The following is a 72,089-nucleotide window of genomic DNA, read 5'->3' on the forward strand; positions in this document are numbered from 1 at the left end:
TATTCCTTATTGTTGGTTCAACAACATCCCCTTTGGCTGCAGGAATCTTTTTAGTGCCTAAATGCTCTAAGCTCTATTATTACTTGTTTTGGCTTTAGTTTAGATTTAACTTGGCCTTACTTCTGCTTACTGTTCTTGTTAGTGATTAGATTAATAGAGCATGAACTTGCTTTCGGTTCTCTATCCATTATGTGTCCTTGTTGCTTTGGTTATTTGCTCTGTACTTTTGTGCTTACTACTCCTGTGTACCTTTATGACTTTTTCTTTCAAGGAGGAGAGGTTGTTCTATCTAGCTGTTCTACTATTTATTTTAAGATTTGCTGCGTTCTAATCATGAGAATCTTGTCATGGAATGTGCGCGGTATGAATGGTAATTTTGCAATCCATTACACTTCGAAGGTATTGAAAAACAGAAGCCAAATCTGGCTTTCTTTTGTGAAACCAAATGTGTTGATCATGAAATCCTCTTCTAGACTAAGAAGAAATGTTTCAAACAGTTTTAGCTTGTGACTTAAACCTAGTCATGGGAAAAAGGGTCTTAAGGGTGGTATCTGTGTCTTAAAAGACTACTCTTAGTATCTTTGTCCATTACACTCACCCTTCTTTCATTAGTATTTTTTGTTCCCATTGAGGACTGGAGTGGGCTATAATCTTTTTAGATGCACCGCCCTCCTACACCAATAGGAAAATATGTTGGAATGATCTCCACATTTTTGTGACAGGCCACACTAAAAAGAGATTTGATTAACTTCAAAAAATAAAAATAAAATAAAAAAGTTTCTACGTTGATTTCTAGTGGCAGAGGAACAATTTTGGTTTAAAAAATCAAGAGAAAAATACATATCAAATGGAGACCAAAATACAAGGCATTATCACTTGGCTGCAAAAATAAACTAACATCAGAGGAAGATTGGATCCATATAACATAATGGATCCATTATCAGTGACCCCATTGAAATTGCTTAAGTCTTCTCCAATTTTACACAAGATCTTTATACCTCTTGTAATCCCCTTGACCCTGCCTTTGTTGAGGAACTCTTCCCCCTTGAATCCTAGTGGATATATCCATACTTCTTTCTATGGATTAAATAAAAAATGACATCTTCTCTATGGGGCTTCACAAAGCCTTGGGATATGATGGATTTCAATGCTTTTTTTACCAAAAAAATTGGGATTTGATTTATCATGAGGTCAGTCATTTTGTCAATGCTTTTTTTACCAACCTTATCCTCCCATTCGAAGTCAATTATACCCTATTATGCTTTTTACCATAGAAGGGGTAGGCCAAGGCTGTGTCTATTTTAGAGTTATCAGCCTACGCAATGACATGTATTCTTGCCAAAATCATGGCCAAGAGACTTAAACATTGCCTCATGAACCTCATCTCACCTTGTTAAGGGGCTTTTGTACCTAATAGACAAATTATTGACAATATCATGAGGCACAAGAAATCTTCGGCCACTTCATGGGAAAAATAAGAGGAAAAGTGGGGTATGTAGCCCTGAAACTTAATACGTCTAAGGCTTATGATAGGGTTGAATGGGAAGTAATCACCAAGTTTTTTAAGCTAGGGGGGGGGGGTTTAACAGGCATTGGTGCAACATGGTCCATTCACTCATTCCCCTGACCTCCTTCTCCATGAAACTAAATGGATCCCCATACCTTTGGTTCTCGGGTTCCAAAGGACTCAGACAAGGTTTCCCCCTGGGCTCCTACCTCTTCCTCATAATCATGGAGGTACTCTTCTGACTTCTGTCTGAATATAGGGGTCTCAATCTCTTCCATGATATCAGCATTACCAAGAGAGCACCAAAAGTTTCTCATCTCTTTTTTTCAAAAGACACTTTCTCCTTTTCTACGGGGCGGAAAAGGAGGATGTACTTGCCATAAAAGCTACGGTGGAAATCTTCTTTGACATTATAGGACAACAAATGGCTTTCAAAAAAGTGGAATTTTCTTATCTAGAAATGTAGAGCAAGGTAACAAAAATGCAATCCTATCATTGCTAGACATCACTAAAATGAAGAAGGATGCTATCTATCTAGGCACAAATTTGCTTCATGGAAGAGCTAAGAAAAAAAAGACCTCCAATTCCTGCTCAAAAAAATGACAAACATGATGACCACTTGGAGGGCAACAACTCTATCCTATGCCAAAAGGGAGGTGCTGATGAAGTTAGTTCTTCAACCCCTAAAACATTTTGTAAACAAACTAGACTCTCTGTGTCAAAGGATTTGACTAGGGAAACCAACAAAAACAAAGCAGCGATTACTCATTTCCTAGGACCAATGTTGCAAACCAAAAGTAGAGGGAGGACTAGGTTTTAGAAGAATGGAAGACATAAATTGTGGTATCTTACTCAAACAGGAATGGAGAATGCTCATAAATCCTGAATCCAATTGGACCCAGATTTTAAAAGCAAAATACTTCCCAAACTCATCCCACTTTGATCCAAAGGTAAGGCAAAGAGGGGGTCTTGGATTTGAAATAGTATCCGCAGCATCCTACTTTAGCTACAAGCTATGTTCCTAAGGAAGTTTGGAGAGGGAACGCACACCAGCCAACATCTACTATTATCTCGAATAATCATCTTCCCGTCCCCCTTTCTTTTCTTCAATCCATAAACCTAGCCACATCCAATCATTCATGGTTATCACTTATTTCAACTAGTGAGTCTCTATCAAAAAAGGGGGCAAGCCTTGTTGAAATTTCAGAATGATTTATCGCCAAATGATCACTTATGTAAAATCCAGCACAAACCTAACCAGGACACCCTAATTGTTTTGGGATAAAGAAAGATTTGTTTAATGTTAGACCTTGAAGTCGGACCTTGATTTCAATGTTTGAAATCCTATTTTCTCTTTCCAGCGAGGCCATGTCCGACCTTTTCCTTAAGGTTAGATCTGTGATCCCTAAATCGGGCTTTCCTTTACCCTAACCTGGCCCGGAATTTATATTGTCAGTAGATCCAATGACCCGAAGGGGGGGGAGAAGCCCTGGGGGGCCCCTTTAAGGGAAGACGGGGGGTCGGGCCGAAACCCCATGGATCTTGATGATGGTGCTCCATACTTGGAAGCATTGTCGGGGTGCTGTGAGAATCTGCCAAGGCAACGAAGGAGGGGGGCTTAGTTGGTGGATTTAATGAACTCCCATGCCCAATCCGAAGGTATTCCCCGAAACTAGACTTCTTGAGTGAACTATAGGAGAAAACCCCATGCAATTTGACCTTGTATAGCTCTCCAAGTTCACACCTTAAGTTTCTGAACTATTCTGAAAAAATTCTGCTGAAACATGTTTGGGTCAATACTGTGGGTCGATACCATCGACCCAATGTTGTCGACCAACACATCCGGTTGGCAGATATAAAGATTCCTCTGGAATATTCTTCACTCTATTTAATGATTCCTTGTGGTTGGGGCCCTACTTCCAATGATTGCAACTCCCTGAGAACATGGAAGAGCCCTCAATTAGCCTTTGCAAGCACCACCCCTTGGAATGGTGAAGCATCTCCCCCATTAATCATTGCCAACTTACTTCCACTCCTTGCTCTACTCTTAAGATTCTAGTCTCTTTCTCACTCATCTTTACTCTCATTTCTGATGTTGGAACTATGGCCAAGGTGTTGCAACCTTGCAAACACCTTGCCATGAGTCTTCTTTACCTTATACATAAATGTTTTCAACCATCTTGCTATGTTCCACTTACCTCTTGATCAATTAATATACATTTCCATGATTTGTTGCTTACCAACTTACTTTATTTACCAAAACTGAGATGAAGCCTATGATTAACCTAATCTATACCTTGCATATGATTTCAATATTTCTCCTAAGTTATTCCCTACCTAATCCACTATGTTTTTCCCCAATTTGCATTAAGAAATAGTCAATGCCATGATTAACAACTCTCAAACTTGATATGCCAATTTGGGGATTTCTAATTTGACCATTGGATGATGTTAATTCTTTGATAATTAGTATCTCTATATTGTGTTTAAGCTGCTCCTCAAGTTTTGTATCGATCCGAGACCCGGAAGACCAACTTTGAGCCAAAAACCCAACTTGTTGTCCGAGACCCTTTGGGTTGACTCATTCGATACCATCGACCCAATGTATCGACCAACAAGTTCAACAACTTTTCCCCGCTTTGATCCATTCGGTCTCCGATTGTTTTGATTTCTTCTCTAATCCTTCATGTATGTTTGTTTAGGGCTTTAAGACTATAATTGGACCATTCTCTTGTGACTTCGGATCATCTTCTTCACAATTTGAGGTAAGGACGGTTATTGTCATATAACATAAACTGTATGACTTTTACACTGTTGTTGGTAACTTAGTAGACTTAACTTATTAATTGATTTTAGACATCATATGACTACTGTAGTTACCTTATGAAAGTAGCACCATGCTTAATTACTTGGTTTATCATGTTTACTTATTCTTGTCATTTATTTATACACTATATTACGAGATGTTATGACATGTTTTCAATGGTTAATGTATTGTTGATATGTAATGGATGGAAATAAGCATGTGATTGCTTAGGTATGATTTGGGATTGGGGTGTGCCAATTTGTCCTTGGACATCGGAGGGAATTGTATGGGATGTTCTACAACAACGCTTTCTGGATCATTGGATGACATACAGGGACTTGTCAAGATGTATGGCTAGGATTCCTATAAGACCCGAATCGGAAGGGCATTGAGACCGAACAACCCGTGGTAGTAGTGTGGATTTGTGGGGCTCAAGACCGGTAACCATCCCGTGAGAGGAATAAATCGCATTGCGGATACCTAGGGGCCATTTATTGGTAGGGTTGCAAATGGCTAGACTTAGGCTCACGGATGCTCGAGACCGGTAACCAACTCGTGAGAAGACGTGAGAGCTTCCCGTTTACTATTTGTGGATGACCAAAGATAGGCTAAATGAGTACGTGACTCTAGTGTGAAGGATACCGGAAAGGACGTGTCTGGATCTGGAACATCCTGAGTAGATGACTTGCAGCAAGGCTTTAGGACAAACTTGTGCCAAATGGTGATGTGAGAGAGTGGTGACTTAATCCCCAACCATGGTTTTGATGAGGATTTTACCAATTACCCCCGGACCCAAGATATCTTGTATGATTGAGGGGGAGGTGATCGACACCCAAAGAAGTATGATGCTATGACTTAAAGCATGTCTACCATAGAGACCAGCATACTTAGAGTTAGATTCATGTTTGCATCATATGTCTCATATCATATTGCATCATGCTATGTTGTGCATCATATGATTTATGTTATTATGGAATAACTTTCCTTGCTTAGTTCTTTTGAACCACCCTGCAACATATTTTGTTAGACTTTTCTATCTATCTTTGGATGGACGGTCAACACTTTGAGGACTAAGTTGGTGACTCATACCACTTTGGCTACGGTGACTACCTGTGAAGGCTATCAGTTCAAGACTCATATTTGTCGGAGTAGATCCGCCTGGCTTAGTTTCTTATGATTATGTTATTGAGGAGACATTGTATAAGTTAAAAGAAACTATAACTTAGTTGCTTACCTTTTTATTTCCCTTCTTTGGAGATCTGGTTGTAATCTTTACTTTATTTCTATCTACCTTCCGCACACGTTTGTAGAGTATATTTCCAAATACTCTATAGTTGTCTTTTGATTTGGTACTTGTTATTCTGCACTCTGATGTTCTTTGTGATCCTTTTGTGATCATTTCTTAACTTTTATTATTAGATTACTTGAATACCATAATTTGTTCTTGCTTTTGATTATATTATTGTGCTAAGTGGATATGATCATTCCTAAACTAGATCTGTTGAGCTATGGATCACTCCCGAGTAACCCAGATAGGGTACCACCTGGATGGATTTAGGGCGGGATGTGACAACTTAAGATGGTGGAAATTCTTTTGGAGATTACCACTTTATCCTAAGTTCAAATACTTTTTTCGGTGTCTATTGCATGCAAGACTACAAGTCAAGACAGCTTTTTCCAAATGGACAACAGATAGCCCAACAAGTGAACTATGTGATAACGCTGACGAATCAATTTGGCACATTTTCCTTTCTTACAACTGAACAAAGAGAATTTGGGTGGCAAGCCATTGGGGCTAAGATTGAGCAACTTAGTCACTACTCATTCTTACAATTATGCAATTCCATGTTACTAAACTCAAACCTGGGAAGAACTACTAAGAGATGGCTTTTCTATGTGCTTATAACTGCATGCTACTCTATACAGATAGAGAGAAACTCCAAGGTTTGTAATAATAAGGACCTAAACCCAATAAGGGTATTGACCAACATGAATAGATGGATAAAGGATTTGAAATTAGAACAACAAGATATTAAGGAACCCTGAGGGGATCAACATCTAGAACTACATAACCCTTATCCTTGTCACTATTTGCTTACAAATGTCATGTACTCACCCACTCTAATGTGTATAGGGTTATCTAATGAACATCTAAATTGCATCTAATGGAGTGTGGGACTTTCTTGGGATAACAACATCCAATTCCAAACCACAGGCTGAGACTATTTTGGAGGCTTTGGCACATGGCATTCCTGATGGAAGAAAATGTCAAGAAGACAGGGGGTGCAAATAAAGGAAATGTGGTGTGATGAAGGCAAGATAAACTCTATCTTGCTGGGGAAGCATGACCATACATGACCCCTAAAAATGGTTCCCATTTCAGCTGAATTATTGCTACATACCAAGCAAACCAACCTGTGTGGCTTTAAGCAAACCAAAATGTGTGGCTTTAGATCCCACATCCTTAAAAAATGGTTTTTAAGTTTCCCCTCAGCTAATGCCAATATAGGCACTAATATGATGAACTATGCGTCTACATGTAACTGTACTAGTTAAGTTTTTATAGTATTTTCTTTTTCATTAAAAAAAAATCATCCATAGACCAGTGATTGAATAGTGGTCATTCTGTCCTACATGTAACTGACAGGCCCTTGCTAAGGACTAAGGAGCCAGCTATCTTATTGCATGAAATATACACAAATGTATGACTTTGGAACAAAGAAACCATTTAGGTCACATTTGAAATGAACCAAAGTTGCATAAAGAATAATAAATCAAAGTTCAAGAAATTCAAAACTCCAAATATTTACAATTTTGACGAGAGATTCTCTAATGTAGAGGAATGTAGAGGATAAGATGGTTTGACTAGTTCACGAAATTTTTACTAATTGACATTGTCCGAAGAATTCAAGAGAGCAAGCCTCCCTAAAAGGAAGAAGGGAATGTCGGGAGGAGATGGTTAACGTCACCAAATGGAATATTCATAGGCATTCAACATATGAAGTTTTGGTGGCAAAGAAAAGTGGTTAGGTTATAGGTAGGTTCGACATTGGCTACTAAGAAATTTTATTAAAACTCAAGCCACCAGGTCAGGCAGCCTTCAGACAAATTTCGTCCCGGTTAGCCTGGATCGCCTTCTAACGAATGCACGAAAATGTCGGACAAACATGCAAGATGAAGATAGGTGTATTCTTTGTACCGATGTAGTGGAAGACAACATTTATGTCTTTAGTGGTTGCAGATATGCTACGAGTATCTGGAATCAGATGAATTGGCACTGAAAAGGGCAAGCTCCTATGGTTGTAGCCAAGAGGATTGGTTACCCTAAATTCATGGGAAAATGCTAAAAATTGGAATCCAAAGTGGCTAGAAAAATTTTGTTGCACACTCTATTTTCTCTAGGGATGGGGAAATAAAGATGTCCATGTCGAACTCTTTGTGAGACCAGGGAACTACAGGTCCATCATCGAGGAGTGTTTTGCTATAATCAAGGAGGCATGGGGTTTCTGTAGGGTCCCAGTACAACAGACGCTACAATATAAGGGAACGATAGGGTGGACGAGACCTCCAATAAGGTGCATCCATACCTAGCAAAGGATAGTTCACCCAGCTGGGGGGTGTTAATTGGAGACTTAATTAAGATGGGAAGTATTGGGATGGCTCCATTAAGAATATCAGGTGTGGGGATGTCCTAGAAATGGAACTCCTCGCCATAAGGGAGGGGCTTGAGTTTGCCTTAAACCTAAAGGCTTGGCCGGCTGGAGTTGGATTCATTAAAAGCTATCACCATGCTGGAATCTTGCACTAGTACAGAGGGAAAGCATGGGAGGCTCGTGAAGGCTATTCATAGGTTGTTTGCATCTAATGGCCATGCTAGTTCAAAAACATGGGTCGTGAAGGTAATAAAGCTTCCAATTGGTGGTCGAGGTTCATGTTCAATAGGGAGACACCTTGGTGATCACCTCCTCCAGACCTGGAGGAACTTCTAAGGGTAGATACGCTGGCCAAGCTAGCCTAGTATGCTATGGGATTCTGTTTGGGTCATGCTTAACCCCATTCTTGTTAATAAAAAAAATAAAAAAATAAAAAAAAACAAAAAAAAAACAAACCAATTCAAATTCAAACATTGAATATATCAAGCATACTTCCAAGATAATAGGAAGTCGTTTGCTTGGCAGGGAATCCGAGATAATAGCAGTTGTATTCAACCGAAATTCCAAGACCTTGTGTGTGTCATATCCATTGGACTGTTTTGAAATCAAAATACTGTTATAACCAACAACATCAAATTAGGGGTGTCAATAGTTCGGGCTGGGCTGGTTTTGGGCTGAAAAGCATTCAGCCTGGCTGGTTTTGGGCTGAAAAGCATTCAGCCCAAACACAACCCATTAAGAAAATAATGGTTTCGAGCCAATGCAGTTTGGGTTCGGGCTAACTAACGATTTGGGCTAATGGTTTAAAATTGGGTTTATAAGGGTTTGGATTCAGGTTTATTAGCAGTATATTTTGTGTACCTTGCTAATGTGTGGAATTTATCAAGAACATTTCTACGAAAAAAAAAAAAAGAATTTATCAAGAACATGAGAACGCAAATAAGCATTAAGTTCTCTCCAAGTCTTATTTTTGAAAGATAGTGAGAGTGGGGAAGTGCTTTTTTTTATAGCATAGTTGGCTCTAGTTAGCGTCGGAGTCCACTTGCCACCACTCTAACCGTGAACCCTTCTGAGTTCTACTGTATTGTTCCTTCCCAACAGAGTGCTTATGTTCTTTTGGTTTCCTGCTTACATGAAATTATCTAATGGTCCTCTAATATATGATATCATTTAATTATACCTTATTCACATTGTCTCTTCTGTTGCATGTTCAAAACCAAAAACTTTCTTTTTCCAAATAAGTGAAAAATATACAATTAATATGGAAAAGAAAGTTGGCACTTGATGGATTTTAGTGGGTTGTCTCTACCCCCCCCTCTTTCATCAGTAAGTGGGTCAAAATAAATTACATTGCTAAATATTACTAAGCCTATACTTCCGAAATGGTGAAGGGTTTGACACACTTGCTGTTTGCATTACATTCCAAAGCAAAACAATTATGGAAAACAAAGAATACTTGGGGTTTCTCCTATCTTTTACATTTAAATTATTTTATTTTATTTATTTATAACGGGTTTAATAGGCTGGTTCGCTAGAGCTAGTTTCAGGCCAAACGGTTCAGGTTAGAGGGCCACACATGGGCTGGCCCGGACCAGCTCGAACCCATCTAGACTGAGGTTGTTCCGCCCAAACACAACCCATTAAGCTTCGGTCCGGGCCGTTTCGGGCCAGTTTTAACTGTTGGGGTTAGGTTTTGATACCCTTACATCAAATAAACAAAATCCATTGTATAAAACATATGGTAAATTGCATAATCAACAAATTCCAATTTATCTTGGTAATAATTTCTTGCCGTTAACCACTAAGGAGCTCTCCTTCCTTCCACGATGAGCTCAGCTAATTCCTCCACCTCCTCTGTGGTTCTCCGAACAACACTATCTCCCTCCTATGTGTAGGATTGCAGGAACTATCTCTTATTGCAATCTCAATTTCTTCCACTGTTATATACGTGTGACCTTTATAGTTATGTTGATCGAACCTATCCACCTCCTTCCATGACCATCAATTATTCCTCAACAATATCAAATGCAACCCCAGTCCCTAATCTTGCATATCACCGTTGGCACAAGCAGGATTAGTTGATGATATCTTGGGTCGTCTCCTTACTTTCTAAAAAGGCCCTCTACTAAATAGTTGGCCTCTCACATCCCATGCAGCTTGGAGCTCTCTTGAGCACAACTGTGTGTCCCAATCTCAAGCAAGAACAATAAAATTAAAATATTAGTTATTGCGAAATTTATAAATTCCACTTTTCTATAATGCATCCACAAGATCAAAAACATTGTAGACAATTTTGCCGCTGCTACTCATCCCATATCTAAGCTTATTATGAGTTTTGTCACATCTATTACCTCTCACCTTGATCCAGTATCCTTAGATGATTTCATTGGACCCATACTTGACTTGGCAAGAATGTAATAGGAGGAGGTTTGATAGCAGGGAGTGTGAGGTTGAGTGGATTTTCCGTGCTGGTGTAAGGTAGCTACAGGAGGATGTGTACTCAGTGGAAGGGCATTTGAGTAGGGCCGACCAATTGGTGGTGCAGCATGCAAACTTCAAGGTGAAGATCAAGGACAACAATGCTTCTAGAGAGGTTATAAGGCAAAGGCCAGTACTGGGCTGGTTAAAGTTAAATGTAGATGGTTTTGCTCTTGGATCTCTAGTAGGGGGGGGGGTGATTAGAGACTCCAGTGCTAGGGTGCTCTTTTTCCTTCCGCTAGGTCTTGGGGGTTAAGACAAGTGTAGAAGCTGAGTTTATTGGCCTCATGAAAGGCCTGCAGCAGCCTATAGTTTGGTTGTGGGAAAATTGTGGATTGAGATGGATTCCATGGTGGTGGTGATAGCATGAAGACTTCTCGCTTTCCATGGTATGTTCTAGAATGGTGGTATGGGTTGAGGAGTTTTATGGATAGCATTGATTTGAGGGTTTCACATTGTGTTTGTGAAGCGAACCCTATTGCCGATTCTCTTGTTGAATCCGCGGAAAATATTAGACTTCAACCCCTTTAGGAGAGTGGCCTAAACATATCCAAGAGGAGTTACAATGGGATGCTTTATGGCTTCCAAGGTTTAGGTTTTAATGTATCCTGTCAGTTTTTTTATGGATGTATCGATCTTTGCTTATTGATAGAAGAACCAGTGAGGTTAGGTGTAATGGAGGCAACTGTTGTTACAAGATTGAGTGTGTGGTTCTTATGTGTGTCTATTTTGTTTTATTAAATTAATAAAAGTCTAAACCTTTTAGGAAAAAAAAAAAAAGTCCCTAAATACTACCTTGAGGAGGTTAATTCGTTGGAATTTCTAATTAAGATTGTTACAAGACAAGTACTTTGCTGGTCCATTTTGTGATAATCTTGTAGTGACGAGATCTCACACTCTCTGGCTTTGGAAAACTGTGAGAAGGCATTTGACAAGACAAGTTCGAGAAAATCTTCTAACGAGTTTCGGTGATCATGCCTTAACAGGGCGACATGTCCGGAGCCATGACTGAAAAGTAAGAATCGGAGATTCTTGTCCTGTAGTCAATTTAAGAACTCGATCGATTAGGAGCAAAGGAATCGCCAGTAAGAAACGTCGCAAATCTTGACTTTCCTCTAACGGAAGAAGTTGCGTATGCCATAACGAATAATTTTCAGGGGGTTAATCAAATGGTAACGAAATTTTCAGGGGGTTAAAAAAAATAATTTCTCTTGAAACCACCTGAAATTATATACGGAGTCACATTTTCATATGACAAGACAAGAAATACCAGAAGTTGCAAAGTAGGTTTAACCCTTCTTCCAATCAATTAAAAATCGATGCTTAACTATGTTTTTTCCTGCCTTGCCAGAGATAATAAACACAAACGAAAAAAAAAAACACTTTTTAGCCAAAAGAATAAGGGATGCTTAACTTTGATCCTATATGAACTTGATGACAATGTATCCGTATCGGATATTAGTCTTTCGGTAACACAAAGACTAATAGTCCCACTCATTGTAAAGTTCCTTTACTTGTAGAACTCTACTCATTGTAAAATACCACATCATGTACACTACCATCTCTATTTAAAGATAATGAAAGCTCTCCCGAATCGGTTGATTGGGGATTTCACCGTGGACGAGACTTCATATGAAGATCGAACCACGTTAAAATTGTGTTTCTATTTTGAACATCGATAGAGCATACATGATCTGGGAATTAATTCGGTGGTGGCAAAGATCCGGTCTTGGTATTTTTTTTCGGTTCTTGAACCCTCTTCTCGGCTTTGTCTTGCATCTCCGCAAGGAGAGCGATTTGCTTCCCTCTCGAATTGCTGAAGCGGTTTTAGTTTCACGAAGCAACGTTGATTATCTTCATCGAGTCCGTTTTTTGAGAATCACAAGCATCTTTAGTTTCTTGTTAGACAAAGGAGGCGTGTCAAGTGCAAACTTGATAAATTGGGCCCACCAATCTGCAATGCTTTCAATTGAAAATCTTGAAGCTCCACGTGCCCTTTGCCAAATTCAAGATAAGTACATTGCTGTCTCTTTTTGTGTTCTTTGTTTGCTTGGCACTTGGTTAGTGCTTGGGTCTCACGTTTTTTAAGCCTTCAAAACCTTTTTTGCCTTTCGCTTTGGGTTTAACGTGTAAACCCTTTGCCATTCTGATTTTGTTTCTCCAAATTTAAAAAAAAAAGGGGAAGGAAAGGCAAAACATCTCTTTTAACCCTTTGCTTGGTTATTGATTGGTTGTTGCACCGGTAGAAGTATTCATCATGCTGATTCAAAGGTTTCATACGAATCTCTGGTCGTCTTACCTCCACCTTACTCAATGAGAGAAATTTTTTGACTTGGTCTCGTGCAATAACCGTGCCTTAGGTGGTCGTTCTAAAATTGGTCATGTTAATGGACAGACCACGGCTCTTGATATTGCTGACCCCAAATATGGTGAATGGCTTGCCAATGATAACCAAGTTATGACTTGGCTTTTTAATTCCATGGAACCTCGGATATATGAGATTTTGCTTACCTGAAACGGCTAAATCTCGTGGGATGCCTTAAGTCTTATGTATGGACAAGCTGATAATTCCTCTAGAATCTATGAACTGCAACAAGAGATTGCTCATGTTGAGCAAGGATCTTCTCGTCTTTTTCTCGACCATCTTGGAAACCTTAAAAAGAAATGGGATGAACTCGTCAAGATCGTCCCCCAGCCCAAACTATTGATGAATATATGAAGAGAGATGAGCATGACCGTGTCTTTCAACGTTAGCCGATTCGACCTGAATATGAAGACTTAAAAGACAGATACTTATGAATTCAGAAATTCCCACATTCACTCACTGTTTGTGCCACTATTCGAGAGAAGAGACTAGAAGACGTGTTATGCATTCGACTCTAAAACAGGGACTGATCAAAGTGAGACTATTGCCCATGTTGCAAAAACAAATATTTTTCCTAATCGGCTCTCGAAATCACGTCTCTTATGGTCGTCATCGTGGGAAAGGTCGTGGAACTCGACCTACTTATCATTGTGATCATTGTAATCGTGATGGTCATTCTAAAGAACGTATCGGCAGTTGCACCCTCACTTGCGTCCTTCTAAAGATCGGACCACCACTAAAACATCGGATCCAAAAATTGTTATATGGATAATTATAATGAACTTGTTGTGCAGGAATTTGCTCCTACCCCATTACCAAGTATGCGGATAGCTCATCAATTGACATTGAGCAACAAAATCTTGATACTCAAGAAGAACCACAAATATTGGTTCCACCTGAGAATGAGCAGACATCATCTATACAAGTTCGAAGGTCAACTCGAGTCTCTAAACCTTCCATCAGATTGCATGACTTTTCAACATATCATGCAGTAAAATATCCCATTCAATCTCATATTTGTTATGATCGTATTTCTCCTCAATTTCTTACATTTTTAACGCCATTGATGATCATAAGGAACCAATTAATTACCTTGAAGCCAAGAATTCATCAGTATGGATAAAGGCTATGGAAGACGAACTAAAGGCCCTTGATAAGAATCATACTTGGGATATTGTTCCACTTCCAAATGGTGTACACCCAGTTGGTTGTCGATGGGTCTATAAAACCAAATACAACGGTGATGGTACAATTGAAAGATACAAGGCTAGGCTTGTTGCCAAAGGATATACCCAAACATATGGGGTTGATTATAAGGAAACTTTTGCACCAGACTGAAGATGAACACTGTAAGAGTGTTAATGTCAATAGCCGTCAATTGTGAATGGCCTCTCTTTCAAATGGATGTTAAGAATGCATTCTTACAAGGAGATTTGCTAGAAGAAGTATACATGGAAGTTCCTCCAGGTCATCCATTAAAAAATCAAGATGGTGTTGCCTGTAGATTGAAAAAGGCAATATACGGTCTTAAGCAATCACCACGAGCGTGGTATGAGAAGTTAAGTACAGCCCTTATAGTTTTTGGATTCAAAAGAAGTGGATCGGACTCTTCAATGTTTGTCAAGAAAACTACGGCGGTATAGTTGTCGTCTTAGTCTACGTTGATAACATAGTTATCACTGGAGATAATCATCGAGAAATTACTACTCTCAAGCAATATTTGGATAAAACTTTTGACATCAAGGATTTGGGAAAACTTCGATATTTTCTTGGTATTGAAGTTGCAAGCTCTAGTAAGGGATTGTTCATTTGTCAAAGGAAGTATACTCTTGACCTTCTAAAAGAAACTGGAAAAATGGGTGTGAAACCAGCTAATTCTCCCATGGACTATAATAGCAAAGTGATCAATGATTCTACTCCTCTCGCAAGATATTGGTTGTTTCCAACGATTAGTAGGACGGCTAATTTATCTTACTATTACTAGACCTGATATTGCTTATTCAGTGAGTTATGTGAGCCAATTCATGCATGCTCCTACCAAAGGACATATGGAGTTGGTAGACCGTATTCTATGTTACTTGAAGTCATCTCCAGGACGAGGTATATGGATGAAGAAAAATGGGAACACTATTATTGAAGGATTCTCTGATGCTGATTGGGCGGGTAATCCTATTGATCGAAAATCAACTACCGGCTTCGCGTATTTGTTGGAGGAAATCTAGTCACTTGGAAAAGTAAAAAACAAAGTGTGGTTGCACGTTCCAAAGTGCTGAAGCCGAGTATAGAGCAATGGCATCTGCAACTAGTGAATTGGTATGGATCAGATCTCTTCTTCAAGAATTAGGATTTGACAGTTTTAATCAACCTATGAAGCTCTTCTGTGATAATCAAGCGCTACTCACATTGCTTCCAACCCAGTATTTCATGAAAGAACCAAACACATTGAGATTGATTGTCATTTTATTCGTGAGAAAGTCCAAGATGGAACTATTGAAACTCCATTCATAAGAAGTGAAGAGCAACTTGCAGATATTTTCACAAAAGCTTTATCCAAGGGAACATTCCAAAAACTATTGTCCAAGTTGACCTCGGATGTTATCTTCGATCCAACTTGAGGGGAGTGTTATCGGATATTAGTCTTTCAAGTGTAACACAAAGACTAATAGTCCCACTCATTGTAAAATACCACATCATGTACACTACCATCTCTATTTAAAGATAATGAAAGCTCTCCCAGAATACGGTTGATTGGGGATTTCACCGTGGACGTAGACTTCATACTGAAGATCGAACCACGTTAAAATTGTGTTTCTATTTTGAACAGTATCTTTACCGTCTTATATACTCTTTACAGTAATGAAACATCACAGAGCAGGAAAATCTAGTAAAGGACGAATCAAATGAATCAGAGAAACTGAGCTGGCTGTAGGATACAGAAATATAGAAATATATATAGAGAGAGAGAATAATAAAGTTAATAAGAAAGTAACGCACCAGGTGATCGGTGATGCTACTGCCATGCCATATTCGTCACAGTGGTTGGAATATATGGGCATGAAAACTGCAACAATTTCGCCTTCATTCATTAAGCATTGAAACGGAGATTGTGTGAATGAGAAGCAGCAAAGAAAAGCATATCAAAAATGGAGAAAAGGGCTTACTAAGCAATGCAATGCCAGCATCTCTGATTCATCATGTCTCTTTCGTCTGTTTGAAATGAACTAGCTAGCACCTATCTAAGATGATCTCAACTCCTGCCTGCTACTTCTTTCATTTATATGTGAATGAGATGCAACACTTTGAGTTTCAGGCAAGGTAGGTATGCCCAATATCGCAAGTCTTCTTTTCTTCTTTTTCGTAAGAGACTTGCAGCAAGTTTACTACCGAAACAAATTAAAGGGAAGAAAAGAATCAAAAAAGCATTAGCATTGTTTGTTTTAGTCAGAAAGGACTCCAGTTGGCTTACGAGAGAAGATCACCTACACAGGACACAGAGAACTTCACAACAAAAGGAGGCCCATGCAAATAATTCAGATCCTCTCCACCTGTGCAGGCAGTTTCCTTATCTCCCCACCCTCACGCATGTCTGCCCATGGTGCACGGACAAGTCTTTATATCAGCACAACTGTGAAAATGAGAGGATGGGTGACCGCCTGCTCAGGTGGAGAGAATGTGAACTCCCATACAAGAGCCCACGTTTCAATCAATCAAATAAGGAAAAGACCTCAATCAACAAGTCTGCAATTATTAATTTTCCCAATAGCTAGATGAATTAAATAGGTAGATTACCTGACTCCCAATATTCATTCAATACTTGGAGTGGTCACATTTATTCGTGTCTTCTTGTGCTTCAAATCGTAATGCTCATCATGGGAGAAAAGTAGTGTGGTTGACTCCCTTGTCAGGAAGGCCTTATCAACTGAGATCTAGTGTGATAGTTTGGCATGTTTCTGATTCCTGATTTATGATTTCTTAACTATCCAGATGTTGTACGTTTCATGTGTTTCTTCTTTTAATTGGGTTCGTTCACCAAAAGAAAATCGTGGCAAAAAAAAAAAAAAAAAAGTATCAATTGCGACGGAACTTTTGCCATGGAAATTGACTACCATTGTAAAAAATCCAACTATTGTTATGGCACCCACATAAACCGTAATATTTAGGGAATATATTCCAAGGGAGAAAACGGTGGTAAAAAACTCCGTATATACCACGATTAAAGTCTCCCGTGATCATTGATTGACTAAATGCTACGGTAATTACCGTGGCAAATAGTCAATTTCAAATTCCTTTAATTTGTTTATGGCAATTAGACTATTTGCCTGGGTGATTTATAATCGGGCAAAAACTCCATATATACCTTCTGAAATTGTATAACAAATAGACTATTTTCCATGGAAATTTACTACCGTAGCAAAAAACTTCATATATACCATTAACAATTAAAATATATGCTACGGTAATAAATTACCGTAGCAAATAGTCAGCTTCATGTTTATAGCAATTAGACTATATGCTACGGTAATATTACCGTAGTTGTCAATAATTGAATAAGCACCTATTACCCCACTTCGAATGGAGTTCAAGAATCACAAGCTGCTTTTCTGTAGTAAGGTTTTCACGCTTCACATCTGGTTTCCACACTTCACATTGGGTCGGGTCCGGTCTTGGGCCACCTATGGTACCAGGCCCATTTTATCCGCTAGTCTCCCCCTCTCTAGTCCTTATGAGCTGTAAATTTCCTCCCGTTTCAACCTTATGTATGGATGTTGTCCTAATTGTTTATACTTTAAAATTGCGAAGTGACAGAATATTTACTTCTACCGCCCCCTTAGTTGAGGTCTTTACATGGCCCAAACCATGCCATGCACCACCCTGTTGACAATGGAAGTTTTTTAGACATGTTGGAATCATATGTCAATTTGGTAACATTCAGCGAATCTGATGGAAAGGTTGAAAGTTGGTTGACAATTCAAGGTTGGCAGCTTTGGGGAAACTTCATTTCAGCCACTGAAAATACAAGAATCCTAGCTCGTATCCTTCTTTCTGCCTTTTAAGTTTAATGAAAAGCACTATAATTTTTTAGCCCTTCTGTTAGATTGCACTCCATATATGGTTTTCTTGAATAATAATTTTCTTACAGAGTAATTCATTATTTGGGGTTTTTTTCTGTAATAAAAAAACTTTATCTGAACCTAAAATCTCATCTTTAAATATCTCTTTTCTCTTTCACTGCTCCCACGTTTCTTTTTTTTTTTTTTTTTTTTTTTTCTCATTCCCATTGCTTTTTTTGACACTTAATTCCTCATATAGCACTATTATGAAATATGATTTTGCTAGAGTACTCACTCTTTGGCAATACATAAAATATATGAGACTTCCACTCTCTCAAAGCATATTTTACTGTTATGGCATGTGCTAAAACCTAGTTATCCTATAATACAGACTTTAATTGTCCCAGCAGACTTTATCACTGGATGGAAAATTGCAACAGACAGATAAGAGTATTCCTTCCCGTTCCTACCTTCTTTAAATTCTTGGTGAATATGCTAGGCATTTCTCTGCCTAGTTTTTGTGCCTAATATTCTGATGTTTATCAGAAGTTGTCTAATCCTTACCTCGCAGGAATGGGAAATGATCCAATGCTTCAACGGTGGTACCTGTTGGAGCATTTTGGAGCTTTCTAAAATTAAGTGGTTTCAATGTTTTACTCGCAGTCTGTCTCGACAGTTCATTCACAAGGTTATAAGCAGAAGTTATTTCACCTGCAGTAAATAATTGGAAAACATGGCACTGATGACTGAATACATTTTTCTCTTCTTCTTTCAATTGAGGGAGTTCTTGTCTGTTTTATGATGCTTGAAGTTTGCTGAATCCTTGCCTCTTTCATTTAGCCTTACTCTTTTGCCTGTGACAGTTAAAGATTACACACTTCATAGATTATGCCAATAACTGCTGAAGAAAAGGCAATTAGAAGTATCTCATATCATCTCGTGTTTTTTCTGAATTATTAATTTCTCATGGTGCAGCAAGTATATGATTATGACACATTTTCAGCTGATGACATAATGGGGGTAGCTGAGATTGATATTCAGCCTCTGATCACATCTGCAATGGCGTTCGGAGATCCAAACATGTTTGGAAACATGCAAATTGGGAAGTGGCTGAAATCACATGACAATGCTCTCCTTGAAGACAGCATCATCAATATAGTGGATGGGAAAGTGAAACAAGGTGTGTTGCTGCAGCTTCAGAACGTTGAATGTGGAGAATTAGAGTTAGAACTAGAATGGATACCACTAGAACAATAGTTATCAACATTTTGTTTTTCCACATCTACTGTTGAATAAAACTTTGATGCAGTTTTATTGTATGAATATTTATAAAGCATCGTGATTTTTTTGTAAATTCATTTGTGCCTCGGCACGGTGGTTGGTGGACCGCAGCTGTAGCCCCAAGTCAAGGCACAGAACAGAACAGCAAAAACTGCTAGGTAAGACTCTAGGAAAATGGCACTTCCACCAACTCCCCGACAAAGTCTTCGACACCGGGTTCGCCCTGATTTGTTTTGTCTATGTCTATGTCTATGTCTATGTCTATGTTAATTATCTTTTCTGTAATTTGCATTTCTCCTTTGTAGAGAGAGACCTGCATTTGAACCCTTCAATACTCTTTTAACTTTTTTTAGGGTTTTGACTTAATTTGTACGCTTAGCCTCTTCACACGAAATGGCAGATATATTTTGAATGCCTATGCAGGGTAAACCCCAAGTAGGGATTGTCAAAATGGTGGATTTCCTTCAATCCTATGTCAGAAGGGATGGAATAGTTCTTGCACAATAATTCCAAATTCAATCAAGATATAATATCTTAATGTGATTTACGGAAGAGAAATTTGCTTCTAGTCTCAAATCCATAGGTCGTTAAATCTGATTTGTAAGATCAGTATTAGGCTACTGACCAATCTCAATAAAGCTGGACCAGATTAGTGAAGACTAGTTTTACCTTTGATCAGATATTGTAAAACCGCCCCATTCTCGACGGATATCCTCAACCTGCGTAGGGAGGATGTGATAGTATGTCCAAAGTTGTATTGATTACTCAAAGCACGCCTTTTATAACTGTAACTAGCTAATTTTTGTTGTTTTTATTTTCCTTTCAGCAAAAAACATGTCCCAGCCGTTGAATGCTGAATGCTACCCTGCCTTTTTTTGTTTGACACTTTAATCTTTATTTTTCTTAAGATTATTATTAAGAAATGTATAATAATTTTATTTCAATAAGAAGAAAAGTTCTGTGGATGGTATGGTTCAAGGAAAGATATATTAGATTGGATTGTAAGATGGATGAGACGGAGAGGTGCTTTTGGGGTCGGGGGGGGGGGGGTTGTTATATGAAGAATGGATGTCTAACATTAAGGTTAAGAGGAAATCCACAAGATAATAATAAGACTAGCGAATGACATATGGGATGGAAAGCTAAACAGTAAAGAGTAACATAGGCAAGATGAGTGTAATGGAGATGTGAGGGAGGACAAGGAGAGGTAGCAGGTGCATCATTGGACTTGCAAATGTTACATATTTATACTGCTCTCCTATGAGGACTCTTGTTTTCCTTATGATGTACATAGTTGTGCCTTCTTGTCTTTACAATGGATACTTAATCATTGTCGCGAGTGTAACCCAAAAGGTCTTTTAGAACTTACTCTTTCGGATGTATTTTTTTTTCTTTACAACAACAAGAACAGACCTTTTCACAATTAAATGGGATTGGCTATGTGAATCTTGTCTTCTAACCAACTCTATTAAGACCATACTAAATACAATGCCTAAACTCTATTTGAATGTGTTTTTTAGTGAAGTTAAATAAGAAAAAAGAAAGAAAGAGAAAAGACAGATTTTGGTGGAGCCTTGTGCAGGACTACAGTCTAATTGAACTTCTTGCCAAAACTTTAAACCATCAATACAATGCCATTACCTTAATAATGTTCGAATTTTTCCAAAGAACAAACTTTTTTTCTTTGGGCCACAAAAATAGAAGAAGTGTACTAAACCTGTTCTGACATTTTGAGTATCAGTAACTGGCAATACAAATTCCTGGGTAGTTCTCTTCTATCTCTGTTTTCTTTTCTTTGTATACACAGCCAACAAGGCAAATATAAAATCGTCAAATCCTGACAGCCAGCTGCATGCCTTCTTCTTTAGAATTGATGGTTTTACTGAAACCTCTCAAGGTCTGGTCTTTGGTCAAACTCTTGCATTGTTGAAGGATCAGGAATTGCATCAGGATAGACAGCCATGATCTTGGCCTTCATGCTTCTGTGAGAAAACAAAATTTCACTGTAACTACATAAACTAGAACTGAAGTCACCAAGCTCAATCAATTTCTAGGAAGAGATTAAATATGACAAATATGATGAACAACTAGGGAAATTTGATAAGTTGATATAGGATTAAATGTAAATTAAGTTAATCACTTGCAATAGGAAGAATAACAAAGGCAGTTTCTTACCTCAGTTTCAGGAATATGTAATCAAGGTCTACCTTCATGGACTTTAAAAGAACTGTGCTTTTTGATAGATCACCAGAAAACTCTAAAAAACACTGCTCTGAAAAATCATTAAAATGTGACAAGACAGCATTGCTGTCTTGTAATCTTCCCAATCTGAAATAAAGAGTTTCACTCTATCAACTTCAACAGTTCTACTGTAAGGCATCCAGTTTTTCACGACATAAATGTACAGAAATAATAAATTACATATTATCTAAAATTTCCAATTGTCAGGATTGGAGTAAGAAACAGCGAAGTATGAATGTACAAGACACAAGAATTTGATTAGAGAAAACATCTAAATTATCTTATGCCTCTTTCTTCACTCTTCTTTCTCTTACCTCCAATACTAACTTAACTTTCTTAATCTCTTATACTTAATTAACCACTCCACAATGAGAGAGATGAACCAGGATCATAATGTCTAGTAGCAGAGCTAGAAAATGGTATACAGATTATGAAGGCTTTGATCATCTGATCTCTGTCTTCTCTTTAGACTTGACCTTTTTCCTTGCTTTTCTTTCTCTAAACTCCAATGTTTACTTCCTTATCTTATATACTTCCATCTCTGTAGAACACTGAATCAAATTAAACAAACCCACTTGCTGTTCCCACAGATAAACAGATCCAACCACTAAAACCAGATCCCCAAATTTTACTTTTTAACAAGTTTTTTTAATTTACCATCTCTAATGACTAAAGCTTTCAGCAATCAAACAACAAATTATTTTATTTGCAGTTCAAGAAACCACATGAAATTTTAATCTAGCAATGCACCAAAGACTCAGATCACAACCAATTAAACCCCGGAACATCACAAATTACATATATTATCTTCAGCTCTTGTGAATCATATACAATGCCAGACAAAACCTAAAAGCAGCACGCAATTCACTTCATTCAATAATTATGATTAGACCATTGAAAACCAAAACCCAGCAGAGTCAATATTTCAGAAAAGCAACCAAATGAAATTTTAGTTTTTAATCCAGATAGAGAAAGAAAAAGAGAAAAAACGAGAGGGAGAGGAAGAGAGAGGAAGAGAGAGTAAGAGGTTACACTAGGTCCTGCAACTGCCGGAGCGTGTTGACATCGTCACCATTAACTAGTGTCTTGAACTGCCGAGAAACCTCTTCAGAAGCGTCTCTGATAGCTTCCCTCTCCGACCCCTCTCCGACTGCCCCATCTCCATTAGGGAGATACAGGTATGGCAGAATCTGTGAAGTCACAACTCTTCAACTCATATTAATTACTATTTTTATATGTCATCAACCAGCCATAGTGACTGGGCCCCACAAGCCTTGCAAAAGGCGTAGATGTGGTAGGGCAAGAGATTCGAACCCATGACCTCCTTGGATAGCTACCGCTGAAACTATGACTTGCTATAATGATTGGATCGAACCCTTCAGAGCTAGAAGACCATTTGGAAAGAAACATCCACATAAGGAAAATTTCTTTGATTTAGGACATTCAAAAAAAGTTACTTGTCAAAAGGATTTCTATTTTTAGACATTTTTCTTATCTTAATGGACTCTAATTTTGAAAAGGTTTATTTAATCCTTTTCTGATGCCTATTGTGTAACCAAAATTTTGATTTATACTATTGAAATTAACCTTTTAATGTTTTTCTTAATAATCTACTCCCCCCCTCTTTTGTGAACAATTCTGTTGTTCCATTGGCCTAAAATGAAGGTGTTGTCATTGTTGGCAACTTAAGTGGGCTTTGATATGGTACAGTAACACACAAAAATGTTCTGAGAGAAAGAATCCAATTCAAATAAAGAAAACTCAAGAATCCCGTTTTTGAGGGTCTCTGTCCAGTTTTGATCAACCTCTTCATCGGATGGTCATCCAATGTCCGATTGAGCCGATTTTTGGAGGAGAGCTTCAAGACTTCTTGATCTTCAAATCCAACGGTGGGAATGTTCATTGGAGATCTCTAAGTTAATCCAATATGTACGTCAAAACACTCATTGTTTAAGTTAGATAGGAACTCTGAGTTTGATTCAAACTTTGAGTTTAATTAATCTATAAAAGGAGAGCAAACTCCAGCAGAAGTGGGAGGACGTTTTGAGGAGCTTGGGAAGAGCGTGGAGGTCGAACCAGAAGACGTTGGTTGGCTTTGGAGATCTGAAGCTTGGGAATAATTGCTGTTGAAGGAAGTCTTTTGTTTTGCTGAACAAGAAAGAAAGTGAAAGAGAAGGAAGAAGAAGCAGCAGAAGAAAAGAAGGGAACATGGTTGTATGGTTCTTTTAAAGAGAGAAAACTGAAAAAGATTGAAAAGAAAAAAAAAAAAAGAGTTGGAGAAAAAGAGAAACAAGTATTGTTACCATGCATCTTACACAAGTTGAGGTAACCCGTATTCACAAGTTATTGTCTATTATTTTCTAGGTTAAGTTTAATGATGAAGAACCTAGATCATGAATGTAATTTGGGGAACTTGAATTATTGGTTTACATTGTGACCTAGCAAGTTGGAGCTTGTCTAGGGGGTTGGGGTTGGTGCCCTTGTCTGAATTGCATTTTAGACTATAGCAGGGATTGGTGTTCCTGGACTGTTGTAGTAGTCAAAATATCTAGGAGTGTATTGAGTAATATACGAAACCCTAGGTAGGGTATTACTCCGTGGATGTAGGCAATTTGTCCGAACCACGTAAACTCTGGTGCATTGCGTTTTTTGTTTATTTTTCTTTGTTGCACATATTGGAGTGCCTTGATTGCAGAGTGGTGGTACATTGTCTGGTAGACCCAACCACATTGTGGTGTGTGGTGGACGTGTCCTTGTGCAGTTGATAGCTACGAGTGGTACACTGTCTGGTAGACCCAGCCACATTGTGGTGTGTGGTGGACGTGTCCTTGTGCAGTTGATAGCTACGAGAATGTTCTAATTAATCTTGTTTCGAGATTAAAGAAGCTTCACATTGAAGTGAATTTTTGAAGACACTGATTCACCCCCCTCTCAGTGTCAATTTGGGAATAACAAATTCATTTGTTCAAGCAGAGGGATCGATGAGGAGTGGAGTTTGGCTGGTTGCATTCTACAATCAACTGGACCTTTCGGGCTAGAAAATCAATTGTGAAGTTGCGGTTTCTGGTAGCAAATTGAAAGATATACTAGGAAAAGTAAGTGGAGAGGCGGAGGATATCTTACACCACATGCACAATGTACAGGGGGTATCTCTGAGAATTATTACAAATCTGAATTAACTGAGGATAATCTGACTCAAAAATAACTTGTTGAAGATCCTCTTGTACGGCATATGGCATGGCCGCACCTAGCGCCATCACTTCTTCTTTAAGGGTTGAGTAGAAAATTTTGGGTTTTGAGACTGCAAAAGAGATTTTGACCAAAGAATTATGAGTTAGGAAACTCCAAACCACCGACCATGCATGTTACCCTTAACAAATGATGTGTGTAAGTTTATCTTCCAAAAGCCCACGAGTGGGTATTCCCTATCACACCCCACCTAGCTGGATTTGGTCATACCCGAATACTCGTGGAGGTGATACATTACAGGACCTAGGTTCAGTGACAATTTCATACAAATACATGATATAACATAATTAAAGGACAAGAGTAAATTAAGTTTTAAATGTCAATCATCAAATCTGAATATTAAGTTTACAATCATCCATTAACTAAAGTTAAAAGTTAACTAATGCTGATCAAATAAACATCAGATTTTGAAAGGAAAGAGTAGCCTGTTTGCAGTGGAATAAATTGAAGGAAATCTCTAACGGAAGGCGACTCCATAAGAACAATCCTGACACGAGCATGAAAAGTCATGCGCGTCCACTTCTTCTCTAATTATACCCTCATGGTAATCTACCGGCAACGGATACTCCATGGGAGTGGGGTTCTCACATCCTGTAGAAAAATTTAAAGAAACACACGCATATAAAGGAATGAGTTCCACATAACTTAGTGAGGTCAACTAAACATTCATGTCATGCATTCGATCACAATTTCCACATCACATTCATAAGATGATAATGTAAGTAATGACATTAATATAATAATGCAAATTATGGTGTAAGCTCATATCTCTATCATGAAATCTCTATGGTAGACACGCATTAAATAAAACACCAATCTACTTTGGGTGGTCTCAGTCACTCTCCCTCAACAAAAGACATTTATTGGGTTTTCCACGGTTGTTGAGTAAAGTCGGTCAAGCCATGGTTGGCGGTATAAGTCACCATTCTCTCACATCACCATTTATGAGAGGCACATGTTAAGGATAACCCTAGGCCAAATGCAAGGTCATACATTCTCATATTACATATGATCCGGATATCTCCCCTCATGCCGAGTGCTATTTTGGTTCGATACCTTCCCACCTATGAATGATATCTTCAATGGGAAGCATCTGTTGGATCCCATTCCTTAACCCAATGGTCATCTACATATAACGGACAAGATGCTCTCCATGTCTTCTCACGGGTTATTTGCCGGTCTTGAGCACGCAAAAGCCTTTATCTATTATATGCAACCCTACCAATCTATGATGACAGTGGACCTGCTTGACACATATGAACCATGGTGATAGTCCAAGAAGGATGCCTCGACCCAACTACTGTGGAGAACCCAAAAGACGTGCTTAAGAGCTGTGAGAGAGAGAGTGGCTGAGACCACCTAGAAGAGTATGGTGTTCTATCTTAATGCTTGTTCGCCATTAGGCACTAGAATATGTTAGAGTTAGATGCATGCTAGCACATTGTCTCATATCATATTGCATCATGCTTCGTTCTTGAAGTTGACTGTAATTATTATTTGTATTTGAACTAGTCGCTAAGTTCTTTTGAACTCACTCTTCAGGGACAATGTTTATTTAGATGACTTTGTAGGTGAAGAAGAGATCCCGACCCCTATTTGGAGGTCCCTTTCTTATATTATACGACTGAGAAAACAATGGGAGCTGATAGTAGCTCGTGGTGGGACTCGATTACCTGTATGGTACTATCATAGTACCGATCAATAGTGACAGACATCGCCTTGCTCACTGATGGGATTACGAGCTTGATATTGATCCCAAGTTACAATAATACAAACCCAAGGAGAAGAAGGCGAAAATAGAAGAAGAAAAACCATTAGAAGACATATATTAGTTCGATAGTCTTTTTTATTTCATTCAGTTGTAATACATTAGTTTGAATATTCTTCCACACTTTGACTATTAAAGTTTACTTCTGCATACTCTTTTACTCTGATTATTTTGGTATCATTTTCTGCACTTTGATATTGTTTTGAGATATTTCTGAGATCTATTATTTGATTATTCTTTTAATTACATTAACACAATGATTATTTATTGCTTATGATTTTACTATTGTACTGTGTGGGAGGATGATTAATGAGATTTGATCTTCGGGGCTATGGATCACACCTCCAGGTATTGCGGTTAGGGTATTGGTTGGGGGTACGTGACATAAAATTTTCCTAGTGGCAAAAGGGTTCAATCAATAGGAGGGTTTGGACTACCATGAAATCTTTAGTCATGTGGTTAAACCTACAGCTATTCAGCTAGTCTTAGGCCTAGCAATCTTTCGTTGTTGGCTTGTCAGACAACTGAATATTCGAAATGCCTTTCTTCATGGTTTTTTGAATGAATAGTCTATATGATGCAACCTCTTGGCTTTGTTGATGCACATCACCCTGATTATGTATGCAAACTTCAACGCTCTCTTTATGGTTTAAAGCAGGCCCCACAAGTTTGGTTTGATAGTCTTAGCTCTTATCTTCTTGAGTATGGTTTTATTGGGTCTAAGACTAACGTCTCACTGTTTATCTTTCGAAGTCCTCATGGCGTTATTTTTATTGATCTATATTGATGTTATTATCTTTATTGGTAGTTCTGACAAGCTCTTGGCCCAGTTTCTTAGGGATCTTGGCTTTGTTTTTGCATTAAAGGATTTGGGTCCTCTTCATTATTTTTGGGCATCTCTATTTGTCACATCCACCCAGCCGGTATCCTATCTGGCATACTCGAGTGTGTGATTCACACCTCCGAAGATCAAGTATCGAGGAAATCATCCTCCCACATAAGCAATAACATAATCATGGACGGATAAAAATCAAGTGTAATATTATAAATAAAAGATCCAAACAAAGAAATGAATAACAATATAATCAGAGTGCGAAAAAATGATACCAGATGTAAACATAAAAAAGGAGTAGAGTGAGGCGGAATCTCACTCCATAATTACAGCGGAAATGTGAAACCCAACCCTAACCTGTCACATCCTCCCAGCCGGTACCCTATCTGGCATACCCGAGAGTGTGATCCACAGCCCGAAGATCAGGTATCGAGTAATCAACCTCCCACATAAACAATAACATAATCATGAACAATAATAATCGATGTGCGAAAGATAAACCATAGATCCAAATAAGGAAAGAATGAATCATATATAAATCAGAGTACTAAATATAATCAGAGTGTCTAAATCAGATAAGTAAAGTGAGGCGAAATCCCACTCTACAACCAGCGGAAAAGTAGTTCTAAAAGAGAATAAACAGGATAGAATCTAATCCCAATAGCAGGTAAAATAGGTAACTAAATTGTTCTCAATCTTATAGACAATATCCCTATAAGTATAAATCTCATAAATGGCACAAGGGTGCTTCCACTCTATGGTCGGACTAAGCATCGTACGGAGCATAACCACTCGTGGGATCTTCAGTGTAATTGTCGTAACCGCAATCACCTTCCGGAGATATGCCTCTTCTCCTTGCGCTTCTTCATACGGAGTCATGATATTCGAACCCGTAGAATAGTCTAACAAACATTGTACAATAAAGGAATGAGTTTCAAAGAAACTCAGTAAGGCAGTTAAATCCATAATAACATAAATGGCAGGATTACAAAACAAACATAGATGCAATATGGTATGAGACAAACAATGAATGTATGAATCTAACTCTATATATGCTGGTCTCTATTGGCGGACATGCTTTAAGTCATAGCACCGTACTTCTTTAGGAAAGTCTCAATCACTCATCATCAGTTGGTAATGGGTCCGGCATCCCTCGGGACATTCCATGGCTGGGGGTATAGGTCACCACTCTCTCACATAACCATTGGTCTAAGTACCGGCGCATGTCGGGGGTAAAGCCTAGCCAAATGCAAGTCTTCTACTTAGTTACATCAAGTCGGATCCAGATACGTCCATTCCTCGACCCCGACGATCCTTTCCGGTATCCTTCACACTAGAGTCCTCATAGTCCCCGACTACGGACTCATCAACCCTATTGGTTATCCACATATGGTAAACGGGAAGCTCTCACGTCCTCTCACGGGTTGGTTACCGGTCTTGAGCGCCCGTGAGCCCAAGTCTATCCATATGCAACCCTACCAATAAATGGCCCCCACAATGTGATTCCTGTCCTCTCACCGGGTTGGTTACCGGTCTTGAGCGCCCATGAATCCCCATTGCTACCACGGGTCGTTCGGTCTCAATACCCCTCCGATTAGGGTCGACATAACGGGACATCCTAGCCAAACACTACTAGACAGTCCTAAATATGTCATCCAACAGTTTAGGAAGGTGTCCAGAGGGCATCTCCGGAAACATCCCATAATATTCCCGTAGTAGTCCAAGGACAGAAGTGTCAAAAGGACACCTCTCCTTTCCAAACCATACTTAAGCATACACAAGCATCAATTCATAACATCACATATATGGTAACTTCATATATGGAAAGAAATCAATAATTACAATCAACTTGTATATAACTGATAAGTAAATCATACATGAGTCAATTCAATATAAATAAGTAATGCTATTGATATCAAGACAAGTACCACGATAGTATAACATTATAAGAATCTAATTAAAGAAATAAATTAACAAGATTCAAATATAGAAACTAAGATATGCAATTTATGTTGTTAAAGAAGTAACCATCCTTACCTTTTATAACTTGCAAAAGAATCCTAAGAAATCAAGTAAGATCTTGACAAACTTGAGAAGAAGGTCCTAAACAAGTGTATACAACATATTAGGAAAGATCCCTAACAGAAAAGATACCAAAACATCCAAAACATACCAAATCTGGAGTTGCTGTACTCATTGGTTGATTGGATTGGTCTACTGCCCCAATCGACCAATGAAGACATTGGCCTTCAAAATCAGAGTTTTAAGATATAAGATCTGAATTTGGTGGTTCAAAAGGGTACTAAACAAGGGGTAAACTACATTAGTAGTATCCTAACATATAGAGGACCTCAAAACACTAATCAAATCAAGTCTTCAAGATACAAATTAGGAAACAAAAAGTTACCATAGTTAGATCAATCATGGTTCTTGAAGAATTCAAGATAGAAATCATAGACAAGAACAATAGGAGAATGAATCATTGATTCAGATAAAGATATCATGGAAGGCATACTTAGATCTTCAAGAAAATAGACCTAAGAGCATAAATCTAAATAAGGAAACAAAAACCTACCATAGATGTAACTATCATGATTAATGAAGAAAGCATGGTATGGTAGAAGAGAAACAACTAGAGATTGATAGATCATGGATCATGAAAAGAAAACACAGCAATTGACTACTAACATGATCACTATAGTAGATCTAAGAAGATCAGAATTTAAATCAAAAGATTAACAAAGACAAGATCATGATTTGATCATGATTCCTTCAAAAGCTTGCAATGATCATGGTTAAGATCATTGCATTAGCCATTAATCCTTAGGAAGATCATGAGAGACAAGTCCAGAGATGTTTGCAACAGAGAATGCAGCATCTCCTCTACTGTCTTAACTTAAAAAGGAAAGAAAAACAGAGATGGAGGAGAAGAAGAGAGTGTAGACATACCTTTGATGCAAGAGGAAGAGTTTTGACGAAGATCCGTCAAGAAAAACCCCAAGGATGCAAGGGAGATGACTTGCAGAGGTCTTTGGTTCATTCCAAAGAGTTTGGAGGCAAAAAGTACGAAGTAGACTCGAGATTGGACTTAAATAGAGCAAGCAAGACCTAATTGCCAAAGACAGAACCCATTGGTCGAGTGGATTGGTCGACTGGTCCAGTCGACCAATCAGTTCAGCAACTCCTAAACAGGGAATTGAAGACCTAGATCAAATCCAATCCTAAAGGGGTTTTGCACACATATCAAGTGACTTACCTAATAGGTAGAAATGCCTTCAAACCATGATAGAGAGCACTCCAAGTCCATCAACTAATCCGATCTTCATCAAGATTCAGTTTCCATAAATAGAACCTCACCATCAACTCTCATGGATTCAAAGCCAGACACCAAGTCCTCCACTGGGATGGCCCAAAGCTGACTTCTTACTTTACTTCGGGTCACTGGACCTACAAATAACAAGGTTTTCGGGTCAAGGTTAGGGCTGGGTTTCACATTACCTGACCCTGACCTTGACCCGGTGACCCGGTTGTTTTTAGGTCCGAAGACCCGGAGTAAAGGAAGAAGCCAACTATGGGCCATCTTAGTTGAAGACATGGTGTTTGACTCTGAACCCATGGATGTTGATGATGGAGTTCCATACTTGGATGTCTGTGCAGATTTGGAAAAGAAGCTGCAGCTTGAAGAAGATGAGATTAGTTGAAGGACTTGGAGTATTATCTGACTTGGTTTGAAGGTATTTCCTCACACTAGACATGTCACTTGATGTGTGTGTAAAAGCCATAAGGTTTAGAGCCCATAAGGTTTAGAGCCCATTTGATCCTTCAATTCCCTATCTTGGCCTTACTGTCTGCCTTGGTCGACTCCTTGGTCGAGTGGACCACTCGACCAAGCACTCGACCAAAGGAGTGTGAAATCCGAGAATTTGTAATTTTAGGGTTTTTCACTTTTATTTAAACCCTACTTCGTGTTTCTTTGTTACGGCTGCCTCCTAAACACTTTGGAACGTGAGAAGACCTCTCCGAAACTCTCTTTGGTGATTTCGAAGACTCCTCTGCAGATCTGAAGCCTCTCATCGCGGTTCTGACAATTCAAGGTTAGTAATCACTTCAACATTGCGAATTTCTTTTCTTCGATCTTGTTCTTGTTTGAGATCAGGAAGAAGATGCTGCATTCTTGCAACCATCTATTCCATGATCTCATTCTATTCTTTGAGATCTATGATCATCATCATGATCTCAACCCTAGCCGAATATTTTTCTTGAAACCCTAACCCTTGTTTGATCTATCTGGAAACCTTTGGTGACCTCCCATGCGAGGGAAACCTCATGGATCATATTTATGTTAATCTAAACTTGATTTCTATGATTTTCTTGTTATTTTCTTGATAGCAATCATTCCCTCTCATTCAGTGATCATAACCTTTCCTGGGGAGCCATAAAGGTTGAAACCCTAATTTCTTGGGTTAAATCAAGAACCCAAATTTTGACCATGATTTGATGTTTTTACCTTCCCATATGATTTTAATACATCCTAGGAAGTTCCCCTTCGAATTTCGGATCAATCCGACTTCAAACGTGGAAGTTATGGCCAAAGCAGTCTGTACAATTCCGGACTGACTTGCTTGGTCGACTGGGCAAGTCTACCAAGCACTCGACCAAAGGAGTCAGTAGCTTCGTTTTTCGCCGGATTTGATTCGTTTACTCTCTGATCTTGTAGGTATCTTTCCTAATGCTGTATCTATGGTTATTAGGAGTTTATTTACTAGGTTTGGAGTTGCTCTCTTTGATCTTTGGATTATCTTCGGCGATAATCAAGGTAAGGACAGTTATTTCATAATGATATAGATCGTATACTCTCTGGTTTCTACTTTATGAAACTATGAGTTTGTTTACTGTTCTTGTACTTTATACCTCTGATGTACTACTGTAAGTACAGTAGCACTTGTTTATGTATTCTTTTCATTATTCAAGCATATGAGATGTTTATTACTGCTTGATCGGATTATGCTTTTACATTCTCTTTTATATGATGAAGTGTTGACTGTGTATGTCATGATTAATCTGAGAATGTGTTTGACTAGGTATGGTTTGGGATTGGGAAGTGTCCTTTTGACGCTTCTGTCCTTGGACATCGGAGGGAATAGTATGGGATGTTCTCCGAAGATGCCCATCAACGCTTTCCCGAATCATTGGTTGTCATACCTAGGGCTGTCTAGTAGTGTTTGGCTAGGATGTCCTTGTTATATCAGACCCAAATTGGAAGGGTATTGAGACCAAACGACCTGTGGTAGCAGTGTGATTCACGGGCGCTCATGACCGGTAACCAACCCGTGAGAGGACGGGAATCATATTGTGGGGGCCATTTATTGGAGGGTTGCATATGGCTAGACTTGGGCTCATGGGCGCTCAAGACCGGTGAAATGATCCGTGAGGGGACGTGAGAGCTTCCCGTTTACCATATGTGGATAACCAATAGGGTTGATGAGTTCGTAGTCCGGGACTATTAGGACTCTAGTGGAAAGGATACCGGAAAGGATCGCCTGGGGCGAAGAATGGAGGTATCTGGACCTGAGTTGATGTAACTGAGTAGATGACTTGCATTGGGCTAGGCTTTACCCTGACATGCGCCGGTACTTATACCAAATGGTTATGTGAGAGAGTGTTGACTCAACCCCCTGCCATGGTTTGTCCCGAGGGATGCCGGACCCACTACCAACAGGAGCCGTATGCGTGACCTACCCAAAGAAGTACGGTGTTATGACTTAAAGCATGTCTGCCAATAGAGACTAGCATACATAGAGTTTAGATGCATACATTCATTATTTGTTTCATACTGCATTGCATCTTGTTATGTTCTGATATATATTATCTATGCTATTATGAGTTAACTTGCCTTACCAAGTTTCTTTCAAAACTCATTCCGTTTTGTACAATCTTTTGTTAGACTATTCTACAGGTACTGATTACTATGACGGACAGTATGATGAAGCGCAAGCCGATGAAGCGTACTACACGCAAGGTGTTGGCGACAATCAAAATTACATTGATGATCCCTCAAGTGATCAAGTTGCGTACTACGATTAGACTTAACGTGGAGTTGGAGCATCTCTATTGGATTGATGAAGTCCACTATTTTGAAGATGTTATTTATAGAATAGAAGACTCTTAGTTTAGTTTATCATTTTATTTCTTTTGTTTCGGTTGTTATTCCTTTTAGACTTATGCTACGTTCCGCTGTATCTGTGGAGTGAATTTCCGCCTCACTCTACTTCTTTTGATATCTTCGGATATCTGGTATCATTTTCCGCACTTTGATTATATTGATTATTCATTTCTTGACTTTAAATCTTTTGTTTATAATATTTAAACCATGATTGTTTCTTGTTTATGATTATGTTATTGTATATGTGGGAGGATGATTTCCTCGATACTTGATCTTCGGGGCTGTGGATCACACTCCCGGGTATGCCAGTTAGGGTACCGGCTGGGGGGATGTGACAGGAAATGTAGCACGTAAGTCTAAAAGAATACAAATGTTCTCAAAAGAAAGTAAATGAATGGAACTCAAACTAAACTAAGAGTCTTCTACTCTATAGATAACATCTTCAAAATAGTGGACTTCATCAATCCAACTAAGATGTTCCCACTCCACTTTAAGTCTAATCGTAGTACGCATCGTGACCAAACGTGGGATCATCAATGTGATCTTTATTGTAGCCAGCACCTTGCATGTAGTATGCTTCTTCAACTTGTGCTTCTTCATATTGCCCTTCATAGTAATCAAGAACTGTAGAGGAATCTAACACAAGAGGTTGCACAAAAAGGAGTGAGTTCGAATGAACTCAATAAGGCAAGTTAAATCATAACAACATAAATAACATGCTGCAGAACATAACAATATGCAATGCAATATGAATCAGACAATGTATGTATGCATCTAAACTCTATGTATGTTGGTCTCTATAGGCAGACATGCTTTAAGTCATAGCACCGTACTTCTTTAGGAAGGTCTCATCTCACAACGCCGGTTGGTAGTGGGTCCTTCATCCCTCGGGACAATCCATGGCTGGGGGTTAGGTCACCACTCTCTCACATCACCATTGGTCTAAGTACTGGCACATGTCAAGGTTAAGCCTAACCCAATGCAAGTCATCTACTCAGTCATATCAACTCATTTCCAGATACGTCCCTGACTACGGACTCATCAACCCTATTGATCATCCACATATAATAGACGGGAAGCTCTCATGTCCCCTCACGGGTTGGTTACCGGTCTTGAGCGCCCATGAGCCCAAGTCTACTATATGCAACCCTACTAATAAATGGCCCCTTTCAGGTATCCACAATTTGATTCATGTCCTCTCACGGATTGGTTACCGGTCTTGAGCGCCCATGAACCCCGTTGCTACCACAAGTCGTTCGGTCTCAATACCCTTCTAAATCGGGTCTGATAGAATGGGGACATCCTACCCAAACAATGCTAGACAGCCCTAGGTATGACATCCAATAATCCAGGAAAGCGTCGATGGGCATCTTCGGAGAACATCCCATACTATTCCCTCCGATGTCCAAGGACAGAAATGTCAAAAGGACATTCCCCAATCCCAAATCATACCTAATCAATCACATTCTCAGATTAGTCACATCATACATAACTGACATCTCATCACATAAAAGAATATGTAAAAGCATTCATTAACAACATACATGAGTAAGCATACATATATACTTGAATAATGAAAAGACAACATAAGTAAGGTACTACTGTACTTACAGCAGTGCATCATCAATAGAAAGTACAATATCAATATTGTATCTTAGAGTTTCCGAAATCAAAAACTAACATACACGCAATCTATGTCATTATGAAGATAACTGTCCTTGCCTTAATTAGCAATGATGATTATCCAAAGATCAAAGAGAGAGGTTCCAAACCTAGTAAATAAACTGAGTCAGTACGAAGCAAATCAGTGGATTTTGATCCGAAACTCAATCTACAAGATTCGAAACTTCACAAAACTTGGAGGAAACCTTTAGAACAATATTCTAACACTAAAGGAGTATAGATTAGGCCTTAATAATGATTAAAAATACTACCTTCTAATTTGAAATCATGGTTTCCCCAATTGGGTGAAAACCCTAGAATTTGATGAAAAATATACTATGAAATCATGGAAAAGATTAAAGGAGATTAGATCTAATTCTAGAAGAAGGTAATCAAAATCAAACACAAGTACGTTATGAGAATTGGATTCAATTATGTTAAGAAAGTGATTAGAAAGGTAAAATTAGGGTTTCAAGAAAAGTTTATCAGGGTTAGGGTTAAGGTCACTATGATGATCATAGATCCTTAAGAATGGAAGGAGATTATGGAAGAGATGGTTGCAAGGATGCAGCATCTTCTTCCCAATCTCAATCAAGAACAAGATCGTAGAAGAATAAATCACAACACAGAAGGGATCACTAACCTTGGATTGACAGATCGGAGATGAGAAGCTTCAGATCTCGCAAAGATCTTTCGAAATCACCAAAGAGAGCTTTGAAAGAGTCTTCCCACGTTCTCAGAGTGTTTTGGAGGCAGAGGATACTAAGAAACATGAAGTTAACTTAAGTCTAAAATTGGATTTTCTCGAATTTAACACCCTGTTGGTCGACTGCTTGGTCGATTGGCCCAGTTGACCAATCAATCGACCAAGTTGGTCAGCAAGGCCCAAACAGGGAATTGGAGGCCCAACTCAAGTCCAAACCTCATGGGCTTCTCCCAACACAACAAATGACTTATCTAGTATAGAAAAATGCCTTCAAATCATGTCTAACTGTACTACAAGTCCATCAATTAGACTCACCTTCGTCAAGTTGCAGCTTTCTTTCCAGATCGCACCAGACTTCCAAGTATTGGACTCCATCATCAATCTCCATGGGTTCTGGGTCAAACACTATGTCTTCTACTTAGATGGCCCATAGTTGGCTTCTTCCTTTACTTTGGGTCTTCGGACCTACAAACAATCGGGTTTCCGATCAAGGTCAGGGTTAGGATAGGGCTGGATTTCACACTATTACTCAATCTTCTACTAGTCTACATTTATCTCAAATATAGTATATTCAAGATCTTCTCAAGTTAGTATATTCAAGATCTTCTCAAGTGGGCAGATATGACTGATTGCATACAATTCTCTACATTGGTTTCCACTACTGACAAGTTAAGTAAGTTTATAGGGGAATTTATGGCTGATCCTTTGATGTATCACAGTATTGTCGGTGCCCTTCAAAATGCGATCATGACCAGGCATGATATCCAATTTGTGGTAAATAAAGTCTGTCAGTTTATGCACTCTCCTACGGTTGATCCCTAGTGTCACACCCCACCCGCCGGTCTCGGTTACCCACCCGACAACCCGTGGGTGCGATCCGTCACAAGATCCAAGGTTTTAGTCTATCAACAATATTTAAGACAAATAAAGATAATCAAGAGCAAAGACTATTCAATAACTGAATTAAATGAATTACAGGAGTCCAAAATACTCCAATGTCAATAAATAAAGGAAAGAAATAATCAATAAAATGGATAAAGGTTTCAGCGGAAGTAAACAAAAAGGTTATATCAATTTCTTCCCAGTTTCCTTTTCTAAATCTAAAAAATGTTTTTCATGGATCTCAAGGTAAGGTGTTCTCCAATTCAACTCTATTCGCCAAGCAAACTTTTTGACCACCCTCCGCCTTTGATCATCAATAGGTGCGATAAGTGCACTCCATGTAGCTACAGGAGCTCCCGCACATGCTATTTCCATCTCCCACTGACGGTGCCACATCTTCTTCATACGGGATGGTTCCTTCATAGGAAACCAGTCCATCTTCCTGTAAAGTTCCTTCTTCTGTGCAGGCTAATAAACAATACAAAATAAAGACGTGAGTTCTAGAGAACTGAGTAAGAAACAATCACAATCCCATCAATCATTCAACAATGCCAAGATACATAAATAATATGAATGCATGCAAAACATGAATGATACTATGATTTCTAACTATGCAGGTCTCTAATAGTTGACATGCTTTAAGTTATACACCAACCCTCCTCTGGGTAAGTGTAAAATCCAGCTTTTACCTAACCTTGACCCGACCCGGTCATTGTTATGTTTGTAGGTCCAAAGACCCGAAGTGGTGGTAGGAGGGACTATGGGCCCTACTGGTTGATGACGAATGTCGGGATTCCAGTTATGGACATTGATGATGCTGCTCCTTCCTTGAGCACATTACCGGTGCTAAGTTAGAATCTGCGCACCGATGAAGAGCGAGACAGTTGAAATAGCAAACGGACTCCGTGCATAATCCGAAGGTACTCCCGAAACTAGACCTCTTGAGTGAACGTAGGAGAAAACCCCATGCAATTTGACCTTGTATAGCCCTCCAAGTCCGCACCTAAAGTTGCTGAACTATTCTGTAAAATTTCTGCAGAGATTGTTTTGGTCGATACTATTGGTCGATACCACGACCAAAGGTATCGACCAACAAGTCGCTGAGCCAGATTTAAAGATTCTTGGAATATTCTTTTCTATTTGTTTATTCCTCGAGACTGGAGCCCTATTCTCGCGTCTTTAACATCCGGGAACGTGAGAGAGCCTCCCAAGAACTCCTCCTTGGTAGTGGTGAAGCATCTTCTTCATCAATCATGCCAACCACTCATTCCTACTTCTTGTTCCACTTTAAAGGTATGACTCTCTCTCCTAATCACTTCTCACTCATCTTTTCTCTATTTACTGTTGGGACCATGGTCAAGGTGCGCAACCTGCATACACCTTGCCATGAACCTTCTAAACCCCATACAATGATGTTTTCACCGATATGACTATGATTGATTCACCTCATGATCATTGACTACACATTTCCATGATTTATTGCTTACCAACTTGCTTTATTTACCAAAACCGAGATGAAGCTCGTGATTAACCTAATCTATACCTTGCATATGTGCTCCATGTTACTTCTAAACGATTCCCTACCTAATCCCCCATGTTTTCCCCTAATTTGCATGAGTATAGCCAATGCTATGATCTACAACTCTTAACCTAATATGTCAATTTGGGGATTTCCAAATGGACCATTGGATTATGAAAGTTTCTTGATAATTAGTGTCCCCATGTTGTGCTTAGACTATCCTCCAAGTCATGTCAACCGAGACCCGGAAGACCAAACGGGCAAGAACCGAAAACCGCCCCGGAATTGATTTGGTCGATACTATTGGTCGATACTATCGACCAAATGTATCGACCAAAGAGTGTCGACAACTTTGGCCCATCCGATTCGTTGATCTCCGATTGTCCGATTTTCTCTAACCTTCATATATGCTTGTTTAGGACTTTAAGACATTTGGGCCACCGCTTGTGATCTTGGACCATTCCTTCTCCGATTCAAGGTAAGGATAGTTATCGATGTAATTACCTAGGATATGGAAATCTTGACTTGGTATTCCTAACCTAGTAAATATAGTTTCTATTTCATATTCTTATCGTGTTAGACTTGCTACATATGTCTTTAACGGTAGCTTTGTGTTTACATATATTACTTCAATGTTTTATCATGTTTATCAATTCAATATATGATGACTTATGTCAATGTCATGAATTGAATGTTTATTATGACGTTGTATCTTGTGAACTGATATGATGAACTTGGGCATGTGATTGCTTAAGTATAACTTGGGATTGAGGGGTACCCACGGGCGTCCTTGGACATCGGAGGGAATAGTATGGGATGTTCTCCGAAGGTGTCCATTGACGCTTTCCGGGTTATTGAATGACATGCATAGGATTTGTCTAGATGTATGGCTAGGATGTCCCCACAATCGGACCCGATCGGAAGGGCATTGAGACCGAACAACCCGTGGAGTAGTGTGGATTTGTGGGCACTCAAGACCGGTATCCACTCCGTGAGAGGACATAAATTGCATTACGGTACCCGAAAGGGGCCATTTATTGGTAGGGTTACAAATGGCTAGACTTGGGCTCACGGGCACTCAAGACCGGTGAAATGATCCGTGAGAGGGACGGAGAGCTTCCCGTTACCATTTGTGGATGACCAATAGGGTTGATGAGTCCGGTGAGTAATATCCGTGACTCTAGTGTGAAGGATACCGGAAAGGATCCCGAGAGGGGAGGAATGGAAGTATTTGGAACCGGCATGATATGATTAAGTAGATGACTTGCATTGGGCTAGGCTATACCCCGACATGCGCCAATACTAGACCAAACGGTGATGTGAGAGAGCGGTGACCGAAACCCCCAACCATGGATTTGTCCAAGAGGGATGCGGGACCCAATCCCCCGTGATGAGTGACCGAGACTACCTAAAGAAGTATGGTGCTATGACTTAAAGCATGTCTACCATAGATGACCAACATACTTAGAATAAAGTCATATTGCATTATATGCCTCATATCATCTGCATCATTTATGATTATCTTGTGGTTTATGTGTGGTGGGATAACTCCTTCTGAGTTCTTTGAACTCATTCCTTTTCGTTGCAATATTTTGTTAGGCTATTCTACAGGTGATACTCGAGGCACCCTCCCCGAGGCGGACCCGGATACCTCATACTACCATCCGGAGGCGGCTACGTTGAAGACCGGTGACCATACCGAAGAAGATTACCGGGCACCGGGGTTAGCCCCGGAGTTGTATGGGAGCAGTCATGTTGGGTCTCCATGGTCCTCAACTTTGAAGAAGATATATTTATTATGGAGGAGACTTATGAGTAGTTACCCCCTTTGTGGACAGATACTTAGAAGAATTGTAATAACTTTAACTTACCTTTATAACTGAGACTTGTACTTGACTAAATTTTGACCTCACTCCGTTGGTGAAGGAGTGGATCCGCCCTAATTTATCCGATTGATATTTATTTCCGCACTCGATATGTCCGACACCTTATTCGAATTCCATGATCATTCATTGTTAGTTTATGATTATTATCGTTCATGATTGTATTATCGCGATGTGGATTATGTGGTCCCTAAACTATGGATCTTCGGGGCTGTGGATCACATCCCGGGTATGCCAGATAGGGTACCGGCTGGGTGGATGTGACAATAAGTCTCATCACTCTGATCCGGCAAGGACTGGCTACCTCTGTAGGGATCCTGGGAAAAAGCGAAAAGTCCACACCTGGCTCTCAATTCCATGGCTGGGGGTTAAGTCAACACTCTCTTACCACGACCATTGGTAATGAGTACTGGCGCATGTCGGGGTTTCTAATCCAATGCAAGGTCATACTGGTTATATGTCTACATGAAGTCCAAATACATCCCCTATGGCACCAACCAACTCGGTTCAGTATCCTTCGCAACCTAGGAGAAAGAATTCTCACGGACTGGTTACTGCTGTTGAACTCCACTCCTTAACCCTAGTCATCCACATATTATTGGGGCGGATGCTCTCATGATTCCTCACGACACCCGGTCCGATCCTTGGACATCCATGAGCCCAACCCTAACATATGCAACCCTACCATTTATATGACTAACAGTGGACCATAATGTCACCTCACTGTCATCATGGGTCACTCGGTTTCAATCCCCCTACCGAAAGGGTAGTAGCATGTGGGGTACCTAACCATGCAATCTAGACTCTACCTAAACAATGCCATCAAATAGTAAAGACAGTGCTGGAGACATCAGTAGGCATGTGTCCCATTCCACAGCCTTCTGATATCCCTAGCTAAGATATCCCAAAATAGATACCTCATCCATCAGAACCATATACCAACTACCATCAATCCATAACATCCATAATCAACACAATATGTATATAAGTAAGACAAACAGCAGTAAAGTAATATGATTTCTATATAAGACATATAAACAGCAGCATATATAAAGAAATATGATTTCTCATATACACTAGATTAACATATTATAAGTCTATTTAAGAGATAGGATGAATTGTCCTTACCTGCATATAATAAGATTGTCCGTAAAATGAAATCCGATAACAATTATATGACTTTTCTTTCAAACAGTGGTTACCTATACAGGGTTACAGTAACATATAAGTTAAATGAATCAATTTGAATCAGAACCAAAAACCATTTGGTCTCTGTTTACCAGCCGGTCGCTTAGGTTGAGCGACTGCCACTAGTGACCGCCCCAAAAACAGTGAGTTTCAATCTGAAACTCAGGCCTTTGATTACTCATTTTCAATCCGGATTTCGAGTAATCTTGACCTAAGTCTCGAATCTAATACTCCTTAAGCCAAAAGGGTGAGGGAAAACTAACCATTACCATCAATGGATTACCCATAACTCTCCCCTTGACTGGATTAACCTTCTCACAAAAACAGGGTTTCGTTTATGGTTAATTCATCTCAAGTAGATTAAAAAGAGAGTTAAAAATATCCAAGGGGGTAATCACAAAGACGAGGGGATGGGTTAATACTAATTTAACGGACAAAGAGAGTAAAGAATGAAGGATTAATTGATTACCTCACGCCAAAGAGTCAGAGAAGGAAAGGACTGATCTCCAAATCACTGCCAGCATTCCAGAGTCTCTTTCGGATCTTCCCCGCAGCCGTCTAACCTCCCAAATAAGCAACCACGAATAAAGTATTCGTTAATTAGACGAATGTTGCCTTTTATAGAAGTCAGGGGGCAAAATAGGGCAAAATCCCCGAAAACAGACCGGGCGGTCGCTCCAGGCGGTCGCTTGGTTTGATCGACCGCCACTAACAACCGCCCCCATGTAATTTTCCATACAAGGGTGCTTTTGCTAGGGGGTTGTACCCAAGGCCAACCTAGCCCTAAAGAAGAGATGGTTGAGATCTTACCTTCATTCCGGACATCTCCGAACAACACTTGACTTCCAGAAATCCAAGATTCAACCAAGGCAGGCTCTTCAGATAAAGGATCCAGATCCATGGGTCCAGGGTATGGATCATGGGCTTCAATCCGGACACTCCACAAGTTCACCCGACTAGACCTTCGGGTTCTTGGACCTGAAATACGGATCTCGGGTTAGAAATATGGGGGTTGTTACACCTAGTCTGCTGTTGAATGGATTCTTCACTACTTAAATGGAACCTCCTCACGGGGACTTCTTATCCATCGTGTCTCTCCACTTAGTTTATCTAGTTTTTTGGATGCTGACTTGGCCGACTACCTTGATGATTGCACATCTATTGGTGGTTATGCTATAATTTTTGGATGTAAACTTATCTCTTAGAGTTTGAAGAAGCAAAACACTGTGGCTCGCTTAAGCACTGAGGTTGAATATTGTGCTCTCGCTAGTGCAGCTGCCTAGCTTACCTGGTTACAATCTCTGTTACATGAAATATCGGTATATCTGCCTTCCGCTCCAATTCTTTGGTGTGATAATGTTGGGGTCACCTATCTCACTGCCAATCCTGTCTTTCATGCATGAACCAAACATGTTGAGATAGACTTCCATTTTGTTCATGATAAGGTTGCCATGGGAGACCTCCAAGTTCAATTTCTCTCCACCAAAGACTAGGTTGCTGACATCTTCACTAAGCCTTTCTCTCGTCAACGGTTCAGCATCTTGATGTCCAACCTCAAGGTGTCATCTTCGCCCTTGAGTTTGAGGGGCCATGTTGAGGATAATTCTGGTTTTTTGCAATCGAGGGCAAAACAGAAAAACTACAGGCAACCCTGGCCGAATCTAGGACTGCCCTAGTCGCCACCACTCTATGCGTGCAAGGCTTCAAGAATCCAAATTAAACTCAACTACTTAAGAGACTCCAGCAGATTACATCTTATCCACAGTAGATCAGACTCAAAGTTGTACACATAGGAGATATAGTTCATACAAAATACAAATAGATAATTTGCGTAATTCAAACTCTGGAGTAAGAGTCCAGGATTAATGTTGCATAGGACTCTTGTAACTATAAATATGTAACCTATACTACAGTCAATCTCAAGGAAGCAAATCACATTCCCGTAGATGTAGGTTGCAGAGATCAACCGAACCACGTACATCTCTTGTCAGACTCTCTCATCCTCTTTTTCTCTCATGTTTTTCTCTCTTCCTCACTCTCTAAGAACGTCTCTTCTCTCTCTCTCTCTCTCTTGGAAATTATGGACTTTAGCAATTTCCGACTTTTAATCCTCTTATAAAAATAAGGATTGAGTTTTCCTTCAATTATGGTGAATAAGTATTCATTTATTTAATCTAAATGATGATCAAGTAGGAAAAGGCAGCAAGAGGTTATGTTGGGACTTATTCGAGAACCTTGTAAGGGTTTGTGAAACCTAGAAGGAGCTAGTGAACCTGTATCATGCAAAGTATGAAAATACTTTTCTCAAATCAGAAATTTACTGTAACTACAAATACTTGCACCAAAAAAAAAAAAAAAAAAACTACAAATAAGAATCTGTAAGGTTAGGTAACTTGGGGCAACTGATGTTACAGGAATTGAGATGATTTGATTCTTTATTTGGAAAAGGGGGGTTTCGAACCCCACTAAGCATACATATGTAATTTTCTTTCCCCTTAAGGCCCCCCAAGACCGTTCTTATGATTTCAAACCATTAATGAAATGGAATCTATTGATCCCCCACATTGTCATGTGAGAATTGAAGATATATAATTGGAAACAGCACCAATTCATAAATAAAGTTCATAATAAGTATAGGCAGACAAAATCCAAAATAATTATCGGCATACAAATGCTAGCGGCCAGGCATTGTGGCATCCATGCACCTATATGAGGCTTATACCACAAAGCAAACAAAGAGGTGGAAATGTCGAATTTCAAATGTTCAAGGAGAAAGAGATGAAAACAAACAATGACACACACACATGCATGTTAAAATTCAAATGTTCTAAAATGTTGTTGGAAGAAGCTAAATAAAGAAACCAGCTGATCAGTTGATCTCTTATGATAATACAGAAAGTAGTTTATAGAAAGCAGTGTAAAATAGCTGCTAAATGAATTTATTAATTTATTGACACACTTTGACAGTTGAAATGTTCTTGCAAATGCGCTCTTGCCTCCAGCCATATATCTATCCACCTGTAAAAAGACGATAACAATCAGAGTATACTAAAATATTTAATTCTCTATTGGATCATAATTAGATTTAGTAAATTATTGGGCCTATTTTAGGCTGACAATGGCAAAAGACAAAGATACAGTGACTTCTCAACACAGCAACACTTTCAACTATCTTGATTGTTTTCTCATTCATTCCCAAGAAAAAAAAAAGGAGAGATTGTTACTCTCACTCATTCTCTGAGTCATGAGGCATGAATTAATTATATGGTCCAATCATATCAATTCTATTATAACTTTCATTCATGTTACTTAAAATGAACATGAGTTGCTTCAACAAATATTCAATCTTATTGATGAACAATCACAAATAATTGAATTTAATCAATTACTTTAAAATTTTCTTGTGACACTAGAAGATAGATTGATCTCATTGTCATAGTAAGTTTTTTGTCATATAAATGATTTAGATGATAGACAAGTAGATAAATAAAATATATTAGCATCTTATATGGGAAGCCAATGCGGGAGAAATAGAGAATGGGTTTAGTTGGATCAATGGATCACATAAGGTAAGGAGGGGGAAAAAAAGAAAGACAAAAAAAAAACCTAATACCCAAGTTCTTAGTTTTGCAAGTTGGGTTGGGGCAATATTAATGCATAGGGCGGCATTTCTGGAGTATTTTTCTATTTCAGGTGGAAGACTTCTCTTTGGAGATCTAACTTGGTTTTTAGATATTCCTTTGTTGATCAAATCTGGTTCATATGGGGTCCATATGTGTTCCCTTGCCATTTAATTTTGAGCTTCATTGTTTGCCAAGCATGTAAAGTTACTTGCCGTTCAAATGCATTGTAACTCTGTCGTCCAGGGACGATGACCAATTTCATGGTGCTGAATCCTCTAATTTACATGCTTTATGGGAGAGTTTATTTACTTCAAATTGAAATGAATACAGATAAACTTACAATAGGATTCTGTATTTGTTCCATTCACGGTCCAACACATGCTTTCCTTATCAAAATGTTTTCTACTAGAAACTCTACTTTGGTAATGTCTCATATTCTTAATAATAATTGACATCAATTAAGAGCAAGCAAAGAAGAAGCAAACGATCATCAGTAGCATGATAGAACCAACCGTATATGAATTTCATCCATGAAGCTCCTAAATCCATAATTTGCATGCAGAAAATATTATTTGATCTTGATCGCATTCAGACCAATATATTATGATAGCCATCCTGATCAAGAAAGGCACAGCCAGTGGCTATTAAATGAAACCTGGGAAATTAAAGAAGAATTGCTGAGATAGAAACTCACCAGTGTGGCTCAAATTAGAAGCAATGCAGCACCAAGATGCATGAGCTCAGAGATCGCTGTTCTTGAATTCGCTAATTGCCTTGCTGAAGTTTTCGGGGAGCCATGACAATTCAATTCTTCGAGCAGCAATCATTTCACGAAGTTCCTTTGGGATAATGTTTAGCCCAGGACACTTGATGAGGAACCATCGGTTGAGTGATGGCATCGTTCCTTCCTCTAACTCCAATCTCACTATTTTTGAATTCAGAACCTTCAAACACCGCAGCTCTGGAAATAATCCTTTACGAAGGACCAACTCATCTTTAACGAACACTGCTCTGTCTAATTTTAGTCTTCGGAGACTGGGTAGTTGTTTGTGAAACGTCTCCATTGTTTCAGGCTCCAAGACAGCCCCCTCGAGGCTAACACTTGTAAGTGTGGGTGGCAGTTTGATTGGCTTCTTGAAAACCCCTTGACAAATTTCAGAGATTGAAGGAATCTTAGGTTGATGGTGGAGTTCTGTTCATCTGAAGAGTTACACTGGTAGCCATACAACCCTAACTTGATCAAATTGGGTGCGAACTCCGCTATGTGAACTTGTATTTTTTTTTCATTACCATTTAAGCCTCCTGCACACAACGTTCCAGCAACCAACTTTCTGATAAAATTAGGTGCTGCCGATGATCCTGCTGCCATATGCACTGGCCTGTGCTTGGCTGGATGCTGATCTTTGGATACGTAACATAGAGTTTGGAGATTGTGGAGACATTTTTTAGATGGATTTGGAGGTAGTCTGCCGGGACCATCTAAATACAGATGCCTCAAGTTCTGCATACCCCAAATCCCTTCTGGCAAGTCATTTATTGGAAACCCTCTTACGTCAAGAACTTGGAGGAGTTGAAGGTTAAATACGGATGGTAGACTATAATGATCCAAGCCACCAAGTCTTATTTTGAGGTACTTGAGATAAGTATTCGACTTGTCAATGTCTGTTAGGAGACTCACGTCCTCCGAATAATCTAAAACCCTAAGAATCTTGTAGCGTTGGAATGGTTCAACGAAAACAGAATTTTGGTCACGACGTAAAACGAGTGTTCGAACATGGGCAAGATCGACGGTACCTCGAAGATCTCTCAAGCCAGCAAGGGATACCCTTCTTGTTGGCCGCGGCTGCAGCTGCAGCAGCTCCTGCAGCGGACGCAGCTGCCGCTCCTGCTCCTGCAGCTGCCGCTCCCGCCGCTTCTGTAGCTCCCACTTCTGCCGTTCCTGCAGCTCCCGTCGCTCCTGCAGCTGCAACTTCTGCCGCTCCAGCTCATGCAGCTGCCGTTGCTCCTGCAACTTCTGCCGCTCCTGCAGCTGCCGCATATGCCGCTCCCACCGCTCCCACCGATCCCACCGCTCCTGTATGTGCCGCAACTGCAGCAGCAGCCGCCTCAGCCCCGGCTGCTCTTCCTGGAATATCTCTCCTCGGGACAATGCAAGGCAGAGATGGTGTGTAACGGGATGCACGCGACATGTTTTGATGATCCTGCTGTCTAGAGTACTCGTTTCCTCTGCTTGGATCAAACTCCAATCAACGAGTTGCTGCAAGTAGTTCATACCAACTTCTTCCTCGGTCAGCTTCTTAGCATCCTGACGATCATGTTGTTGTTGTATGAACCCCTCCGCAATCCACATTTGGACCAGCTGCCTTGCTGATATCTCGTAGTCTGGAGGGAAAATGCCCAAGTAGAGAAAGCAAGGCTTATGGGTTGGGGGCAAGTAAACGTAGCTAAATCTCAATATATCCACGTACTTGGGTTGTCGTATCATAGAGAGAACACCTTCCATCGGGCTGCGATCGATGCTCTCCGGTGTCTCACCTGCAACATAAGCAGCAGCGCAAGCCAATATTGCTTGCGGCAAACCTCCACATGTTTCAGCCACGGTATCTTCCCAAGCTTCTTCCTGTTCCAAAGCCCCACCATGAGCAGAAACCTCCCGCTTGAAGATTTCAAAACTTTCCTCTCCATTTAGAAATCGAAGATTAAATGGAGGTTTAGTGCTGCTCGCCCCAAGGGCAAGGGCAAGGGCAAGGGCAACTCCTCTGAATTGAGTTGTAATTAATACTCGACTTCCGTTTCCTTCTTTGGGAAAAGCACTTCGGAGCTCATCCCAATGTTCACTGCTCCATAGGCCGTCCAGCACTAGTAAATACCTGCCATGATCAGGGCCGGACAATTGATTCTTTATCTCTTGCTTCTGCCGCTCCTCCTCCTCCATTGCTTCCGCCTTATTCATCCGCTGCGTGACTTCGTTATGAATCTCCAGCAGCTTCTCCTCCTCCTCCATTACTTCTGCCTTTTTCATCGGCCGCATGACTTGGTTATGAATCTCCAGCAGCAACTCTTTCAGATCGATTTTTGTCTGGGGAACCGTAACCCAAGCACGACATCTGAAATGATCTTCAACCTTAGGATCTTTGTAGACCTTCCTCGCGCAGGTTGTTTTACCTAACCCACCCATGCCGGTGATTGAAATCACTTCCAATTCTTTTGTCCCTTCTTCCCTTACTAACTGATTCACCAGTTCCTTTGTCACGTCCTCCAAACCAACCATACGAGAAATCATATACTTGTCATCTTCCTCTTTATCATGCATGGGATCAGCTGCATTCTCGATATGTAAAAAGCAACTCGTCAATCCGTCAGCTCTATCCTCCTTAGTCACGTCCTCGAAACCAACGACATCATCCTTCTGCTCCTCAGCTTCCTTACCAGAAGTCCCATTCTTGTCATCTCTCTCTTTATCATGCTTGGATGTTCCATCAATTAAATTCTTGAAATGTTTTACGCAACTCAACAACTTTTCTAGCATGTCTCCTTTGTACTTCTCATCTTCTGTTTTCAAGGCATATTCGTCGATAATGTCTTCTACCTCATGAGCAACCTTTATCAAGTCATCCTCCAGACAAGTTTCATCGTACAGAATGTTATCGTAGCATTGCACTACGCGTCCATACTCTTCTATCTGATCCAGCTCATCATGAATTTGTTTGTCGACATCAGAACTGGAAATCATACTCACCCGGTTCTTTAGAAACTGTCTCACATTGGTCACCAGATTGGGAACAACGAAGATTTCCATTTCCTGTACTCGCTGACGCCTTCCCATCTTTCCTTCTAAAGGGCTCCTCCCAAAATTTAAGTTTTGTAACAACGTCCTCTTCCTTCTTCTGCATTAACCCCTGCATCAACGGCCGTTCATGTCTTTTGTTTTAATTGTATATTCATGTATTTTTGATAACCGACATCAAATTGTAGCATATGTTCTATTAAAAAAATACTACCATATGAACAACATTGGGAAACAAAACAACCACAAAAAAAAAAGGCAAAACTTAATTATTATGGTACTTTTCCCATCAGAATTGAACACAACTTTTATTTCTCCTTTATATTTACTCTCTATATTTTTTTTAATAAAATTTTTTACATTAGATTTCCAAAAAATAAAGGAAAAAAAAAAAAAAAAACTCAATTATGACATCTCCATTTCTGTTGTTGGGAGTGTTTGTTTCTCTTTTTATCTATTTTAACCCTTCATTTTCTTTTCGATGACAATTTATGAAAATGTTGCTGAAAATTGGTGTATTAAATTTAAATTTGAAGATTTAATTTAATTTAATTAATTAATTAAATTAATTTTTGTTTTAACTTTTAACCCCAACCAAACCTCTCCCACTTTGATTTTCGTGGTTTTTTCTTTGTTAACTCGCCTGTGACATCTCCATCAACTACGTTTTCCGATGTTAGAGTGTGAAGTGAACTGGAAGAAAGTTTCCATGATTTGAGTGGCCAAGATTTCGGGTGCCTAAGGAGGTGATAAATCAGCCCATCCTGTTTGTTAGCTTTAGAAGAAACACTACAAGAAAATGGATTTTTGTTGAGTCACAAAAACCTTGCTCTCCTTCCACGTTGTTTCTCTCGATCGCTCTCTATTGCTCGCCTGTCTCTCTGGTTCAAAAACGAGGTTAGACCAATTCCGTCAATTTGCCTCTGTTTCTCTAGCTCAAATATGAGGTTAGATCTATATTCTCTTCCGCCTTCTCTGCAACTTCTCTTTTTTTTTTTTTTTTTTCTTTTTCCTCCAGTGATGGGGTTCTTCTCATTGCTGTTTGGTGCTAGTTCTCAAAGAACAACAATTATTTTGGACTTTTAGCTCTGCTGTTTAGGTCTGAAATCAAAGGACAATAGATGATCTTCTTATTATTCTCACAATAGGTCAATTAGGGCTTGAGTCCTTGTTATCTAGGTAGTGATCTCTTGTTGCGTTAATTGTTCTCTGTGTTAGGGATAACGGATACATAACCACGAACAGAGAAAAATCAGCAGCAAAATACACAAGAGGGATTTAACGTGGTTCGACAAAACCCTGCCTACATTCACTAGAGAAAAAAAAAAAGTTTCACTATTTCAAAAAACCTTACACCACTCTCACACCCACAAAGTGTTACCCTTTGCTTGCCTTGCCCAATCCCTATCACCAGGATGGGTTCCCTAATCCCTTATAGGGATTGAGGCCTATAGGTTATCCTACAGATACTATTTATAAGGAACTTATAACTCTAATCCCAATATAATTACAATTTTACTCCAGTACGATTAATTGACCAAAACATTGTTTCAACTACAAATACAATTTAAAACCATAATTACATGGACCCACAGAATACAATACACCCAAACCCAACAATTTCCACCTTGGCTTGAATTTTACAAACCACCTTGAAGAAAACTGTTGATGATGTTTCTTTGTAATCACCCGTCTCTGTGTATCCACCACACCTTACCGCATGGCCCACATCGCCATGACTAAACCAGCATGGCACACCCCCCCCCCCAGGGTGTCAGCACAACTCATCACTACTATACGACATGACGTGGCTCCACCTCTCCTTTTGTCATAGCCAGCTTCGAGAGATTACTGCCACTCATCAAATCCAAAGCGAAAGTCACCCGCTTCTTTTCAGATTTGCCCTTGTTTTGCGCCTAAACAACCTGCAAATTCTGTCTACCTGTACCCCTTGCCAAAGTGTCAATTGGAATTCCACCTATTTCAACACTCCCTGCAAACCTATCCAAGTTTACCTGATCTGTGGCTTTCGTACCCATCAATCAACTTAAAGAGCCCTTATAGGGATTGATGCCTAAATGTCATCCCACAGAGACTACTTATAGGGAAATCTAGAACCCTAATCCCAATATAATTACAATTTTACCCCAGTACTAGTAATTGACTAAAACTCCGTTTAAATTACAAATACAATTTAAAACCATAATTACATGGACCCACAGAATACAAGACACCTAAATCCAACACTCTGTAACTAATTTATGCCTTTCTGTGGTTCTCATGTATGTTGTTCAAGTATGTGATTTTTTCTGTTCATGTATTTGTTTTACAGCATTTGTTGTTTATGTTTCTGTTATTCTATTCTTGAATCCTCTGTATTGTGGTTACTATCTGACTAAGTGACTAGTGTATGAAAATGAAGAGAAACCACCTTCTTGGAAGCTTCCAAATATAATGATCTAGGGTTCTTTTATCTTTCTTCTCCATGGTCGATCTGAACCAGTTATAATATAACTTAATATCCTTGTTCATGGTTCGATAGCCAAATATTTTCAGCATATATTTTGGCCTAAAATGATGATACTTAAATTGACTTGGAGAATCTTCTATCAGATTTCAATATAAAGCTCATGTCATGACTATCTATGACAGTAACAACTCACATGGGTTCGCAACTTGCTCCTCCAACATTAATGTTCATGAACTTGTGCTGCTAAGTGCTAAAATGGCATCAACATGCCTTTGGTTTAGGGAAATTGCTAATTTATAGATGTCCCAATGATGTTCTTTGGTTATGAGAAAACAGTTCCATCAAAACCCATGAGCTACAAGGTTCAAGAACTCAGTGTGTGTACCCTTTGACAAACATCTCCTCTGACTCGCCTTCACCTGTGTACTTTCCAAGTTGTGCTAGGGAGTTGGTCTTTGCTCGCACAAGGAGTGATTCTTGTGCAGCCTTCACATTCTCAGGCTTTTGTCCCTAAAACCATCACCTAAAATCCCTTTTATTGTAGCCCCACAAGCTTTGTTAAATCATATTATTCAAAGGGAAAGGAAGAGGTTTTGGTGCATTGGAAGGAATTGGGTCATCAGATGTAACTTAGGAGAATTTAAAGAAATTAAAGAGACGTTTTCCTATCCTTGAGGACATGAATTCTCAGCTTTCTCTCTCAAGTGATGAGGTGGTTATAGTTTAATAAATCTAACAAGTAGTTTAGGGTGGAAAAGGTCATCAATCTGTTGAGGGTTGAAAAAGTCCTACAAGGGCTTATTAAGAAAATAAGATTTCAATGGTAGATGTTTTCTAATTTGTAGATGGGGAGTTGGGAACTTGTTCAAAAGGTTGTAAAGAGTGAATTAATCCCCGAGTGTTGGGAGTTTTTAGTATGAGGTCCTATCTACATATAGAGTAGTTGATGTAGTACGAAAATGGGAATTGAAATGATTCTCTAAGTTTTTGCTATCGAGAGATTAGTTCACTTTATGAGACTGTTTCTTGTTTCTCTTTCATCTAAACAATATAGGTTGAAATAGGACTACTCGATCTAGAGTATGTGATGGTGACACTTCTCTTCAAGTTTGAATGAATTTGATAAACCTAATTGAACTAATTAAGATTAATATTTTAATCCTAATTATTGATACTAAGTTGGGTGATAATATACACTATGCATCCAAGTCAACTTCCGCGGCCCACCCCCCGGCCCGAGCAGCGGGTCGGGCGCTCCCGACCGTACTTCTGTCCTTGTTGTCTCTTCGCGTTTTCTTGTACAAACGCCCCGCTCAGCCGAAAATCGCCGCTGAAATTATGTTACGGATAGACATTTTCATATGACAAAACAAGAATACCGGAAATTGCAAATAGCCAAATAGGTTAACCCTTCTTCCAGTCAATCAATAAGTAGTGCTTAATTATGAACCTATGTATGTGAACTTGATCACAATATATCTTTACGATCTTATTATATACTCTGCAGTACAGAGCAGGGAAATCTAGTAAAGGACGAATCAGATGAATCAGAGAAACTAGCAGCGTTTAGAGGTAGCCTACCTGATGATCAGTGTTGACTACTGCCATGCCATATTTATCCAATGTGTCGGAATGGGCATAAAAACTACACAAATTTCGCTATTCGTTAAGCATCGAAACTGTAGATTGTGCAAAGAGAAGCACCAAAGAAAATCGTATCATAAATGGAGAAAAGGGCTTACCAAGCGATTCATCAGGTCTCTTTCATCTGCTTGAAATGAACCAGCTAGCAGCTATTTGTGTTGATCCTTATCCAATATAATCAACTCCTGCTACTTCTTTCATTTGTATGTGAATTAGATACAACTCTCTTGAGTGTCAGTCAAGGTAGGTATGGCCAAACTTGCAAGTCTTCTTTTCTTCTTCTTTGTAAAAGACTTGCAGCAAGTCTACTACTTAAACAAGTTAAAGGGAAGAAAAGGATCACAAAAACCATTAGCTTGTTTGTCTCAATGAAATAAAGGACCCCAGCCGGCTTACGAGAGAAGATCACATACATACTACGAAAAGAGAGGACTTCACAGGCTCACAGCAAACATTTCCCCCACGTACAAGAGACCATACTAAAGAATACACAAATTATAATTACACTCCTTGTCATTGCAAACAATTATGTTTATATCCTTTAGAGTTTATTCCATCACGTTTATACCCCTAATATTTTGAATTATATAACAACCATATCTCTACTGTTAGATATTAGGGTTAAGTTCTACCAAAAAAAAAAAAAGATATTAGGGTTAAGTGATGATTAAGTCATTCAACATGTAATGTACTTTTGAAATTCCCAACATTATCTTTATTTATTTCAAAACCTCAAAATAAACGAAAAAAAAAGGAAAAACATGAAGATGCAACTACATTTGAGATAATGTTGGCATCTAAAGATCCAAGTATGTTTGAGAAGATGTAGACTTCTGAATATCTAACTATGTTAGAGATAGTGTAGACTTCAGAAGATCTTCTTGTATTTTAGATAAGGTAGAATTCCAAATATTGTCTGCTGTTGAGGATAGGGATTCAGCGGTTATATATTGAGTTTGTGCATGAGAAGCTGAAGATGGGAAAAACATAAGTGAGGAGAGAGAAGCTTTGGGGGACTCGGGTGTTCCAAGGGAATCAAATTTTTTTTAATATTATTTAATGGTATAAAATATGTGGCATCATAGTATAGTAGGGCAGCTACTAGTAGGGGTCTCTCAAAAGGAATGGATATGGTTGAGAGGAGTATGGCTCGGAAAATTCCTAATTTGTGTAGAAGGGTTCTCTCGGTGCTCCTTGAAACTCTAGTAACCAATATGTCCCCTCAGAAACAACCTAAATGTTACTTAGATTCGTAGTATTCTAGATGGTTTATTGATGTGAAAAGATTTTTGTCATTATGGTTAGCAAAATAAGATATGAGCAATAAAATTGGAGAACTGACCCAAGGTGATTGAAGAACCGGTAGGAGATAGTACCTTCGTAATAAAAAAAAAGACGAATAAAGAGATGGCCTTATTTTCTTTATATACTCCTTGTTGTGGACAACTCGGCACGAATTGGAACAAACCTGTCGAGTCAGACCAAAGACTCTAGAACCGATGTGAGCTAGACCTGCTGGCAAAGTCCTAGCAATGGCGCTTCTTGGGGCGGATGACAGCAAAAGGCAAGAGTCTTTTTTCAGAGCTTGATGACAACTGTTGTCGCGCAATAGCTTTTTAGTTGGATCAGTCGCTGGACAAGGGATTTGGAGTATCCTCTCCTAAACGTCATCCCTCAACATTTAATTCATCAATAAATGCCTTGAATCCCCTTAAATGCCTAGGGCAGCTTGGAATCTTCTTATTCGCTCCGATGCTGTCTCGAGGACTACGAACCTCTCTTTTGTCTCCTCAACCGCGAAACAATGTCACATCAACATCAAACTCAAGCTGATTCCTTGATTTGCCTGTGAATCCAATAGTTGTCCTGAGGATTGTGCTAACCAACCTACAGTGTCATTAACATCCAGAAGTCATCTCTGCCGCTCGTTTCCATCGGAGGGCCAAAGCGTATCTTGAAGCCTCCAAGGCTAAAGGTTCGTTATAAAAAGAGGGGTAGTGATGCAGGTAAGGGGGAGGTTCTCCAACCATTACTCTCCTTCATAAATCCACTAAGAACATTCTCTCCATTATTCTCTAGCATTCTCCTTGAGCCTTTACTCCTCTAGGAGTGATTCACAGTTTCTTCTTCAAGGACTGACTTAATCATTGGAGGTGGCTCCCCGTCCCTAGAGGCGGCCCACTCTCACCTCTCTCTTGATTGCAGGAGAACCGGATCTGAAGTGAACCTGAACCAGTACGAGGAAGATCAGTTTTCCCATAACATTTGGCTGCCGTTTGTGGGAAACTACTGACAAAAAGTGCGGTAGCTTTCCCCGTAGCTAAGAAATATTAAATCTCGGAGAGATGGCCGGAGACGATTCATCAGACCGAGCATCCAAATCCTAAGAGCCCCATCGCTAGAAGAAGAAGGGACCCAGTCGGAAGGCTGGGACTTTGAAAGATATGCAGCCCTTCGTGGGAGTTGAAGAGCAGGAGATCGCCCCTGATCCACCTTCTGATCTCCCCCACCAGGTCTGGCCCAAGCTTTAACTTCCATCCCAAGATGTTGGCAAACATGCAACAAATGATGTTCGAGATGCTCAGTTCCCTTCACTCCATGGCGACTCAAGGAGGGCATTTCAAACCTTCTCTAGTTCTTGCCACTGGCCTTCCCGAAACTTCAAACCCTACCCTCGTCGGCGCTGCTGACAGGGCCTTAGGAGATGATGGCGACATGCATCGCCCTCGACGAATTAGGCGTAAAGAAAAGGGAAAGACCAAGGTGACTGGAAAGGGGCTAAGAGGTCCATTTTTGACAGACTCGGAGCTCTCAATTGACACATATTCCTGTCTAGGAGCTATCACGAAGCATCCTCAAGCTCCTAATACAAAGAAATCTCCGAAGGAGCACATGGCGGAATCAAAAGGCCCCCAACAGAATGATAGGGCCTCTAGAACGTCCACGTCCATTCGTGACAAAAGCCTTTATTAGCAGGTCCAGGACATGAATGAACGTCTTTTCCAGTTAGACAAAAAGGTCCCTGATGAGGTCCAACTTGTGCTAAGTTAGGACCCTTTAGTCCCGAAAATAATGTCGGCACCCCTTCCGATAGGTTTCCGTACTCCTACTTTCACTTCCTACAACGGGACTATAGATCCTATATCCCACATAAGTCACTTCACATCTATTATGACTATGTGCGGAGGAGGGGACTCCATAAAGTGTAGGTGCTTTCCTGCATCATTGACAGCTCCGGTTACTATTTGGTTCTCCAGGCTACCTAGACACTCAATACACAACTTCATGGAGTTAGGGTACGCCTTTGTAGCAAGATTCAAAAGCGGCATAAAAAAAGATAAGACAGAGGACAACTTGTTGGCCCTCAAGTAGGGACAACATGAATCCATTAGAGATTTTATCTCCTGTTTCAATAGCATCTCCATTATGATCAAAGATCTCGACAATAAGGTGGCATTCACCGCTTTCGAAAGAGTAGTGACCAGCGAAAAGGTAATCACGTCCATTGTGGAAAAGAAGCCAAAAACCCTAGTAGAACTTCTCAACTTACGGTACAAAATGGCCACGGTGGAAGAAGTTCTGGAGGCCAACCAAAGCCAGTATAAGGACCAGGAAGGTCTGGCTGCCAAGAGAACCCCTGAGTCCAGCACCAAGTCTCGTTTCTCGAAAAGAGATTCAAGGCCTAGGCAGGAATGGCGTGGCAAGATGTCACACCCCGCCCGCCGGGCCCGGTTACCCGCCCGACAACCCGTGGGTGCGAACCGTCACAGGATCCATGGTTTTAGTCTATCAACAATAATAAATACAAATACAGATAATCAAGAGCAAGAATAGTGCAATAATTAATAAAAAGGTTACAGGAGTCCAAATACTCCGATAAATATCCAAGAACGAACGAAAGAGGGAAAATCAAGAATCAAAAGTAATATCGAGTTCAGCGGAAGCAAAATAAATAACTAAATATTCTTCTTTCTGGTTTTCTTTTATAAATCTAAAAGCTAGTTTTCTAACTTAGCAAGTAAAGATGTCCTCCAATCTTTCTTCATACGATCATCAAAATCCTGGCAATCTGCCTCTGTCGCCCATCAATGGGTGCTAAAAGTGCACACAAGCATCTTCAGGAGGCTCCATGCTCTGCAAGTCCATGTATCACTGTCTGTGCCACATCAACTTCAAACGAGAAGGCTCTTTCATACGAATCATCTCCAACTTCCGACGTTGTGCAACCATCTGTACAACTCATATAATATATACAATGAAATGAATGAGTTCCAACGAACTCAGTAAGGAACAAACAATTCTCATATATATGTCAATACAATCCACGAATGCACAGATGAAATGATATGGAGGGTATGCAGAAATATGAATGCTACTAAGATCTAACTATGCAAGTCTCTAACAACTGACATGCTTTAAGATATACACCAGCCCTCCTTTGGGTAAGTCTCATCACTCTGATCCGGCAAGGACTGGTTACCTCTGTAGGGATCCTGGGCAAAGGGGTAAGTCCACACCTGGCTCTCAAACCATGGCTGGGGGTTAAGTCAACACTCTCTCACCACGACCATTGGCAATGAGTATTGGCGCATGTCGGGGTTTCTAATCCAATGCAAGGTCATACTGGTAACATACTATATGGAGTCCAAATACTTCCCCTATGGCACCAACCAACTCGGTTCAGTATTGTCACATCCACCCAGCCGGTACCCCATTTGGAATACCCAGGATGTGATCCACAGTCCAAGGATCAATGATCTGAGGTCCATGCCTCCACATACACTGTAACACAATCATGAACAGTAATAATCAATGGTAAAAACAGCTAATATCAAGTATCATGAATAAGACAAGATTAACTAAATCAGAGTGCGGAATATAGATAATAAATAAGGTATGATCAAAATCATAAAGGGTGAGAAGGTGTGGTAGTCACCCTCTCAGAGCAGTGGAAAAGTATTAAATCAAGTTAGTTACATATCCAAGTATCACCGGAATAATTCAAAGACACGTTAATTACAAAATCCAAGGTTCCACAAATACACCAGGGGAATGGGGCACTATGCTAGGGTTTCTTCTATACTAATGGTAGTCTCCTCAACAGTACGGATGAAGTAAACCCAGCGCTGCCGCTCCCGCCAACTGTGGGGCTAACCCCAGTGCGAATAATAATCCTCCTCGGCTCCAATATACGAATCCTCACCGACGCCACTACCCGGAGGGTAGTATGTGGAATCATAGTCCGCCTCATAGGAGGTGCCATCGTAATCTTCGGTACCTGGAATGTAATCTAAAACATTTGCACAAAAGGAATGAGTTCGAAGAACTCGGCAAGGAAGTTATTCCATAATTAGAAATCATACACATTGAACATATAATAATGCAATGTGATATGGAACATATGATGCGAGATATGAGCCTAACTCTATGAATCTGGTCTCTAGGGTAGACATGCTTTAAGTCATAGCACCGTACTTCTCTGGGTCGTCATTCACTCTCCCATTTCCATATCTTGGGAATGCCCGGGGAAGATCGGTAAAGTCATCAAAAAGCCGTGGTAAGGGGATCGGTCACCACTCTCTCACATCACCATTTGGTCAAATCTTGGCGCATGTCACGGTTAAACCTAGCCCAATGCAAGTCATCTACTCGGTCGGTCAAGTCGATTCAAATACGTCCATTCCTCGCCCCGGCGATCCTTTCCAGTATCCTTCACACTAGAGTCAGCGAAATCCCGGATTTCGGACTCATCAACCCTATTGGTCATCCACATATAGTAAACGGGAAGCTCTCACGTCCTCTCACGGATTGGTTACCGGTCTTGAGCGCCCGTGAGCCCAAGTCTATCCATATGCAACTCTACCAATAAATGGCCCCTTTCAGGTATCCGTAGCATGGTTTATGTCCCCTACCGGATTGGTTACCGGCCTAGAGCGCCCATCCAACCATACACTACCACGGGTTGTTCGGTCTCAATGCCCTTCCGATTCGGGTCGACACGACAAGGATGAACCTAGCCACACAACTAGACAATCCTATGTATGTCATCCAATAACTCGGGAGAGTGTCAATAGGCACCATCGGAGAACATCCCATACTATTCCCTCCGATGCCCAAAGACAGAAGTGTAAGTAGGACACCCCCCAAATCCCAAGTCATACGTAAGCAATCACACATCAAATCTCATCATTTCTCATGCATCCAATGCATATTCACAATAGTAATCAAATCATGATGTTGAAATGAATCATTATAATCATAAGCAAATCAAATGATAAAGTAACACAACAAAAGTATAAAGATTTAAATGCTACTGTTCTAACACATATATAACAGTCTCATAATGATTGAAAGGAATTTAGGGATTTCATTCTTTAATTAAAGCACAGTTCAATATTTGATGACTTATATGTTTCTGGATATAACCATCCTTACCTTGGATGAGTTGATGATGAATTGAGAATACCAAGAATAGTCCAATAGAATTGTTAAGGCCCTAAACAAACATCAATAATAAGTTAGAAAAGAAGTCGGGAAGATCGGATGTCATTTGGGTCAAAACTGACCAAGGTTCTTTGTCGGCAACAACTTTGGTCGATGGTCTTGGTCGATGGTATCGACCAAAAGTATCGACCAAACTTGTCCTCGGGGCAGAATAGTGGATTTTGGGGATTTTGGTCCGAAATGAGTCTTCCGGTGTTCGGATCAATCTGAAACTTGGAGGCATACTTAACAACAGTAGTAGGACACTATAAATCAAGGAATTAACCCAATCCAATGGTCTAATTAAAAAGCCCCAAATTGAGCTATCAAGTTCAAGTGATAAACATCATGGCATGAATTGGAATTGATTGCATTGATGAGGAATAGCATGCAATAGCTAGAGGAACTAATAGAAATTCGATTGGAATCATATGGCAATGTTAAACATGAACATAATACACTCTATAGCTCAGTTTGATATCAAATGGTATGATGTTAATAGGTAAATCATGGAATACATATGCTAGGCATGAGATATAAGCATTAGCATCAATGAATGGCTAAGGGAATCATGGATTGAGCATGAGTAGGCACTTGGAGTGGTGGTTGCAAGGTTGCAGCACCATTCCAAATGTCCCATCAGCAAGATGACAATAGAAAGAGTAGGGTAGAGAGTGGAAGGAGGAGTCATACCTTAGTGTGGAAGATGAAGACAAGAATCAATGATAAACTAAGTGTCTTTGATGAGATACCCTTCACACTAACCAAGGAGCTGCTTTGGGAAGCTCTCCCCACGTTCCCAGGTGAGAAAAATGATTGCAAAAGGCTCAAGGCTCGAGGTCATATTAAATAGAAAAGGAATATTCCATGGAATCATTAACTTGGCAGACTGGGATGTTTTGGTCGATGGTCCTTGGTCGATGGTATCGACCAAAATGATCGACCAAAATATTTTCAGTAGAAAACTCAGGTTTAGAACAGCAACTTCAATTAGGGATTTGAAAGGCTATACAAGGTCAAATTGAGTGAGGTTTTCTTCCACAATTCAATCAAGAAGTCTAGTTTCGGGGAATACCTTCGGATTGTGCACAGGAGGTCATTTGGTACATCAACCATATTAATCTTCTCCGATGCGCAGACTTTCCTTAAACACTGACAATGCATTTAAGCAAGGGGTATCATTGTCAATGTCCATGGGCTCGGTCTCCGAATCATGATCATCAATCAGAATGGTCCATAAATCTCTTTTTCCACCGCTTCGGGTCCTCGGACTTGAATACAACAGTGGATCCGGGTCAGGGTCAAGGTTAGAATAGGGCTGGATATTACAAGTATCCTTCGCAACCTAGGAGTGAGAACCTTCATGGACTGGCTACCGCTGTTGGACTCCACTCCTTAACCCTATGGTCATGCACATATTATTGGGGCGGATGCTCTCATGACTCCTCGCGACACCCGGTCCGCTCTTTGGACATCCATGAGCCCAACCCTAACATATGCAACCCTACCATTGCATGACCAACAGTGGACCACTGAGTCTCCGCACGGACTGGTTACCACAGTAGGATGAAACATAGTCACGTCACCATTGTCACGGGTCACTCGGCTTCAATTCCCCTGCCGAAAAGGTAGTAGCATGTGGGGTACCTAGCCATGCAATTCTAGACACTCCTAAGTATGTCATCCAGTAATCATGATAGTGCTGGAGACATCTGTGAGCATGTGTCCCATACCACAGCCCTTTGATATCCCAAGCCAAGATATCCCAATGGAATACCCCTTCCATCACAACTACACTACATCACTCTTTATCATATCATGAACAGTTGTGCAATATCATAAAAGATGAAGTACATTAAGGAACACCACAAACAACAAGTGTACAATAAGATTCACATGCCTTATACAATTACAAGAAGTTACATGATCAACGCATAATAAATAGAACAACAGAATCATCATGTATATGTAATTGCATATAAATAAGAATGCATGTCCTTACCCGTAGTTATGCAAAATTCCTCTAACTTGAATTCCAGAAACTATTATAAGACTTTTACTTGAAACAGAGAACACCTCGGCATAGGGTTACAAGAATATTAAAAGTCAAGAGTCAAAACAAATCCAAAATCAAACTTACACAGACACTGGAAACCGGCCGGTCGCTTGAGCCGGTCGCTTAGGTTGAGCGACCACCACTAGTGACAGCCCCAAAAACAGAGAGTTTCAGATCTGAAACTCAGGCTTCTGATCATCCGTTTTCAATCCGGATTTCGAGTGATCATGGCCTAAGTCTCGAATCTAAACTCCTAAAGACAATAGGTGAAGGGAAACCTAACAAACACCAAAAATGGATTACCCGAAACTCTCCCTTGTGGATCTATCCATTAACAAATGCGAGGATTCGTTTACGGACAGGATCTCATCAAGAACATTGGAAAGGGAGTACAACAAATCAATTGGGTAACCACTAACAAAAAGGGGATGGGTTCATATCAATTAGAGGTTAAAAAGAAGAGAATTGCAGATGGAGATTCATTACCTTAATCAGAATCACCAAGAATAGAAGAGAAAAAGTTTCATAACAATAATAGCACTTCAGACCTGAATCCCGCACGTTTCCACAGCCGCCTATCGCCCAAAATAGCAATCCCGAACATAATAATGCGTTAATAGGGTGAGGGATGCTATTTATAACGATCAGGGGGCAAAATAGGGCAAAACCTCAAAAACAGAACCGGGCGGTCGCTACAGGCGGTCGCTTGGTTCAATCGACCGCCACTAGCAACCGCCCCCATGTATATTGCTATACAAGGGTGCTTTGCTCATGGGGTTGAAGACCAAGTACAACCTAACCCAAATGAAGACATGGGGGAGATCATAGTCCGAGAAATCAATCTCAATAGGTCAATAATAAAGGGAATAGGGTTTCATCATAACATATGGCTCATGAAAAGGTTATGATCACGGAAAGAGAGGGAATGCTTGTTATCAAGAAAATAACAAGAAATCATAGGAAATCTAGTTTAGGTTAATAGAAACATTACCCATGAGGTTTCCCTCACATGGAAGGTTACAAAAGGTTTCCAGAAAGATCATTCAAGGGTTAGGGTTAAGGTTTCAAGACTCTATTGGCTAGGGTTAAGATCATGATGATCATAGATCTCAAAGAATAGAATGAGATCATGGAATAGATGGTTGCAAGGATGCATCATCTTTTTCCTGATCTCAATCAAGAACAAGAACGAAGAAAGAATAATTAGAAATCCTAATTAGGTTAAACATGGATCATGAAGAAAATATAGTGTGATCAAGGATAAAGAATTAGAGAATGATAGGTTACAATTTTAGTAAAGAAAACACATTGATTGGCTGTTAACAAGATCAAACTAAGGGTTCTTGGTTTGATCCAAGAGGTTAGGGTTTCTCCCTTTTTTGGCTCCCAATGAAAAGGTTGAGAGCACCGGATGAAGGGAAATAAATTGATAGCCAATAAAACAAGAGAATAAAGATGATCAAGTTTAAGTTAACACAAATATCACCCAAGGGAAAGAGAAACAAAGAATGCACAATCTAAAAAGGTGTTGGGGAGTTTCCAACAGATAAAAGAACATTAGGGTTTCATATATGGTTACCTCTCATGAGAGTTGGTTACCTCCCATGAGAGTTACCCATAATTAATCCTCACAAAAACAACCCAAGATAGATAAAGGAATATCTCATTAGTATTTCAAAATAAAGAATGGAATTAGGAAGGGTCTACTAATGAGAGAAAATAAGGTTCTCAATTAAAGTGAAAGGAAAGAAATTCAAATCATACAATTAGGGATTTACTAACAAGAATCCGTGTATCCCACAGAAAGACTAAGGAGAATAAAGATTCCCCCTTAGGGCAAAGAATTTACAATCAAGAAAGGTTTCGAGGAGGGTCCAAATGAATTAATAGAAAATAAAAGGGTTGCCAATTGGTTACCCTCTCATGAAAGTTACCCAAGAATTTCCCCTCAAAATCTCACCCTTTTGGTTTCCAATGGTCCAAGGAATATTAGGGATCAACTCCTCAATCATGAGGACAAAAGGGAAGGTCATGGTAATAGTATGAGACCCTCCCCACAATCATAAAGATAGGTAGAAAATTCAGGGAAAGTATCATCAAGATCTTTGGTGGAGTCAAATTCAAGGATCATCGCCATATAGCTTCAAGATCATAGAGTGAATTGGGGGATTCACTCAAGGGCTAAAAGAATTAGAGAAGAGGTCATTACAGTAGTGTAATACCCCTCTCATGATCAGAAAATCAAAAGTAGAGAAGAAAGAATGAATTAAAGAAGAAACAAATTGAATACTAACCTCATAGAAGAGAAACCGATGAAGAAATCTGAACAAATGCTTGAGGATCTTCCTTGGCTTCGAAGGAGAGGTTCTAGGGATCTTCCCACGTTCTCCAAGGCTTAGAAACAGATTGAGAGTGAAAAACATGGAGTTCCCCCTTTAAATAGCACAAAGAGTTCAAGAATTACTAGGGTTTCACTAAACTGACCAAACTGACCCTGTTGGTTGATTGGTTGCCAAAGAGAAAGTTCTAAGGTCCTTCCCACGCCATCAAGAGGTTTAGAAACATGGTAGGATAGCTTACCACGAAATTAAAAGAAATAAAACTTTTAAAAACCTTCAAAACAGAAAATTACCAAAATGCCACTGCCTGGACAGCTTGTTCAAAACAAAAGATTTAATGGGCCTAACTTCAATATTTTTGGATGGGCTTCTTTCAACACATCATACTACTTACCTAGTATGGAGGGAAGTCTTCAAAACAGGTCCAACTAAGCTTTAGGTCCATCAACCAAGTTCTTCTTCACAAATGAGTAGTTCAACTCCAAATCAAAAAAGGTTTCCATAAGGAAACACCATCATCAATATCCATGGGTTTTGGGTCGAACACCATATCTTCTACTGAGATGGCCCACAAGGACATCTTCCTTCATTTTGGGACATTGAATCAACCCTAAGGGAAAGGTTTGACATGGCTTCCTAAGATTTTAAAAGATAGTAAAACTGAAATCACGGTCAAACTTCAAAGTCAACATTAAACAAACCCTACTTCACCCAAAACAGATCAGGTCTTCGGGCTAGATTTGGGCTGGGTGTCACACAAGAAGATAGTAGAAGATCTGTAGTATTTATGCAGATCTTTGACTCGAGAGAATCTAGGTTGTTGAAAGTCCCTGGAAAGTTGTAGGCGCGCCCACAAAATAGAGCAGACATGGCAAAATACTGTCAATACCATAAGGACAAGGGGCATCACACAAACGATTGCTGCATGTTAAAGATTGAATTCAAAAAGCTGATCGCTAGAGGACATCTGGATCAACATGTGAAGGCCACCCATTGTTGAGAGGTCTCACCCTCACCAAGAAGGTGCAGCAGAAACCCTCCTACTGAAGGACTGGGATCTATGGGAAAAGCTCCAATGGACCCAAGGGACGAGGACCTTCCTCGAATAAATACGATATTTGAAAGGCTCACTCCCGGGTCGGTCAGGAAATGAGGCAAGGGACACGTGTCATAAGCACCATTGAGCCTGTTACTATAATACGTTTTGTCCAAAGCGAACCGATCATCTTCGCCGAGAAGGAGCTTATTGATGTTTATACCTGGCATGAGGATGCTATTGACATCAAGCTCAGATTGGCAAACCACTTGATTTATAGGGTTTTGGTAGACACAGGATCATCAGCAGACATCTTTTCTTTGGATGCTTTTTGAATGCTTAAAATTGACCAAGAAGCCCTTCAGCCAACCACAGCCCTACTCTATGGCTTCGCTGGAAGTTCCACCACCGTGGAAGGGAACATTTACCTGGATCTGACTGTGGGAACTTTCCCTCAACATGTAATCGTACCTACTATGTTCATGGTTGTACGAAACCTCTCAGCGTACAATATAATCTTGGGGTGCCCCACGTTGACAACGCTGGGTGTGGTAATTTCCTCCAAACACATGATGATGAAATTTCCCACCACGGAGGGAGCAGGGATTTGCAAAACTGATCAGAGGCAGTCTAGGATTTGCTACCTAAACTTCATTCGCAAGCAGCCAGCGACCCTAGTCGCAGGGATAACCCTCATCGTCAAAGTGTGCGATGATCGGGATGAGAGCCAGCTATAGCGGGGTGAACTAGTAGAAAGGTTACAAAAGGTCCCTTTGAGCTTAGCACATCCTAAGCGGGAGAGAATGTGGGTTCTAAGCAACTGGAAAGCTTCAAAAGAGAATTGATCTCTTTTCTGGCCCAAAATGTTGACATCTTTGCTTGGTCAGCTGAGGACATGCCAGGAATCGACAGAGGCATCACAAAACATCATCTATGGATCAACAAGGGGGCCACTCCTGTAGTTCAAAGAAGAAGGAACTTCTTTACCGAGAAGAAACGATGCGCTATTTGAGACAGACCGAGAAACTTGCCAAATCCAGCTATATCTCACCAATTGAGTGCCCAAAATGATTAGCCAATGTGGTAATGGTCAAAAAAGCTAGTGGAAAATTGAGAATTTGTACGGATTACACATATCTAAACAAGGCCTGCTCGAAAGACTGTTACCCCCTACCCAGAACCGATCTTCTTATCGACGCAATGACCAGACATGGGGCGTTAAGCTTCATGGACACTTATTCAGGGTATAATCAAATCTTGATGGCCCCTAAGGATAAAGTTCATACAGTGTTCATGACCAATAGAGAGAGCTACTACTATAAGGTGATGCCCTTTTGTCTGAAGAACGCTGGAGCCACTTATTAGTGAGCCATTAACAAAATTTTCAGTGAACAGATTAGAAGAAACATGGAAGTCTATGTAGACGACATGCTAGTCAAAAGCGTCGACCCAAAGGACCACATTCTTGACTTGTCGGAGGTCTTCAACTTCCTTCGAAAGTATAAGATGCGCCTAAACCTAGAGAAGTACGCATTTGGAGTGTCATCTGGAAAGTTCTTGGGGTTCATGGTCTCGTAGTGGGGCATCGAAGCAAAACCTGATAAAATCAAAGCAATCATATACATGCAGCCACCCCGAACCATGAAGGAAATCTAGTGCTTGATTGGAAGGGTAGCAGCCTTAAGCCATTTCCTGGCGAAATGGGGGGAATGTTGCCAACCTTTCTTCGCGGCATTGAAAACTCTCAACACCACAACAGAGATGATCTGGATTGAAGAATATCAGGGCGCTTTTGAAGAGATAAAGAGCAAGTTGAGTTCATCTCCGATTTTGGTGTGTCCCACCCCCAAAAAGAATTTGTTCATGTATCTTGCCTCATCCCCTAAGGCTGTAAGCTCGGTGTTGATTCAAGAAGATGGAGGCATCCAAAAGCCTGTTTATTATCTCTCTTATGTTCTATTGGATGTGGAAACTAGATATCCTGAAATTGAGAAGCTGGCCTTAGCAGTAATGGTATCTATCAGGAAGTTAAGGCCTTACTTCCAGGCTCATCCATTGACCATCCTTACCAATGCTCCTCTGAAAAAGATTTTACATCGACCAGACTTGGCGGGAAGAATGGTCGCGTGGGCCATGGAGTTGAGTGAACACCAAATAGATTTTCAGCCTAGAACGGCAATAAAGGGCCAAGCGTTAGCAGACTTCATAGTAGAATCGACGGTTATGGAATACTGAAAAAGACCAAGAGAGGCCCACTGAAACTTGGACCCTGTTCATGGATGGAGTGAGTAACGCCATTGGAAGCAGAGCAGGTCTAGTACTAGAGAGTCCAGGTGGTTTCATCATCAACTATGAATTGTGCTTTGCCTTCTCAGCAACAAATAATATGGCCGAATACGAAGTGCTGTTAGCAGGACTTCGGTTGGCAATTTCTTTATGTGCTTGAAACTTAAGGATACATAGCGACTCCCAGCTGATAGTGAGCCAAGTGAAAGGCACCTACAAAGCCAGGGAAGAAAAATGAGCGGTATTTGGCCATGGCAAATGGTTTGAAGGTTAACTTCAACTAATGCGAATTCATCCAAGTCCCCAGGGAAGAAAACTCAAAGGCCGACATATTGGCCAAACTAGCTTTTGTCGGCATATTGGACATAGAGGCTTTAGTTTATTAAGAGACCCTTCACAAACCTAACATTGACTCTTGGAAAATGATGGAAATAGAGGAGACGGAGCCTTCCTGAATGGATGAATTGATAGCTTACCTGAAGCATGATCAACTCCCAGAGGATCAGGCTCACTCTAATACCATAAAAAGACCAGCAGCGAAGTTCACTCTGATAGAGGGAATTCCGTATAAGCGATCTGTGGAGGGGCCACTACTAAAATGTGTGGGTCCAACAGGCTCTCATTATGCTTTAGCAGAGGTCCATGAGGGAATTTGCAGAGCTCACATGGGGGCTAGAGCATTGGCTTTCAAGATCTTGAGGCAAGGAGTCTATTGGCCAACCATGGTAAAAGATGCACAAAACTATGTTCGCCACTGTGAGCCTTGTCAATTGCATTCCTCAATCCAAAGGTTCCTTGTAGTCTCGTTGGTGATTCATTGTCCAGTACCATTCGCAAGGTGGGGAATGGATCTTTTGGGATCATTCCCGCCAACGTCTGGGGGAAGAAAGTTCATGATCGTGGCCATCGATTACTTCACCAAGTGGGTAGAAGCGGAGGCTGTGGCAACCATTACGAAAAAACAGATGGAGAAATTTGTCCTCAACAAGATTATATACAGATTCGGTTTACCTAAGATACTGTAATGGAACTCAATTTGATAACCCTGTGTTCGAAGTTTTTTGCCGAACTTATCACATTAACTTCAAGAAGGCCTCAGTAGCGTACCCCCAATGCAACGGGTAGGTAGAGGTTACCAACCGCACCTTGTTGGACGGTATTAAAAGGCGATTAGAGGAAAGTCGTAAGCAGTGGGTCAAAGAACCCCCTCAAGTTCTTTGGGCCTAAAAAACCTCATCAAGAACTCCAACGGGGGAGACTCCTTTCAAACTATCCTATGGAATGGAGGCGCTGGTCCCTGTGGAGGTATTGGCGGGATCGCTAAGGTCAACATGCTTCAATGAGATCCAAAACGAAGAAGGGCTTAGAGCAAATCTGGAGTTCATTGATGAAGTTTGAGAAGTAACCTTATACTGAAATGTTGCTTATCAAAAGAAAGTAGCCAATGTCGCATCCACCCAGCCGTTACTCTATCTGGCATACCCAAGTGTGTGATCCACAGCTCCGAGGATCAGTATTGAGGAAATCAACCTCCTACATTCACAATAATATAATCAAGAACAAGACTAAATCAAGGTTAACAATATTAATTAAGAGATCAAAACATTAACGATATACTCATCAGAGTGCGGAAATGATACAAATATAATATAAGTCAAAATGTAGAGTGAGGCGGAATATTACTCCACGAATACAACGGAAATGTAGTTCAAAGATCAAAAGAAAGATTACAATTGGTTCCAAAAGAAAGAAAGAAGTAATCTAACTAAACTAGAGTTTCTTCTACTTTATAGAGGATGTCTTCATAGACATAAACTTTAGAGGCTAAGCACGGTCGCTTCCACTCCAAGGCAAGGCTAATCCTGGTATGCAGCATTATCACATAGGGGATCTTCACCGTAATCTTCTTAATTGCTAGCACCTTGAGTGTCATATGCTTCATCGGTTTGCGCTTCATCATACTAGCCGTCATAGTCATATTCACCTTTAGAATAATCTAACAAAAGATGTTTGCACGAAAGGAGTGAGTTCAAAAGAACTTAGTAAGGCAAGTTATTCCAAAGCAACATAAATAACATGATAATAGAACATAGCATGATGCAATATGATATGAAGCAGACAATGCATATATGAAACTAACTCTATGTATGCTGGTATCTATAGGCAAACATGCTTTAAGCCATAGCACCATATTTCGTTGGGTAGGCCAGTCACTCTCCCTCAACCATCTTGGTATCTTGGGCTCTGCCGGAGTAGTTGGGTCCTGCATCTCTCTAGGACATTCCATGGCTGGGGTTTAGGTCACTACTCTCTCACATCACCATCGGTTTAAGTATTGGCGCATGTCAGGGTAAAGCCTAGCCAAATCCAAGTCTTCTACTTAGTTATATCAACTTAGATTCCAATACGTCCATTCCTCGCCCCTAGCGATCCTTTCCGGTATCTATTGCTTGTATCTCAAGATGTTATGCAAGTGCACATATCGCAATCAAGTAGTAAATAATAAGTACGATATCGATCCCTCGGAGAATTATATCTTTAACTTTCAATGTAAAAATAAAACTGATTTAAACAAGATTAACAAGATTGATTTGTGATTGAAGAACTAAATAATCAAATAACAGGTAATTAAATTAAAGAACTGAAATGAAAATGAGCAATAGAAGGAACTTAGTGAGTGTAAAAAGTGTCGGGAATCAATTTCCCTTCCCTTGAATTTCTAATGCAAGTACTATAGTAATACTACAGTCGAAAATATATCAAGAACCTGGAATGAAATGGCATAATGGTATTTTCCAATACACATATGCTTTAGCACCCTAAATCAACATCTGCATATTCCTATGAAGAAATGAAATACGAATGCAATTTAAACCCAATCCCAATCATGGCAATGTGAGGTAATTGAGTATTCCTACCTAACCTACTAATTAACTCAATCTAATTAAAGATTAAACTAACCCACACCATTCAACAAGCATCTAGATTCAATTAACTTTTCAATTAATTAAATCATAGCAATTGTTCATGAAAGATCAATCAAGAAACGAAATTAATCAATATATAACATGCTGAATTCATTGACAATAAATTGTATTGCAGTAAAACTAAAGAACACTTAATAGCTACATCTCAAATTCAGGTTTAGGTACTATTATCATCCCAACACAGCACAAATTTAGCCCATAACAGAAATCAAATACAAAGAAATAGATATAGTTATCATTAAGTTAGAAAAAAAGAAGATAGGGTTATAAAACTGAAAGAAACTAAGAGCTGCAATGTTTCCACACGAACTCCAGTCTTCTCTATAGCAGCTCCCTTCTCCAGCAGCTCTCCCTACTTCCGTACAAGTCTAGCTCCTCTTCCGTGTCTTTTGTTCTGCCTCATCCTCTTTTCTCCCCTTAGCCTCTTCTCTCTTTCTTCCATAAATGCATTCAATCATTAGGGTAGAACTTGCCATAGGATTAGACATTCCTCCTGAGATCAAGGGCTGAGAACAATCATGTATTTACAAGAGTAACGTCCTCTTTAGTTAGCCCCTTCTGGTCATTTCCACTTGAATTGGATCTGAGAATATTATGCTTCGTAATGCTACAACAAACTTTACAGCAAAATTAGATAACAGGTTCTTCTTCTATTATGGATCTTCACCTACATTTTTCAAGAGAAAGAGAATTAATCAAATTCATCCACTAAATTGAAGAGAAATTCATGCAAGAATGACAATAATGACCTTTTCAAGATGCAACATGTTAAGACTCAATAAAACAACAACTAATGACTACTAACACCAAAAAAAAGATAAAATACTTCTAAATCAAGCCATCTCAAGTATAAAGTTACCAATCTTAACTCTATTTCATAGAGTTATCACACCCCCAAACTTAAGACATTGCTTGACCTCAAGCAATAAAGAAAAATGAAAACACAAACTAACTACTAATGAAAGCATTAAGAGAACAAAAGAAAATAAAAGCAAATAATCTGGCTTAATCATGCAATAGGATGGATGTTAGACAGAAGTTGCCTCTCAATCTTTTTCTAATTTTTCAGATCCAACACGTCTGGCCAATAACACTTAGATGTCATACTTTACTCATAAGGATGCCCTTAAGTGTGTGTGTGAAAGTTAAGAATCTTGCCCCAAATTACCCTAGTCCAGCTGAATCATGGTCCTCAAGTTAGTTCATTGATCTCATATGTTGACCAAATGATGACCTCTCCACTAATTAGAGACCCATATCCTTTTACACCCCAAAAACTTGTTCACACTATTTTGAGTATTTGACCCCCAAACTTATTCTTTATGAACCTTTTTTTTTTTATTTTTTTTACATATGCTGCCGTTCTCATCTTGCCTTTTTACACGAACATCACTCATTTGTGATGAAGATACCTGTTTACTCAACAAGATCGAAAACAAGAGTGCCTTTGCATGCTCATATTTCGGGCCACTGTTGGCGCCAATGTACACAATGGGTTACATTCATAGTCCTGGTTACTAGGCAGCCCAAATCAGTGGAGCATTATTCTTCTCTCTCTTGTTTTTTTAATTATTTTTTTTATATATATGTGCTCATATTCCAGGCCACTGTTGACGTAAAAAATACACATGGGTTACATGCATATTCTTGGTTACTAGGCAGCCCAAAACAGCGGAGCATTATTCTTGTGGGGTAAGGGAGGGGGTCAAACCTTAGCCAACGTACAATGCACAAAAATTCTTGAAAACACTCAAATGGGGACCCCTAATGTGTAAGTCTCAAGGCTTTCATTCAACCAATTCTAAAATCCTAAACTTTCACATTGGTCCAACTGTTCCCAGGTTCTCCAGAGCTTGAAACCTCATTTGGTGTTCAATGATATGACACTACAAAAATGAGTAAATGCAGACATCATAATAATATAGCAGACTTGTGCTAAGATCTCCAACAAAATCAGATTAAGAAGCACTGACATTCTCATTAACTAACAACCATCCAAATCACATACTAGCACAGATTGAATACACAAAACATTTTCAAAACAAATATCTACAGACATTGCTTCGGCCTCAAACAACAAAACAAACAACCAATAAAATGACTTAACAATAAACAATCTAACAAGACCCTGACTCTAGAATGCT

General features: G+C 39.8%; 1 protein-coding gene across 1 annotated transcript; it reads right to left on the reverse strand.

The window, feature by feature from the left end:
* Nucleotides 1-20,409: 20,409 nt before the first annotated feature.
* LOC148998881 (kxDL motif-containing protein LO9-177-like) lies at nucleotides 20,410-26,346 on the reverse strand. Its single transcript, XM_089141642.1, has 4 exons — nucleotides 26,305-26,346; nucleotides 22,415-22,572; nucleotides 21,317-21,469; nucleotides 20,410-21,123 (listed from the first exon to the last, which is right to left on the reverse strand). Exons 1-4 carry the CDS (start codon nucleotides 26,344-26,346, stop codon nucleotides 21,021-21,023), a joined length of 456 nt encoding a protein of 151 aa, XP_088997768.1. The 3' UTR covers nucleotides 20,410-21,020.
* Nucleotides 26,347-72,089: the final 45,743 nt, after the last annotated feature.

Source organism: Hakea prostrata, unplaced genomic scaffold (assembly GCF_041222555.1).
Source record: "Hakea prostrata isolate BN-2017 unplaced genomic scaffold, UWA_Hpros_2 contig_102, whole genome shotgun sequence".
NCBI classification, from domain to species: domain Eukaryota; kingdom Viridiplantae; phylum Streptophyta; class Magnoliopsida; order Proteales; family Proteaceae; genus Hakea; species Hakea prostrata.

Excerpts from the sequence above, each read along its gene's own strand:
- LOC148998881 (XM_089141642.1), bottom strand. The coding sequence starts at position 26,346 with ATGTCTGTCACTATTGATCGGTACTATGATAGTACCATACAG. Across the intron at positions 21,470-22,414 it reads CGGCAGTTGCAGGACCTAGT|ATTGGGAAGATTACAAGACA; the intron begins GTAACCTCTTAC and ends TCTTTATTTCAG. Across the intron at positions 21,124-21,316 it reads TACATATTCCTGAAACTGAG|AAGCATGAAGGCCAAGATCA; the intron begins GTAAGAAACTGC and ends GTTTTCTCACAG.